At 40.1% G+C, this 72089-nt stretch overlaps 2 protein-coding genes across 5 annotated transcripts in view; one reads left to right on the top strand and one right to left on the bottom strand.

The window, feature by feature from the left end:
- Positions 1-15502, bottom strand: part of GATM (glycine amidinotransferase) — a 15761-nt gene extending 259 nt beyond the window's left edge. Inside the window, exons 1-9 of the mRNA XM_065940872.1 lie at positions 15333-15502; positions 13676-13894; positions 7969-8164; positions 6806-6996; positions 5553-5690; positions 5248-5412; positions 3973-4036; positions 3416-3532; positions 1-787 (exon numbers count right to left, since the gene is read on the bottom strand). The exon at positions 1-787 is cut by the window's left edge and continues 259 nt beyond it. Coding sequence (XP_065796944.1) covers positions 675-787; positions 3416-3532; positions 3973-4036; positions 5248-5412; positions 5553-5690; positions 6806-6996; positions 7969-8164; positions 13676-13894; positions 15333-15401 — 1272 coding nt within the window. The 5' untranslated portion in view covers positions 15402-15502 and the 3' untranslated portion in view covers positions 1-674. The remainder of the gene's footprint in view (positions 788-3415; positions 3533-3972; positions 4037-5247; positions 5413-5552; positions 5691-6805; positions 6997-7968; positions 8165-13675; positions 13895-15332) is intronic.
- Positions 15503-51704: 36202 nt separating this feature from the next.
- On the top strand, positions 51705-69645 carry AFG2B (AFG2 AAA ATPase homolog B). 4 transcript variants are annotated; one of them, XM_065941433.1, is made up of 8 exons: positions 51705-52855; positions 54653-54838; positions 59732-59890; positions 64397-64606; positions 65402-65594; positions 66887-67017; positions 67760-67885; positions 69315-69643. In XM_065941433.1, exons 1-8 carry the CDS (start codon positions 51761-51763, stop codon positions 69480-69482), a joined length of 2268 nt encoding a protein of 755 aa, XP_065797505.1. In that variant the 5' UTR covers positions 51705-51760; the 3' UTR covers positions 69483-69643. The 4 variants fall into 4 exon arrangements, 3 of the variants coding, with proteins under 3 accessions (XP_065797505.1, XP_065797504.1, XP_065797506.1); XM_065941432.1 differs by having other exon boundaries at positions 65402-65626; positions 66883-67017; positions 69315-69637; XR_010663982.1 differs by lacking the exon at positions 69315-69643 and having other exon boundaries at positions 66883-67017.
- Positions 69646-72089: the final 2444 nt, after the last annotated feature.

The raw sequence follows: 72089 nt of genomic DNA, 5'->3' as shown, positions 1-72089 counted from the left end.
ACAGAGAAGAAAAAAAAGAGATGAGAATAAATCACTTGAAATGAGGTAAGTTGTATGAAAAGGTTTTTAGTAGCAGATATCACCAATGTTGAGATGAGAAGATTAAAAATATTCATGGAAAATTCACTTCAATGTTTGCATAGTCTAGGTTATTTTTTAAAATGAAAAACTAAAAATGAACAGAATTCCTTATTAGAAAAAGAGACAATTATCTGGTTCTGCTTAAGATCTGTATACATTCTGAGTCTTTCATTTAGAAAAAAGAAGTGATACAAACATTCACAAGTTTAGCCAAGAGGAAAAACAAAAGTGAAGTTTAAGACCAACATTTCAAGCTGCCTTATGGAAAGAAAATTAAAAATGGAGGTAGACGGTTAAATGTATTAGTGGCCACGTTACTCAAATGACTAATTTTTGTTTTGGTAGACATTCACCAAATTTTTATGCTTGAAGCCAAACAGTAAAAAATTTAGGAGTAGAGAGTAAGACCTAACACAAGTTATTTTCCTTTTATCAGAGAAAAGTAATAAAAAGAACCCAGGCTTAAGACCCCTGTTAAAAATATGATTGTTTAAAGCACTACAGTTGATGCACTTTTAAAGCAGGAAAATGAACCTTGTCCCTAAGCTTCCTAGGTTTATCTGAGGCAAAGCCCCAAGCCCCAGCAGGCCTGGTCAGTCAAAGTAGGACTGTAGGGTGCCCCGGCGACGGACATCGCAGGTCCAGCAGTGGAAGCCTCCTCCCAGGGAATTGGCATTACGAATGTTAACCTTAATGGTACTGATACCTGCATGGAAAGAGAGAGACATGGCCAGTTAAACAGACTCGTGTGAAGATTCTCCTATAGAAGTGAGCCTAAAAATGGACAGGAATCCTGCTGTTCTAACCCTTAAATCTACCCCAATCTAGGATAGTCTTTCGATTTTTATTTTCACCAATTATATTTCATCTAATCTATTCCACTGCTAATATAAAACCTTCACCAGAAAGGCAGTAGAGACTCTGAAGTCTACTTTGTTCTATTGACTGTTCACACGTCAACAGGTTTCATAAGCAGACATATCTGACAAATGTTCAAAAACACTCCAAGTAATAAAATGTTAAGTCCTTTTAGAATTATGCTTTAACTACTGGGTCAGACTGTTTCTATTTTTACCATGTCAATTTAAGAAAAAAGGAAAATTTAGTCACATTAAAAAGGTGACTTTACCTATTCACATATAAGCAGAATTTATCTGACACAATTAGCTCAACCAGGCCACCTCAAGGAAACAGTGGAAGAGAGCTCATCTGTGTGGTATGGCCATACAAATGCCAAAGCATTTCAGCCAATTAGTTTAATCTGGCACCATGTGTATTAACATGGTGATGCTGTTCATGGTGCAAGCAACCAATGGCATTTAGAAAGAATCTCTTGTGTTTGGCATAATTGGATTTTAAAAAGAAAATCTATTATCCTCTGTCTCCAGGAGCCCATTATTTTGAGAGGGAAACTAAGCTACAGAGTTGCTAAAAAGGGTCCATTGGTAATCAGAAAGGCAGCATGAGTCATCTGGAAAGCCTTTCCTGAGAAAGTGAGACTGAGCAGGACTTTGAAGAATAAAAATACGGTTTTGATATGGGTTAAAGAGTGGGCTTTTAACCGCAAACAAGCATAAGTTTCCTGATAGAAAGACATACCTATCTTAGTCAGATGGCTATAGCCGTATTAGCCCTAAATTGGAGAGAATTCAATTTGCTTTAACAAGTTCCCTATGTTCAAAAAGATTTTATTAAAAATAAAACTATATGGCTTCCCTGGTGGCTCAGTGGTAATGACTCTGCCTACCAATGCAGGAGATACGGGTTTGATCCCTAATCTGGGAAGATCCCACTTGCTGTGAAGCAACTAAGCCTGTGGGCCACAACTATTGAACCTGTCCTCTAGAGCTCAGAAGCCGCAACTACTGAAGCCTGTGTACCCCAAAGCCCGTGCTCTGCAAGACAAGCCACCACAATGAGAAGCCAGCGCACTGCAACTGGAGACTAGCCCCTGCGCACTGCAACTAGAAAAAGGCCCATGGAGCAACCAAGACCCAGCATGTCAAATAAATAATAAAAAAATTTTTTAAGTTATAAATCAAATATTTGGTACTTTATAATATTTTAAGTTGAGAAACAATAAAATCTTAATGGATAAGGAAATTTAACCCAAGCAATTAAAAAAAGCCAGAGGGGAAAAGTGGCATAGCATTAGGGGTGAAATAATCAGGTTGGGTTCAATCTAAAACTAATAGGCCAATCCTTTTTGACTGATACTTCTTTAAAGAGAGATGTTTCAAAGAGGCAAACAATCTCTTCTGAGTGGCACACCTGAAATATAACACATAAAACAGGACTTGATTTCAACAAGTGTACTGCCTGGCTTTATTTAACACTTAAATGTGTGTTAATGTCAAATATGTGATATGTCAAATAGAATGATACAGAGTGACAAACACACACACTTATGCACCCTAATAACAGCCATATGAAAATTCTTTCAACACTTTTCTCAGTATAGAATAACTGGTCTAAACTTTGAATACCAGGAAAACCAAACTCCCACCCAAGTAATAACTAGTCCTGCTTTTTTAGTTCAAAGCTGAAATGATTTACTGACACTCTTTATTTCATTTGTTTGTTCACAGTGCTTATCTAAGTTACTTCTGTATTTGTATCCTTATATGTCCTCTAAAATATGTAATGACAATTAAATTACTTTTAAAGGATCCCAACAATTTCTTTTTTAAAATAATTTCTTTGGCTGTCCTAGGTCTTCGTATCTGTGAGGGCTTTTCTCTAGTTGTGGTGAATGGGGGTTACCCTCTAGTTGTGATGCCCAGGCTTCTCACTGGGGTGTTTTCTCCTGTTGCAGAGCATGGGCCCTAGAGTGTGCTGGCTTCAGTAGTTGCAGCTCCGTGGCTCTAGAGCACAGGCTCAGTAGTTGTACTGCACAGGCTTAGTTGCTCCGTGGCAAGTGGAATCTTTCTGGATCAGGGATCAAACCGATATCTCCTGAACTGGTAGGCGGATTCTTTACCACTGAGCCACCAGTGAAGTCCAACAACTTCTTACTTGGGAAAGAGACAAACCATCTATGTGCTCATCTGCAAAGGGATAATTCTCCACCCTTGGGCACCAGGAGGTTAGATAAGTCATAGAAGATCGATGCACTTTATTGCCAAGGGGTATCTAAGGAGCCCGGGATGCATTTCCAACCTTTTGAGGTTGTGACTGTTGGAAACAAATATACTGTCCAACTATGAAATAATAATGTGGTACTTCTAAAAAGAATAGAAATTTAATTAGCTAAATCACACATCAGACCTATCATGTCACTTCTTATCATCTAATATTTTCAAATATGGCAACGTGTTTCATTTATTCTACATACCCAGCTTCTCAAACATCTTCTGAATTGGGACCTCGTTGGCATCCACCATAACACGCTTTTCATCTAGCATTAAGACATTCATGGAAAGCCATTTGGAGGACATCCAGAGTGGGTGATCTAAAAATAGCGACAACTGTTAAATCATGTCTGCTGCCATTCTTGGTTAAAGCAAAAAAGATTCGAAAGTGAAGAATATTCAAGTGACAGCTCAATTCTTCCAGTATTTCAGTGAAATTTTATTTTAATCCTAAGGCTATCTGTAAGTTATTAATCAACACACATTTGGATTTCACCTTGTTGTCTTTAAAAACTCGTTTCTTGCTTCCTGTGATGTTTTATACTGATTTTTCCTGTATTTTCACTTTCATTTTCTATGGAAGGAGAGGTTGTGAACACAAGTCTAGCCTTGTTCTAGTACCTGTAGCCCCAAGCGCCAATTTATTCCTTACTGGGAAAACATTCTAAATTGCTAATATGTGGGTTGCTGTCTATAGGTGGAAGATTCTTGGCCACTGTAGTAATCATTATAGGCTATGAGTATACAAAAGTAAACATACCATCTGGGATGACTGGCATTGGAGGAGTAACTATGGTCCATCCTGCTTTCTTGAAAAGATCAATCTGCAAGACCAAAAAAAACCCCCCAAACCCAAAGAGACTTAAATCTTTAATAGATACTATTCTTATTCTTTGCCTCCGGTAGTCCTTATGATTAACATTTCTTTCTGAGAATCTGTCTTCTCAAATGCCAAAATTAAAAAATTAAAATTTCAAAACATTTGGATGATTTTGTCTGAATCTTAGTTAAAATGTACACAAAATCCTCAGATTGCCAGATTAAAGTTAAAAAAGTAAGAGAAAAGTTAAAAGCTTTAAAAAATATTCTTGTGCTTTTCACAGGTTTCAGAGATTTGAAAAAACCAAAGACACTTTCTTTGAGAAATTCTCATTAAAGAAAATGAAAACATTTCCTATTTATAAGAACACAGAATATGACTATGTCAAACCCACAGTCCATCTACTTCACATTCTGTCACCTTGCATCTGTGATCATGGTATAAAAACAGATGTTAGCAGTGTACTCCCAAAGAACCGTAACTGTCCTTAGTGACCTGTTACAACCCAATCATCCCTATCATCACATACCCACTTAGTATGTCAATAAATTGTCTTAAAATATTCAATATGTATAATTTATATAAAATGAAATGAATAGGTAATTGTTGTCATTGGGTCTAAACATATGGAATGGAAATGAACAGTGATACGGTAAAATAGTTAATTTCACAGTGGTGTACTGCAACCCAGAAATAACACAAAATCACTAACCGCCCAATTGGAAGTAGAGGGCAGTGGGCAGAGGTAGGAGGCTGCAAGAGCAGCGGCTCCATTCCTTCCCTGCAGGGTGGAGGTGGGGGGCTGAAAGGGTCCCCACTGGAGAGGGAAGAAGACACACTACCCAGTGGTGTGACCCCAGACATGCAGAGATCATTTTGTTTGCAATTCAGCTGCTGAGGAACCTTACCTGCAAGTTATGAGTTAATACTATGTTCAATAAAATACCCACAAACGCACAAAATTGAGGCTCTGACAGCAGCAAGCAGCCAAAGTTAAAGTCTAATTATCACAATTACAAATGTATATTTCTGTGTTGGACATCCTGTAGTAAATGTAACATAAGCAATCCAGTGTTTGATCATAATAATATTGAGCATTGCTGACTCTGTCATTTAGAACCATTAGGAATCATGGAAATGCTTAAAATAAAAGTGGCAATTCCTTCAGTTGCCAGGCTCTTGGTTCGTTTTCCAGAGTCCTAAGAACTCCCCTACCTGGTGACATGGTCGGTCAGGGTTGGAAAGCACAAGACCAGGCCCAATGATATTGAAGGTGGCGTCAATGTGCATTGGATTGGGGTCTTTAAAGGAAATAACGTGCACTCTGTAGTCTGGAGCAAGATGCTTACGCATCCATTCAATGCCCATGTAGTTTGTAACCTGAAAACAGAGAGAGGGACATAAGCCTGTAAAAACTTGGTTCTGTGTTTAGATAAGGAAAAACAGGGTGAAAATATTTTAATTTGAAAATTTAAAAGATAATAGTAAAGTGAGAAATTTCCAAGGCAGCCTTTGTCAACCTGGCTTCTTTGTACGAAGATATCTCTTCCAGCTCGAATGAAATCAGCAGCATCAAAGCATGGCTCAAACTCGGTTGTCACAAACTTTCCCTGAGCAGCCAATTTGTGTCTGTCTTCTACAGAATGGACGGGGTAATCCTAATTGGAACAAGAACGAACACACACAATGCATTGGTTCATGAGGAAATGATTCATAGGGCCTTTATCATTAAGAAATTAGTTCAATGTCATCATTTCCCCCAATATTACTACCCTGTTCTAGACCAAAACATGCCTGGGAAGATATAAGCCTATGCTAAGCAAACCAAAATAAACAAAACCAAAGAAATTTAAAAACTAGTCGAGACAAGTTTCTGATATTCAATACTTGGAAGCAAGTGATACAGAGGAATACAGATGAAAATATTCCATAACCCATACGTTGACTTATGAAGCTATCCACAGTATTGAAAATCAACAGGATGAAGCCATTCTGTTCTTTTAGAAAAGGAATTTGGCCCTGAGCCTAACTCTTACCATAAAATGAATTGCCATGCATCCCCAACTAAATCTGATTGGGTGTGTATATTGGGTAACACATTCATTACTTCCGTCTTTATTTATTTATTTTTTACTTTTTTGGCTACTCCATGCAGCATGTGGGATCTTAGTTCTCCGACTAGGGAATGAACCTGCACCCCCTGAATTGGAAGCACGGAGTCTTAACCACTGGACCACCAGGCAAGTCCCACTTACTTCTGTCTTTAAACTCATAAAGGGTTTAAAGAAATTTTGACTTTTTGATTCTTTGCATAAGTCATCAAATAGTAAGTGATCTGATAAGGGACATATATGCTTCCTTCTACTGTAAATATGGCCTACAGACCAAATTCTTTCTCTAGAAGAGGCTGAAGTTCAGCGTAGTGGCTCTTCTGTCTCCACCAATGAATAGGTATGTGCCTTTAGGCAAGTATTCTTCCCTGTAATGGAATGAAGCTATTCCCTCATAGGGTTGTGAAAAATAAACAGGACTGAAGAGGTATATAAAGTGCTTAGCTCAAGATCTGCTAAACGTGGTAAACAACAGTAAGTGTTAGCTATTATTATCACAATATCATTTACTCTTATTTTCATCATAAGACAATCATTTATTGAAAAGTAGGTGATCTCAGTTTCTGAAATACATAATAAATACAAGGTAACAGAGAATCTCTCAGTCTCTGTGGATTATTTTAAAAAGTTACTAATAAGCGTTCCCACAATTGAAGACTTACTTGGTCATAAAGCTCATCAGCCATTGTGGGCTTAGGAGCTGTTGTCCACTTGGCCCCACGGCGGAAGTAGTCTTTGATAATTGCTCTGTATGCACGGTACTCAAAGAAGCGAGAGCGCCAGGCCATGGGAGCCTCGATAATCTCATTTCCCACAACTATCAGGATGTCTCGAGGCATCGCACCATATAAACCTGTTAAGCCAGAAAATTCCAGAGCAACCTCAGTGATGCTGATTTGCAAGACAGAAGAGTCTATATAATATGATCCCTTTCTTTGGTAAAAAAATAAAAATTGCAGAAAATTTATATGTGTATAATATATATAATTACATGCAGATGAAAAAATATTAAATGATACATGCTAGATAATGTTAACATGAATTCTGTATGGGGATGATGAAGCCAAAAAAAGAAGAAAGGAAGAAAGAACAGAAAAAAAAAAAACCAAAGCACCTCTTGTTTGAAGAGATATTGAACCACCAAGTTTTCACCTTTTATAGCTCCTAACAGTGTTTCTCAGGGAATATCAGTACTACAAGATGAAAACTGGGCCAAGGATCACTTTTACAACTGTAAATTAGAACACACTGAACTCAGGCACAAGAACAATCTTGCAAGAATGTCAGTTAAAAATAAGATGGGAATGTTTCTGTCCCCCCCCAAACAAATTTTTACATTTTATTTTTAAACTCATTCACAAGTTTTTCATGTTCTTTGCTCACGATTTTTTTTTTCTTGCATTTAAGGTACTTCCAGGATTGGTCTCCTGCTGCTGATGTACATGCAGTGGTAAGCAGTAAACTAGGGGTATGCGGGGATCCCTAATTTGTAGTGAATGTATTCCCACCATGTTCTGTTCCCCTTTTAATTTCTGTTCATGAGGAAAACTAAATGGAATCCACTGTTCTTATGAAAGGAAATGCTCAGGAGGTTTAGAAAAAACTTCTGCTTCTTTTAATGAGACTCTAGATTGGCAATGGAGTTGAGAATGTGTACATTTCAATCTTACCACAAAGAATTAAACTGTCCCTAAATAATCTTTAAAGTTTTGAAAGATTATTAAAACAAAGGAATCTCTGAGAAATAACCAGAGCTTTCCCCTTACACATTGAGAAAAATGAAAAACTTTAAACACTAGCAGTTTAAATATTCAACATGACTTACCCGTAGACTCAAAATCAGGAGTTTTATACTTCAGTGACCAGTCAATGGGGTCAGGCCTCCTCACTGTCACTCCTTCCATTTTTAAAATATTGCACATTTCTTCAATTTCAGCAACAGCCTTTTTCAAATGATCTTTGGGAAAATAACTGCCCCCATACTTTTGGTAAAAAGGCCAGTACTTTTCATATGTGTTGGCCTAGAACCAGAAGAAAGTAAATGAAACTTAACAGGAAAAAAATACAACTCAAAATATGTTCATAGGTTGTGAACAATAATTTGTATAACTTAAAAGAACTAAGACTGAGACTACATCCAATCTAGTGTTCATCCCCAGAAACAAGCACACTTGATTGACTCTCTGGAGAGATAATCAATATTTGTTGAATGAAGATCTCTAAATTCTCTTGATGTTTTGAGAGCTTTTCTTCCTTCTGCCTGAGATCTCATGCCTTACCACGCACAGCACGTCTGCCCTCACACGGGCTTGGAATGCTCTTGGGCCAGTGTTCACATGCTGTATAAACAAAATAGGACATGGTGCTCCCAATGGACAGTTGCAATGAAATCAAGTAAGAGAACAAACAGAATAGATAAAGAGAATAAAAGCACACTTACAGATGATAAAACCGTGGCTGTCCACACATCCCAGAATTTTGTCTAAAAAACAGCACTTCAGGACGCTTTGTAGAAAAATAGGACACTGCTCCCTTAAAGGTTAGGGACATGCTCTCAAATATGCTTTGTTTCTCTTAAAAATCCATTTGTGATTATTTTCTCATTCAACAGAATAACCACTTGGCAAAACTGTGCAGCGATATAAGTCTGCTTTTAGTGTTTCCTATCCTTCCCTGCCAATATGTCTCCCCACCACAGCTTTTCTCTCCCCAATCCATCCAAGCTCTCCTGTTGCTTCAGGTCTTTCACCATAAAAAGAAGTGATCTGATAAGCAAATTCACAAATTTTTAAGTAGCTGAAAAAAAAAAAAAAAGCTGAACATTTAGGAAGTGTCCAAGGGCTATTTAAAAGACAATGGAAAGAAGTTGAATGTTTTAAATTAAAAATGCTCAATCAATTGCCAAAAATCACTACTGAATTAGGGTAGGTAACAACAACTGTAAAATGCTGGTTTTCAAAAGTATAAAACTCTGAAGGCTTTTGCATTCAGATTGTTTTGCCTGTGCCAAGTTCTCAGTCAAATTAAAGAAATATGTTGGGGAATGTAAGGGATGCATATGGATATAATTTATCAACACAGAAAAAGCAGAATTCCAATCAGAAGATCTAAATGCTAAGAAAAAGCCTTGGACCTTCATCAAAAGATTGGCAATGTACATTTGTATGTCTTAAGTTTTTTAAAAAATGTAAGCTGGTGTTTTTAAAATGTTTCTTTGTTATTACTGATTAACCAGACAACTAGGAGTTCTAATCATGTCCTATAAGGTTTCCGTCACCAATCACACAATTTCAGACAGTGGTTAAGTGCCATAAAGAAGGGGAAATTGGGTAATGAGATAAGACTGTCTAGATGTCGAGCTCTTTAATGTCAAAGACCGTATTTTTTCCAGATTTTATGTCTCTACTTCCACTTTCATCTCAGCCTGATAAATAACAAACATATGGAAGCAGACCTGCCTCTTGGCAGTTCAACATCTAGGTTCACATCAATTAGGCTGGAGCTGAGCCTACTGGAGATGGACTAAAAATCTGAAAAACAGGTCTTCAGCAAACAGGGAGAAGCCAGTGAAGCTGTAAAACAGGGGCTGGCAAACTAAAGTCCATGGGCCAAACCTGGACTGCTGCCTTTTTTTTGTCAATAAAGTTTTATGGAACACAGACACACACACATTCATTTACACATTGTCTGTGGTGGGTTTGCACCACAGTGCAGAGTTGAGAGTGGTGTAGCTATGACAGAGACCTATGGTGTACAAAGCCTGAAACAATTATCTAGCCCTGTACAGAAAAACCTTGCCAAGCCCTGTCTAAAGGATCACTTAGTTGCTTGCATTTTGAAGATCTATAGACAGACAATAAGCTCAAATTCTGGCCCATAAACAATGTTATCAAAATTAAAAATGTGAGTACTTTTTAAGATCAATCCACTCTTTAAAAAAATAAATAAATAAATTAAGAGCACTCTACTGTTTTCTACTCCTAGGAAGTCCTGCAGTGGCAAGCAAAGGAGAGGGTAATAATGGCTCTTTATTTTCCTCTCAGATACATCCTGGTACTGCTCATCCATTCACTGTTTCCTCCTTCTCATGCCAGGCACATCTCTTACAGTCCACCAGGGGACAAGAAGCCTTTGAAAGTTTTACACTGGGTAACAGCAGAGGCGCAGCCATGTTGTCTCACTGGACACATTCCAGAATAGCCCATGTGACTATCTGTGCAGAGTGGAGCTTGCCTGATAAATATAAAGTAAACTTTCCTGGGAGAAAAAAAGTTATTTGAACAAGTGTGAATTCTCTTGTATAGCTCAAACTCTGGCTAAAGGTTGGACAAAGTCTAAATGATCAGGCTAGACTACATTTTCCAAGAGATAGTTGAAAATTATTTACACTTCCTTTAGAACCCTGATAAATGAGTTAGCAATCATTTACCAACTGTCTGCAAGATTTAAAAAAAAACACTATACTAAATGCTTAGCATGTGATTTTTTAATCATCTGTTACAGAGATGTGGCTGTATTCCTAGAAACTGGATAGTCATTCAGAGCCTAAAATCCTTCAGAGGTATTTGCCAAATAAATTTTAAACACTGTCTTTGGAAGGTTAGGAAATCTCAGTAGAAACTTATTATTTATCCAGCTGCAAACTTACATTACATTAACCTTTATCGACTTTATAGTTTTTAAAATGTAGTCCTTTCATCAAGGGCATTATTTAAAAAAGCAAAACAAAAAACACATATTTGATCAAAAGTATTCACTATGCTTTGCAGAATAAAAAGCCATATAGCTTTCAAAACTTGTGCTTCCTGATGACTATGTTCCTCATTCCCATTTCTCTAGCACTTATATCTTCCAGCATACCTTATGCTGTAACTACCTATAGTTTACCACATTATTTTATATTTTACTGGTCCCAAACTGCTTTATATAGCTGTCATAATCCTCCAAGTAGAAGGTAAGACATTGCCTTCTAATCTTAGATTTAATTTCTTCTCTCTCAATACCTAGTTTCATATGTGGCATAAAGCAGAAATAACCAGAGAAATGAATGAATCAGTACTGCTAATGCTACTATTATTTACAATGATTACATCCTCAATGGACTTGGCAAACTGCATCCATACAACTATAATGAGCTGTAGTTTTTTCCTTTGAAAATAACATCTAACCCTTTACCTTCTTGTTTAATCTCATTAGATGGATAGCAAACCATTTAATATCTTCATTTTAGTGAGGCCCAGAAATTTGTGGAATCAAGATCACAAGGTCAAACAGCTGATTAATTGACTTTAGCTAATAAGCTTTTATGAAATAACTAATTCAATCCTGGTCTCCTGACTTTAGCCTAGCACACCTTCCAAAAGCCCATCAAATTCCAAAATATAAGGTCTTAAGTCCAATAACAAAGAACTCAAAATAATGTTTTAGAAGTCCGATTCCATAAGATCACATGATATAAAAGTCAATCATTCTAAAGACAAACAGAAGGATAAACTACACCTGAATTTGAAATTTATTTTCACCCAGACCACTTCAGTATTCTTGCCTGGAGAATTCCATGGACAGAGGAGCCTGGTGGGCTACAGTCCATGGGGTCGCAAAGAGTCAGACACGACTGAGCGATCAACACAATAAAATGGTTAGGGGATGAGAAGTCCTTCTAAGAAAAGACTTTAAAAAGATCATGCCTTTTTAAAACATGTGGATGGTACATAAATTAATCTGTTCATCAAATTTCACATATCAGAACCAAAGGTAGTTTCAGAACAATCAGAAGCCTTCTCTTCAAGGTCTAACTCAAGAATTATTTTCTTCCTTTAGGAAGACTTCCTAATTGTCCAGCACTTGGTCACTGTTTTCCCCTTCCCTCTCCTGGCACTTGAATTCAGCTGCCTTGTCAGTTAGTTACCATAAGATACAGAGTAACAATCTCAGTTGCTAAACATAAACATCATAAATATCCTCTCTCTCCAGATGGAAAGGAAGTTCTTTTGTGCTAATAACTCTGGAGACTTGATACAAGATAGGCAACATATCTGATGATGATGATTTCTGTTTAATTCCTCAACCCACATTACAAATAATATGTTAACATTCAGGAGGAATTTAAGTGTACCGAAGATATATTCATAACCTATTGTTAATGGAAGCCTAGACTGTGCCTGCAGTGTGGATGGAGCTGTTAGGCCGTATACAACTAGAACACCAGCCCACAGAGGCTCTGGTTATAAAAATATTATAGATAAAGAGCACTAAGAGTTTTTAAAAGGGAAGATATTACTTGTTACCAGGGAAATCTTGAAAGGCTTCGTGGGAGGTGCCAGGGGAACTAGGAAGGAAGAGGAGGAGGTTTAAACTGCCGACAAAAGGAGTGCAGGAAGGTATGTGGGAGAGTTCTATCTGGGAGCAAAGGCCTGAGGCTTGTTTGGGGAACAGTGGGTAGTCTAGTTTGGTTGTTTATATTGCTATCTTACAAAGTCTGCTGAAAACTGGGGGAAATTATTAAGAGGCGAGAGGCTGGCAAAATAGAGGACTGAGAAGCAGATGAGTAACAAGACTGAATTTTGGTTTTAAAAAATCACTCTGACAGAAGCTGGAAGTGGTTTAGAGAGTAGAGCAAGTAAGGGAGACCAGTTAGGAGTCAACTTCCCTGCTGCCCAGGGAAGTATCTACCATACGCAGATGGTAAAGAATCTGCCTGCAATGCGGGAGACCTGGGTTTGATCCCTGGGTTGGGAAGATTCCCTGGAGAAGGAAATGGCAACCCACTCCAGTATTCTTGCTGGAAAAATCACACAGACAAAGGAGCCTGGTGGGCTACAATCCACGGGGTCACAAAAAGTTGGACACGACTGACTAACACACACACACATACAGTTAGGAGTTAACTGCGACAGTTCAGGCAGCAGATAAGATCCTGACCTAAGATAGTAGCAGAGAGATGGAGCTGAGGTTCACTTTGACAAAAGACTTGTTAGATCTTGGAGAATGGATGTGTAGGATGTGACTGAAGGAGAAGTAAAAGATGATTCTTTGATGTTTAGCTTGAATAAATAGGAATGCTAAAACCTGAAAGAAAGCAATGAAGAAGGCCCCAGTTTTGCAGAGTGGCTGGTAGCTGAACTCACATGTGCCACGTTTGAAGTCTGGTGGCAACATCCCATAAGGAATTTAGCGTGTTCGTATGGACAGAATTCAGGAGAGACATCTGGACCAGAATGGAGGCATGGAATGAAACTGTGAGATCAGCTAAAGTGAAATTCGGTTCAATCCCAACATTATAGACAGTAAAAGAAGGTGAAGTGAGAAACAGTGGAAAAACTAATATCCACTCCCCCACCCCCAGAAAAGGTCTCACGGAACCTGAAAGAGGGAGTAATCCCTGGAGTAAATGATGTCAAATAGTGCAGAGATGCCAAGTAAAGTAGCATCAGCCACTGGACTTGGGTCGTCCTGGGTAAGCCAGAGAGAATGCATTTCCAGAGGAGTGGGGGCAGAAGCCAGACCGCAGCCATGGGAAACCCTTGCTTTACCTTCACCTCCACAGTGAACGGTGGAACACAGGCATTTTCTGCTCTGCCCACGATCACTTCCTCTAAGGGGTCCCATTCGTTGAAAGAGGAGACAGGGCAGTCCTTGGGCAGAGGATCAGTGGCCTTGTCATCAGCTGCACAGGAATTCCGGGAGGAAGCCGTAGCTGCCTGGGTGCTCTGGAAAGTTCGCTGCACCCATCCTGTTACAGTTCTTCCAAGCTTCCAAGAACAAAGAAGAGATTATTGTGTGGTCCTGTACAGTACTTGTGGGAGGCAGAAGCAGAGGTGGGATGAAAACCTACGCTAACACAGTCAGGCATTTAAAATCTTTGCAGAGAATGTAAACTGAGATGTTAACCTATAGGTGGGTAGTGGGGTTATAGGAGATTGTACTTTCTTGTTTATTTATAATGTACTTTTAAACCTATGTTGTTAGTTGGAATAATTCTTTAAAACTCCTCAGAATATTTTGTCTCTAAACACCATACACATCTCAGAATAGTTTTCTGCAATCAAGCTTTAAGCCCTTCTTCTGTGGTTGATGGGTCACCCTTCTTCCCAGAAAGCCACGGAAAGCAACCTCCCCTAAGTCCAGCAGGGGGAGGGAGCCTCCTTCCCCCTCCAGACCAAAGGTTACCAATATTAAAGTTTCCCCCACCTCCTCAAATTAAAATATAGAAAGCATTTGTAAAGCATTTTATCTTTTAGAATAATCAGTTTCAAGCCATAAATTTCTCCTCACTGACATACACTTCACATTCTTTGGCACTGCAGTTAGGAGAGAGTGACCAAGTGCTACGGGCTGCATTTTGCAGATGGTCCATAGTACCCGAGCCAAGATAAGGATTAACTAACCCACGTACAAATTTAAACGACTGGAAAGGAGATCTAAGAACTTCATAAAAGCCTTTTGAAAATGTAGAGCCTATAAATTCTAGAGGAGGGAGAGTCCCTCTTACGCAGGACAAACCTCGCCCTCCCCCCGCCCCCAAATCTTTGTTAAAAGTCTAAGGAAGGAGACAGGAGGGGAGCCAGGTTGGAGACCAAAACAGGAGGGAGTGACAGCTGTTTCGAAGCCAGTTGCAGCGGGAAGCCAAACTGCCCGACTCTTCCAGCCCCAGGAGCTAGGGAGGGTCTGCAGGCGCGTGCCTGCATACCAGGGAAGCGGAGGGCAGGACCGGACAGAAATCCGGTAAAGATCGAACTCGCTCCGACTCCCCTTGCGTCTCAGGACTCCATGTTACACCTGGAAAGGGCCTGCTCGCTCCCCCTCTGTCCCCGAGCCTCTTTCCGCCCCTTCTCCCGTCCGTCCGCTCTACTCGCCAGCCCAGCTCTTTGCCCACCCCGGGCCCTGAGCCCCCACCCCCACCCCCGAGCCCACCCTTCTCGCTGAGGTGTTGCTTGTCACTCCACCCCCATCCGGCTGGGGGTGCGGCGCCCCCTGCTCAGACAGCCCCTGTGTCCCCAGGGTGTCGCCCCAACGCACGCCCCCCTTCCCCAGGGACACCGCCGAGCTCCCGGCAGGCGGCGGAGGCTCTTGAAGCGGGGCTTCCGACGGGGCCCAGAAAGGACACGGTCGGGCAAAGCTGGCGGGGGGACAGCGAGGGAAGGAGGGGGGAGAGCACGCGGCCGGCCGACGAGGCGACGGCGCACGCACCCGAGACCCGATGTAGTGCAGCGCTTCGGCGCCGCGGCTCCCGCCGCGCAGACACCGCACCCGCAGCATCGCCCCGTGCCCGCCTGGTCTTCACGCCGACCGTGTCCGGAGCTCGGCCGCCTCCGTCCGAGCCTCCTGAGAGCGCGTCCGCGGCGCGGTGTCCTCGCGCGCGGCCTTTTGTAGCCTCGCCCCGCCCCGGCCGCCCCCCGTGCGCCCCATTGGCTGCCGGGAGCAGGTGGCGGGGCCGCCAGAGTTAGGAACTGCGCTGACCGCGGGGGCGCGGGGGCGAGTCGGCGAGGCCTTCGAACCGGCCTTTTGTTAGCGTGTTGATCCGCCCACTGGCGTGTGCAGTGGCCTGTCGGGGCCCCCTGAACGACGGAGAGGGGGGACGCTACTTCTGATGAGGTTATGTAATGAGAGAGATATAGATAGATAGATAGATATAGACAGTTTAAAATTCACATTTATGGATTTAAATATGCAAAGAATGAGTACAGTCTTAAGTTTAAGTTCATCTCGGTGCACAAGCTGACCCAATCCCCCCATTTTGCAGTGAACGAAACCACCTCAAGATTTAGAGCCACACCGGATGGAGACTCGAGGGGACTAGGTCTGGAACTTGAGTCATCCTCTCCTGGGGTGCTGCGCGGTCCACCCACTAGCCGCTTGGGTGTTCTTTGGAATACGTGCCTTTCCAATAGTCTTTGGCCATGTGCCCTTGGCTTGAGAGACTCAGGAAAACAGAGATAAATGTGGGCCAGAAACAAGGGAGGACCGCAGAGAGTTTTTTCCTTTTCCCTTCGATTTTATGTATTTAAATTTTTGTTTCAATTTGATAAGGGTACATTTGTTAGGAAAGCAGCACTCTAAGAGCGCGAGGTTTTAATTGCTGTGGATTTGTGTAGAACTGGAGAACTAGCTTTAACCTTTAAATTGCTAGAAGGACAGGAGGCAGATTTGAGTATTTCATGTCTGTACCTACAAAATAATGTAATTGTTTATTTTTAATGAGCTGTCTTTTCAATTTTGGTGTCTCACATTTGTTTTCCACTTCACTGACAGAAGGCTTTCTAAGACAAGCAGGGTAGCACTGTGGAAATAGCCTGGGAGAGGGAGTTGGGAAAATTGGCTTCTGGGTCTTGACTCTGTCATAGACTACTATGTGTCTTCTTGAGTTGCAATCTTCTTATCTTCAAAGGGAGAACAATTGCATTTATTGTCTCCAGCACACAACTGGGCCAAAAGGAGAGATTGTAACATAGAATTTAATGTAGCACTAAGAGCTATATGAATATGAAGTAATGTTTCAGCAACTCTAACAATAAGGAGGCCTCTGAATGTGGAATGTGATAATCGGGTGAAAGGAGCCAGTAAACCTAGGTTCCTGTCTTAGGTTTGCTACTCACTTGCTTTGTGACCCGGGATCAAATTCTTTCACCTTTCTAATGAAGGTGTCACCTTTCTAGTAAAGGTTTTGGGAAATCTCTAGCATTTCTCAAAATTTACAAAATGCCTTCTCCCTACAATCAAATGCTGCCACCTCTAAGGTCTGATTCTCTCAGTGTACTTCGTGTGGCCAGAGATGTGTTGCTGCTCCTCAATAAAGGGATGTAAGGGGACAGGAAGTCTGCACAAGGGATATTGACACCGTATGTATGTGTGTTAGTCGCTCAGTCATGTTTGACTCTTTGCAACTCCATAAACTGTAGCCTGTCAGGCATCTCTGTCCATGGAATTCTCCAGGCAAGAATACTGGAGTGGGTTGCCATTACCATCTCTGCAGGATCTTCCTGACCCAGGGATCAAACCCTGGTCCTCCTGCATTGCAGGCAAATTCTGTACCATCTGAGCTACCAAAGACATTATTCAATTCCATTTCTCTCTGAGATCTGAGGACATCCACATGTCCCTCATTAAAGACACCATTTTAATTTTGTAGAGGTAAGAACTGAGAATGTCTGGATATAATAAGGCCAAGGTGTTTTAAGATTTACCTTAAAAAAAAAACAAAAACCCTTTTATTATAGCCATGGAACATCCCCTTATCTCCTGGAAACCAGAGAAAGTTGTATAAGGTGTATGGATAGAGTCCCCCAAACTAGTCGTACTGCTATAAAAACAAATCAAAGCACTTTATCACCCTTTCTTTCCTTTACTATGTATTAATTTACTATTATTATTTTGCTTTGAAAAAGTTTCTGTAACAATTTTCAAGTTGACCTCATCAATTGGAAGCACAAGTCTTCCAAACTGGTTTGTTTGTGTACTACTAAGCCAATTCTCCACACTATTGATGGTGGTATAATACCTATTGCCTTGGTCTTTGGTAGCTGCTTTTTCCATAGAAATGACATAGACTGTGAACTCTGCCTTTTTCTCTCTCATTGGTAATAGGTTGGTGTGACACCAATAACTTTGAACTGAACCAGTACTTGTCAAGAATCTTGGCGGTCTCATAGCTAATGGTTATGCATCAGTATCAGTATCAGTTCAGAGGCTCAGTAGTGTCCGACTGTTTGTGACCCCATGGACTGAAGCAGGCCAGGCTTCCCTATTCATCATCAACTCCCGGAGTTTACTCAAATTCATGTCCATTGAGTTGGTGATGCCATATAACAATCTCATCCTCTGTCGTCCCCTTCTCCTTCCACCTTCAATCTTTCCCAGCATCAGAGTCTTTTCCAATGAGTCAGTTTTTTGCATCAGGTGGCCAAAGTATTGGATTTCAGCTTCAGCATCAGTCCTTCCAATGGATATTCAGGACTGATTTCCTTCAGGATGGACTGGTTGGATCTCCTTGCAGTCCAAAAGACTATCAAGAGCCTTCTCCAATACCACATTTCAAAGGCATCAATTCTTCAGTGCTCAGCTTTCTTTATAGTCCAACTCACATCCATATATGACTACTGGAAAAAACCATAGCTTTGACTAGACGGATCTTTGTTGGCAAGGTAATGTCTCTGCTTTTGAATATGCTATCTAGGTTGGTCATAACTTTTCTTCCAAGGAGCAAGCATCTTTTAATTTCATGACTGTAGTCACCATCTGCAGTAATTTTGGAGCCCCCAAAAATAAAGTCTGTCACTGTTCCCACTGTTTCCCCATCTATTTGCCATGAAGCGATGGGACCAGATGCCATGATCTTAGTTTTCTGAGTGTTGAGCTTTAAGCCAACTTTTTCACTCTCCTCTTTCACTTTTATCAGGAGGCTCTTTAGTTCCTCTTCACTTTCTGCCATAAGGGTGATGTCATCTGCATATCTGAGGTTATTGATATTTCTGCCAGCAATCTTGATTCCAGCTTGTGCTTCATCCAGCCCAGCATTTCTCACAATGTACTCTGCATATAAGTTAAATAAGCAGGGTGACAGTATACAGCCTTGATGTACTCCTTTTCCTATTTGGAACCAGTCTGTTGTTCCATGTCCAGTTCTAACTGCTGCTTCCTGACTTGCATACAGGTTTCTCAAGAGGCAGGTCAGGTGGTCTGGTATTCCCATCTCTTTCAGAATTTTCCACAGTTTATTGTGATCCACATGGTCAAAGGCTTTGGCATAGTCAGTAAAGCAGAAATAGATGTTTTCTGGAACTCTCTTGCTTTTTCGATGATCCAGCGAATGTTGGCAATTTGATCTCTGGTTCTCTGCGTTTTCTAAAACCAACTGGAACATCTGGAAATTCACGGTTCATGTATTGCTGAAGCCTGGCTTGGAGAATTTTGAGCATTACTTTACTAGTGTGTGAGATGAGTGCAGTTATGCGGTAGTTTGAACATACTTTGGCATTGCCTTTCTTTGGGACTGGAATGAAAACTGACCTTTTCCAAGCCTGTGGCCACTGCTGAGTTTTCCAAATTTGCTGACATATTGAGAGCAGCACTTTCACAGCATCATCTATTAGGATGTGAAATAACTCAACTGGAATTTCATCACCTCCACCAGCTTTGTTGGTAGTGATGCTTCCTAAGGCCCACTTGACGAAACATTCCAGGATGTCTGGCTCTAGGTGAGTGATCACACCATCGTGATTATCTCGGTTATGAGCATCTTTTTTGTACAGTTCTTCTGTGTTTTCTTGCTACCTCTTCTTAATATTTTCTGCTTCCGTTAGGTCCATACCATTTCTGTCCTTTTTTGAGCCCATCTTTGCATGAAATGTTCCCTTAGTGTCTCTTTCTTGAAGAAATCTCTAGTCTTTCCTATTCTATTGTTTTCCTCTATTTCTTTGCATTGATTGCTGAGAAAGGCTTTCTTCTCTCTCCTTGCTATTCTTTGGAACTCTGCATTCAAATGCGTATATCTTTCCTTTTAGATTCTCTTCTTTTCACAGCTATTTGTAAGACCTCCTCAGATAGCCATTTTGCTTTTTTGCATTTCTTTTTCTTGGGGATGGTCTTAATCCCTGTCTCCTGTACAGTGTCACAAACCTCTGTCCATAGTTCATCAGGCACTCTATCAGATCTAGTCCCTTAAATCTATTTCTTGCTTCCACAGTATAATCATAAGGGATTTGATTTAGGTCATACCTTAATGGTCTAGTGGTTTTTCCCACTTTCTTCAATTTAAGTCTGAATTTGGCAATAGTAACACCTACAACTAGTTGTTGGTTTTGCTTTGGCTTCATCTCTTCATTCTTTCTGGAGTTATTTCTCCACTGATCTCCAGTAGCATATTGGGCACCTCCCAATCTGGGGAGTTCATCTTTCAGTGTCCTATCTTTTTGCCTTTTCATACTGTTCATGGGGTCCTCAAAGCAAGAATACTGAAGTGGTTTGCCATTCCCTTCTCCAGTGGACCGCATTTTGTCAGAACTCTGCACCATGACCCCTCCATCTCAGGAGGCCCTACACGGCATGGCTCATAGTTTCATTGAGTTAGACAAAGCTGTGGTCCATGTGATCAGATTGGTTAGTTTTCTGTGATTGTGGTTTTCAGTCTGTCTGCCATCTGATGGAGAAAGATAAGAGGCTAATGGAAGCTTCTTATCTTTCTTTAAATTATGAATACAAATAATATTACGAACATGCATAATATGGTTATGCGTATTCATGTCTAATAGTAGTATACTCCTGTAAGTTAATTTAAAGGCATAATTTATGGTAATGTGGCTGGATGGGGGCAAGTAAGAGGGGAGAGAATACAAAATACATCAGAAGTAAGGCGAATGATTCTGCTTTCAGTTTCTCTCTCATTACTGTTGCTTTGGGGAATGCCCATCTCTACCTGGTTCCAACCAACAAAGTAGGGAGTTTTTGAAATGTATCCTGAGATTAAATCAAAAAGCTTGCATAGTCATTGGGTCAAGAAAATAAGTAACACAAGAGTTTATTGTAAGAATTCATTATTTCACTATCATGGTTGACATCAGAATCTATACATAGGAAGCAAGCATAGTGTATTCCTAGAACTTAGAGATACAGGTATTCTGTGAACCCCATAACACACACACACACACTTGAGATTGGCGATCGGTGGAAGTTACCCATGCTGAGACATTTGTATGTTTAGTTTATAAGAGACAGCATAGCTCTCAAATTCAATCAGAAAAAAAGTGAGATTACTTAAGTTGAAACAAGTGACTAAAATATATCCTCATGACTAGAATGTAATTTAAAGAAAGATGCAATTTTTAAGAAGTCCCATTTGGACTGAATTAATCAAATATCTCTGGAAGGACACACAAGACATGGATAACATAAGTTTACCCTGGGGCAGGGGCCTGGGTGACTGGAGGACAAGGCAAGAGGGAGATTTTTTCACTCTCTACCCTATTGTACTTTTACATTTTTTACATATGAATGTGCTACCTAATAAAAAAAATATCAATATTTAAAGGGCTGCATTTATAGAGGTATGATTGTCAAAATGGAGTTTTTTTTTACAAAGGAAGCCAGAGTATACAATCTGTCAGAGTCTATTCATCCTGCTCTAACTGAGGATAGAGTCAGAATATTCTGATCCCTGGAAAGGGTGATATACACTGAAGACAGGAATAACTTCATGGGTTTTGAAGTTATTCTTTAAGAATATTTCTTTTATCATTTAAGAATATTTAATTCCTTCAGACTCTGAGTTTACCAAGTAACCTTCTCATTCTTGGGAACCTTGGCATGGGGAAGGGGTTATCTTGCAGGATGAGGACAAAGTGAAAGACAGGGCTGGAAAGATAGAGCCTCCATCATCAAGCATTAAATCATTATTTCAGCTTATCCTCCAAAGTCTGGTGGGTTTGGTAGGTGTACCTCAGTACTTGCTCTGAAAGTGTGTTCTTCTTAATGTTCTCTGTTTCCTGCCTGCCTGCCTGCGTGCCTAGTTAATTCTGGGTAAACTGGTGAAATTCAGTTTCTGGAACCAAGATGCTATGGGTCGGACTTGCTCTGACAACACCATGTTCTCTGACCTCACAGTGTCTGTCACACTGCACTGGAATAGCCTGCTCATCTGTTTGTCTCTTGTTGGGCTTAGCCCCCGAAGGGCAGGGAGCCTGTTTGATCGGCAACTGTATCCCAAGCACTTGTTGTTTAGTTGCTAAGTTGTGTCTGACTCTTTGTGACCCCATAGACTGTAACCCACCAGGCTGCTCTGCCCATGGGCTTTCCCAAGTAAGAGTACTGGAGTGGGTTGTCATCGCCTTCTCCAGGGCATTTCCTGACCCAGGGATTGAACCTGCGTCTCCTGCATTGGCAGGAGGATTCTTTACCACTGAGCCTCCTGGGTATCCCAAGTACACTACCTGAAGGAACACAGGCCCTTTGTTGATTGTTCAAGGAAGGAGGTGCTACTCTGGAAGTCCAGGCTTGAATAACCGGACCTCACTCTCTGATATTTGTCTTGCAGTCATTGATTTCCACATCCTTTATGTCTCTAGAAATCCTCTCACATGACGTCAGCCATCGCCACTATTCAGATGATTTCAAGTCATTCTTTCCAAATAGCATCACTTTATCTCCGAGGTGTCTTATCTACATTTCTGAATACTTGGAGTGCAGAATGTTAGCCTAGGAGCTCTGATATCAATTTTCAGGTACACTTTGGGCAAGACACTCCTCCTCACTCAGCCTGAGATTTCTCATTGAAAATAAAGGAACTGACAAAAAAAAAAAGAAAAGAAAGGAACTGGTCACTAGATAATCAATACGTTCCCTGCTGGCTCTACAATTGCTAAACTTATACAGTATTTTGTCAGCATCTCACACTTAGTGTGCCTGCCGTGGAATGCACCCCAGCTCTTCTTCCTAACTCTTATCAATGACTTCTTCATATTCTGGTCATTTCCGCTTGAAATTCTCTAGGCATCTTTGCCTCATCCCCTTACTCCAGTCCTCCATATCCAATAAGTTGCAAAATTTTATGAAAGCAGCCTCTTTACTGTCCTCTTACAGGTCTTTTTGGGATGTTTATTAGTTGTCAACAACATGGGTCATTACTGCCCAGCATTTCTCAATGTGGTGAATTGTTTCATCAGATGACAAGTGCAAAACAGTAGCTCCAACTAAGTTAAACCCAGCCTTATTCAAGATTTAAAATAATCTCAGCTTAAATCAGCATTCAAACTGACCTGGCTTTAAGAAAATTGAGGAAACATGTAGAACCTGCTTCAAGGAATTTTCTAGCTTCTTTCACTTCAGTCTTTTGATACCCTCTGGAATTTAAAAACAGTAAAACACTATTCTCCTCTTTCAGGTCCTAAGTAAACTTAAACTAAAAGGCAAAGGTCATAATGATAATATGTAATAATGTCTTGATACATGAGTATATGGCAGGCAATTTTTGTTAACAGAAAAATAAGTGCATCTGTTCCAGCCCAGTCTTTTATTTTTAAATTGCAGCCTTATTGAGATATAATTCACAAAGCATAAAGTTAACTTTATTAAAGAGTACCAGTCAGAAGTTTTTTGTATATGCAGAGTTGTCCACCTATCATCACCAATTCCAGTATATTTTCATCATACCCAAAAGAAATCCTGTACCCATTAGCAAACACTCCCCTTCTACCTCCTCCCAGCCCCTGGCCACCACTAGTCTACTTTTTATCTATTGATTTATCTATTTTGGGCATTTTGTATAAATGGAACCATACACTATGTGGTCTTCTGTGTCTGACTTGTTCTGATCAACAGTTTTTTCTCTATTTTTTTAATTGGAGCCCAGTAGACATTTAGGTTGCTTCCATGTCCTAGTTATTATCAATAGTGCTGCTATGAATCTTAGGCTACATGTTGTCTTTTTCAATTATGGTTGTCTCAGGGCATATGCCCAAGTAGTGGGGTTGCTGGGTCATATGGTAGTTTTATTCCTAGTTTTCAAAGGAATCTCCATTCTGTCCTCTATAGTGGCTGTATCAATTTACATTCCCACCAGCAGTGCATGAAGGTTCCCTTTTCTCCACATCCTCTCCAGCATTTACTCTTTCTTGATTTTTTGGTGATGGCCATGCTGACTGATGTGAGGTGATACCTCATTGTAGTTTTGATTTGCATTTCTCTAATAAAGAGCAATGCTGAGCACGTTTGCATGTGTTTATTAGACATCTAAATGTATTCTTTGGAGAGGTGTCTGTTTAGGTCTTCTGCCCACTTTTTGATTGGGTTGTTTGTTTTTCTCATATTGAGCTGTATGAGCTGCTTATACACTTTGGAGATTAATCCTTTGTCAGTTGTTTCCTTTGCAATTATTTTCTCCCATTCTTAGGGTTGTCTTTTAACCTTGTTTAATGTTTCCTTTGCTGTGCAAAAGCTTTTAAGTTTAATTAGTTCCCCTTTGTTTATTTTTACTCTACAAGTTGGGTCAAAGAGGATCTTGCTGTCATTTATGTCAAAGAGTGTACTGTCTATGTTTTCCTCTAAAAGCTTTATAGTTTCTGGCCTTACATTTGTCTTTAATCCACTTTGAGTTTATTTTTGTGTATGGTGTTAGGAAGTGCTCTAGTTTCATTCTTTTGCATATAGCTGTCAATTGTTTTCCCAGAACCACTTATTGAAAAAGCTGTCTTTTCTTCATTGTATATTCTTGCCTCCTTTGTAAAAGATAAGATGCCCATAGGTGCATGGGTAGCATAGTGTTTTTAAGATTAATCCATATTGTAGCATGTATCAGTATTTCATTCCTTTTTAAGGCCAAATAATATTCCATCGTATACATAGATGTACCACATTTTACTTACTGTTCATCAGTTGATGGACATTTATATTGTTTTCATTTTTGGGTTTTGTGAATAATGCTGTTATGAATATTTATGTACAAGTTTTTGTATAAGTGCATGTTTTCATTGATTTTGGATGTATATCTATGAGTGGAATCATGTTAACTCCATGTTTAACACTCTGAGGAACTGGGAAACAGTTTTCCAAAGTGGCTGCATGAGTTTTATATTCTCCCCAGCAATGTATGGGTTTCCCTGGTGGCTCAGGCAGTAAAGAATCTACCTACAATGCAGGAGACCTGGGTTTCATCCCTGGGTTGGGAATATCCCCTGGAGGAGGGCATGGCAACTCACTCCAGTATTACTGCCTGGAGAATCCCCATGGATTGCAGAGCCTGGTGGGCTACAGTCCATGGAGTCACAAAGAGTCGGACATGACTGAGTGACTAAGCACAGCACACCAGCAACATAAGAGGGTTCCAGTTTCTTCACATCCTCACCAACACTTGTAAATCCATACTTTTTGGTCATATCCATCCTAGTAGGTATGACATGTTATCTCACTGTGGTTTTAATTTTATGTTACCCCAGACCAGCTGACCTGCCTCTTGAGAAATCTGTATGCAGGTCAGGAAGCAACAGTTAGAACTGGACATGGAACAACAGACTGGTTTCAGATAGGAAAAGGAGTATGTCAAGGCTGTATATTATCACCCTGCTTATTTAACTTATATGCAGAGTACATCATGAGAAACGCTGGGCTGGAAGAAGCACAAGCTGGAATCAAGATTGCTGAGAGAAATATCAATAACCTCAGATATGCAGATGATACCACCCTTATAGCAGAAAGTGAAGAACTAAAGAGACTCTTTTTGAAAGTGAAAGAGAAGAGTGAAAAAATTGGCTTAAAGCTCAACATCCCGAAAACTAAGACCATGGCATCCGGTCCCATCACTTCATGGCAAATAGATGGGGAAACAGTGGAAACAGTGGCTGACTTTATTTTTCTGGGCTCCAAAATCACTGCGGATGGTGATTGCAGCCATGAAATTAAAAGATGCTTGCTCTTTGGAAGGAAAGTTATGACCAACCTAGACAGCATATTAAAAAGCAGAGACATTACTTTGTCAACAAAGGTCTATCTAGTCAAGGCTATGGTTTTTATACATATACCCCCTCTCTTTTAGATTTCCTTCCCATTTAGGTCACCACAAAGCACTGAGCAGAGTTCCCTGTGCTGTGCACTAGGTTCTTATTAGTTATCTATTTTATATATAGTAGTGTGCATAAGTCAACCCCAATCTCTCCGTTCACCCCATCACCTCTTTCCCACTTGGAGTTCATAAGTTTGTTCTCTACATCTGTGTCTCTGTTTCTGCCTTGCAGATAAGTTCATCTGTATCATTTTTCTAGATTTCACTTATAAACAATACTATACGATGTTGGTTTTTCTCCTTCTGACTTACTTCACTCTATATGACAGTCTGTAGGTCTGTCTGTAGTCTGTATCCACATCTCTGCAAATGGCCAGGCTTCCTCTATGGGGTTGCAAAGCGAGGACATGATGGAGCGACTGAGCCTGCAGGCAAAATGGCTCCATTTACCTTGCTGAAAGAGCTGTGCCTCATGTTTCCCCATAAGCTGGCACTTCCCTTTCCTAACCCAACAGCCACTAGCACTGCAGGTGTTGACCAGGGGTAGACCGTGCATCATCAGAACACAAGAATGAGAAATGCATTTGGTCCATTCCAGAAATGGTGAAGAAGTTACTGAATCACCATCATTATCTTTCATAATACCATACCACAAAGATTTCTTTGCCTATGAACAATTCCTGCGTTTGCAGAAAATACCCTGGGATGCCTCAGTGGTGGGAGGGCAGCTTTCACTGGGCCCTCTCCCTCAGCTCATTCATTCAGCTTAAATTCCTCTCCCAGTATGTTTTTAACCCTCTTCTTAAATCTGACTCCTATTTTCATCTCAGGCCTAAGTCTTTAAAAATGCTAAGAAATAAGAAATGAATTGCATGAATAACAACTGGAAAATAGTTAAAGAAATAAAAGCGCATTAAGCATTGGGCTCCTATGTGAATAAATAAAAATTTTAATGAATAGTTCTTAAATGAATGAATAAATTTAAGATTTAGAACAAGTCAATTTCATCCTAGGATAAAACCTATAGCCACGGAGTTTCCTGGTGGTCCCTTGGTTAGGAATCTACCTGCCAATGAAGGGGACACAGGTTTGATCCCTGTTCCAGGAAATTTCCACATGACATGGGGCAACTAAACCCATGAGTCACACCTACTGAAGCCCTAGAGCCCATGCTCCACAATAAGAGAAGGAACCACAATGAAAAACCCTTGCACTGCAACTAGAAAGTAGCCCCCACTTGCCACAACTAGAAAAACCCCAAATGCAGCAAAAAGGCTGAATACAGCCTTAAAGAAACAAATAATTTAAACAAAACCTGCAGCCACTATGAAAGTTTCAGTTCAGCGCAGTTCAGTCGCTCAGTCATCTCTGACTCACTGCGAGCCCATGGACTGCAGCACGCCAGGCTTCCCTGTTCATCACCAACTCCTGGAGCTTACTCAAACTCATGTCCATCGAGTTGGTGATGCCATCCAACAATCTCATCCTCTGTCATCCCCTTCTCCTCCCGCCTTCAATCTTTCCCAGCATCAGGTTCTTTTCAAATGAGTCAGTTCTTCACATCAGATGGCCGGAGTACTGGAGTTTCATCTTCAACATCAATCCTTCCAATGAATATTCAGGACTGATTTCCTTTAGGATGGACTGGTTGGATCTCCTTGCAGTCCAAGAGACTCTCAAGAGTCTTCTCCAACACCACATTTTAAAAGCATCAATTCATCAGTGCTCAGCTTTCTTTATAGTCCAACTCTCACATCATACATGACTACTGGAAAAACCATAGCTTTGACTAGACGGACCTTTGTTGGCAAAGTAATGTCTCTGCTTTTGAATATGCTGTCTAGGTTGGTCATAGCTTTTCTTCCAAGGAGCAAGCATCTTTTAATTTCATGGCTTCAGTCACCATCTGCAGTGATTTTGGAGCCCAAGAAAATAAAGTCTGTCACTGTTCCCACTGTTTCCCCATCTATTTGCCATGAAGTGATGGAACTAGATGCCATGATCTTAGTTTTCTGATTCTTGAGTTTTAAGCCAATTTTTTTCACTCTCCTCTTTCACTTTCATCAAGTGGCTCTTTAGTTCCTCCTCACCTTCTGCCATAAGGGTGGTGTCATCTGCATATCTGGGAATATTGATATTTCTCTCAGCAATCTTGATTCCAGCTTGTGCTTCATCTAGCCCAGCATTTCACATGATATACTCTGCTTAGAAGTTAAATAAGCAGGGTGGCCTTACACAGCCTTGATGTACTCCTTTTCCTATTTGGAACCAGTCTGTTGTTCCATGTCCAGTTCCAACTGTTGCTTCCTGACCTGCATACAGATTTCTCAGGAGGCAGGTAAGGTGGTCTGGTATTTTTATCTCTTGGAGAATTTTCCACAGTTTGTTGTGATCCACACAGTCAAAGGCTTTTTGTAGCCAATGAAGCAGAAGTAGATGTTTATCTGGAATTCTCTTGCTTTTTCGATGGTCCAGCACATGTTGGCAATTTGATCTCTGGTTCTTCTGCCTTTTCTAAATCCAGCTTGAACATCTGGAAGTTCACAGTTCATATACTGTTGAAACCTAGCTTGGAGAATTTTGAGCATTACTTTGCTAGTGTGTGAGATGAGTGCAATTGTGTGGTAGTTTGAACATTCTTTGGCATTGCCTTTTTAGGATTGGAATGAAAACTGACGTTTTCCAGTCCTATGGCCACTGCTGAGTTTTCCAAATTTGCTGACATATTGAGTGCAGCACTTTCACAGCATCATCTATTAGGATGTGAAATAGCTCAACTGGAATTCCATCACCTCCACTAGCTTTGTTTGCAGTGATGCTTCCTAAGGCCCACTTGACTTCACATTCCAGAATATCTGGCTCTAGGTGAGTGATCACACCATCGTGGTTTTCTGAGTCATGAAGATGTTTTTTGTATAGTTCTTCTGTGTATTCTTGCCACCTCTTCTTAATATCTTCTGCTTCTGTTAGTTCCATACCATTTCTGTCCTTTTTTGAGCCCATCTTTGCATGAAATGTTCTGTTGGTATCTCTAATTTTCTTGAAGAGATCTCTAGTCTTTCCCATCCTATTGTTTTCCTCTATTTCTTTGCATTGTTCGTTGAGGAAGGTTTTCTTATCTCTTCTTGCTATTCTTTGGAACTCTGTATTCAAATGCGTATATCTTTCCTTTTCACTTCTCTTCTTTTCTAAACTATTTGTAAGGCCTCCTTGGACGACCATTTTGCCATTTTGCATTTCTTTTTCTTGTGAATGACCTTGATCGCTGCTTCTTGTACAATGTCAGGAGCCTCTGTCCATAGTTCTTCAGGCACTCTATCAGATCTAATCCCTTGAATCTATTTCTCACTTCCACTGTATAATCATAAGGGATTTGATTTAGGTCATACCTGAATGGTCTAGTGGTTTTCCCTACTTTTTTCAATTTAAGTCTGAATTTGACAATAAGAAGTTCATGATTTGAGCCACAGTCAGCTCCCAGTCTTGTTTCTGCTGACTGTGTAAAGCTTCTCCATCATTGGCTGCAAAAAATATAATCAATCTGATTTCGGTATTGACCATCTGTGATTTCCATGTGTAGAGTCTTCTCTTGTGTTGTGGAAGAGGGTGTTTGTTATGAGCAGTGCATTCTCTTGGCAAAGCTCTGTTAGCCTTTGACCTGCTTTGTTTCGTACTCCAAGGCCAAATTTGCCTGTTATTCCCAGTATCTCTTGACTTCCTACTTTTGCACTCCAGTCCCCTATAATGAAAAGGACATCTACAGAGTTTGAATAATCTAAGGCAATTTTGTGTCATGATATTAAAAGAAAAAGAACGGACTATGAAATTATACACGTAGTATTCTCTCAACCATGATGAATACCTATACAAATAAAATCCTGGAAAGAATTCACTAAAATTTTTTTCTTAATTTATTTTTATTTGAAGAGTAATTACAATATTGTCTTCATTTCTGCCATATATCAACATGGATCAGCCATAAGCATACACATGTCTTCTCCCTCCTGAGCCTCCCTCCCACCTCCCACCCCATCCTACCCCTCTAGGTTGTCACTGAGCCCTGTTTGAGTTCCCTGAGTCATACAACAAATTCCCACTGGCTATCTGTTTTACATATGTTAATATATATGTTTCCATGCTACTGTTTCCATTTGTCCCACCCTTTCCTTCCTAGTGGAAGTGATGAGTAGATTCAAAGGATTAGATCTGATAGAGAGAGTGCATAAAGAACTGTGGATGGAGGATCATAACATTGTATAGGAGGCAGTGATCAAAACCATCCCCCAGGGAAAAAAATGCAAAAAGGCAAAATGGTTGTCTGAAGAGGACTTACAAATTGCTGAGAAGAGAAGCTAAAGGCGAAGGAGAAAAGGAACGATATACCCATCTGAATGCAGTGTTCTAAAGAATAGCAGGGAGAAATAAGAAAGACTTCCTCAATGAACAATGCAAAGAAATAGAGGAAAACAATAGAATGGGAAAGACTAGAGATCTCTTCAAGAAAATTAGAGATACCAACGGAACATTTCATGCAGAGATGGGCACAATAAAGGACAGAAATGATATGGAGCTAACAGAAGCAGAAGATATTAAGAAGAGGTGGCAAGAATACACAGAATAACTATACAAAAAACATCTTCATGACCCAGAAAGCCATGATGGTGTGACCACTCACCTAGAGCCAGACATGTTGGAATACGAAGTCAAGTGGGCCTTAGGAAGCATCACTGCAAACAAAGCTAGTGGAGGTGATGGAATTCCAGTTGAGCTATTTCACATCCTAATAGATGATGCTGTGAAAGTGCTGCACTCAATATGCCAGCAAATTTGGAAAACTCAGCAGTGGCCACAGGACTGGAAAAGGTCAGTTTTCATTCCAATCCTAAAGAAAGACAGTGCTAAAGAATGTTCAAACTACTGTACAGTTGCACTCAGTTCACATGCTAGCAAAGTAATGCTGAAAATTCTCCAACCTAGGCTTTAATAATACATTAATCAAGAACTTTCAGATGTTCAAGCTGGATTTAGAAAAGGCAGAGGAACCAGAGATCAAAATGCCAACATGCGTTGAATCATAGAAAAAGCAAAAGAATTCCAGAAAAACATCTACTACTGCTTCATTGAATATGCTAAAGCCATTGACTATGTGGATCACAACAAACTGTGGAAAATTCTCCAAGAGATAGAAATACCAGACCACCTTACCTGCCTCCTGAGAAATCTGTATACAGGTGAAGCAGCAACAGTTAGATTCAGACATGGAACAGTGGACTGGTTCCAAATTGGGAAAGGAGTACATCAAGGCTGTATCAAGTCACCCTGCTTATTTAACTTCTGTACAGAGTACATCATGTGAATGCTGGGCTGAATGAAGCACCAGCTGGAACCAAGATTGCTGGGAGAAGTATCAATATCCCCAGATATGCAGATGACACCACCCTTATGGCAAAAAGGGAAGAGGAACTAAAAAGCCTCCTGATGAAGGTGAAAGAGGAGAGTAAAAAAGTTGGCTTAAAACTCAACATTCAAAAAACTAAGATCATGGTATCTAGTCCCATCACTTCATGGCAAGTGGAAGGGGAAATAATGGAAACAGTGACAGACGTTATCTTCTTGGACTCCAAAATCACTGCAGATGGTGATTGCAGACGTAAAATTAAAAGATGCTTGCTCCTTGGAAGAAAAGCTATGACCAACCTAGACAGCATATTCAAAAGCAGAGACATCAGTTTGTTGACAAAGGTCTATCTAGTCAAAGCTATGGTTTTTCCAGTAGTAATGTATGGATCTGAGAGTTGGAGTGTAAAGAAAGCTGAGCACCAAAGAATTGATGCTTTTGAACTGTGGTATTGGAGAATACTCTTGAGAGTTCCTTGGACAGCAAGGAGATCCAACCGGTCCATCCTAAAGGAAATCAGTCCTGAATATTCATTGGAAGGATTGATGTTGAAGCTGAAACTCCAGTACTCTGGCCATCTAGTGCGAAGAACTGACTCATTTGAAAAGAGCTTGATGATGGGAAAGATTGAAGGCGGGAGGAGAAGGGGATGACAGAGAATGAGATGGTTGGATGGCATCACTGATTCAATGGACATGAGTTTGAGCAAGCTCTGGGAGTTGGTGATGGACAGGGAAGCCTGGCATGCTGCAATCCATGGGGTCACAAAGCATCAGACACGACTGAGGAACTGAACTGAAATGAGCTGATAAGTAACTGTACCTGACAGGAGTTGATAAGGAACCAAACATAGTCAGAGCCGACTATGACAGCTCTCGTGACAAAGGAATATTTTAAGTGCCAGAGTCCTAAGTTTGAAAAGATCTTGGTGTGTTTAAGGAACTGAGAAACCAATGTGAGTGAGGGAGAAAGTTGCCTGAGATAGGAAAGAAGAGGCAGGTAGGAGACAAATCATGCAGACCCTCTAGGTTATGGCAAGTTTTTGAACTTTATTAATGTTCAAATGAACTTTATTAATGAACTAATTAAATGCAGTGTGAAGTTATTGGAGGGTTTTAAGCAGGGCACTACTGAGCGACCGAACAACAACTCCTTCCGCCCTTCCCCGTGTCCATAAGTCTGTTTTCTATGTCTGTATCTCCATTGCTGCTCTGTAAATAAGTTCATCAGTACCTATTCATCTTTTGGTACCATAGTACCACAGTACCAGTTCATCTTTTTAGATTCCATATATATATGTTAGTCACCGACACAATGGACATGGGTTTGGGTGGACTCCGGGAGTTGGTGATGGACAGGGAGGCCTGGCGTGCTGCAGTTCATGGGGTCGCAAAGAGTCAGACACACGACTGAGCGACTGAACTGAAGTGAACTGAATATACATTAGTATAAGTTATTTGTGTTTCTATTTCTGACTTACTTCACTCTGTATAAAAAGCTCATTAGCACTGACTCAAATGTGTTCCTTTTTATGGCTGAGTAATATTCCATTGTGTATGTGTACCACAGCTTGTTTATCCTTTCATCTGTTGGTGACATCTAGGTTGCTTCTATATCCTAGGTATTGTAAATAGTGTTGCAATGAACACTGGGTTACGTATGTCTTTTTAAATTATAACCTCATCAGGGTATATGCCTAGTAGCGGGATTGTTGGGTCATTATGGTAGTTTTATTCCTAGTTGTTTTTTTTTAAGGAATGTCCATTCTGTCTTCCATAGTAGTTGTATCAATTTACATTCCCACCAACAGGGTAAAAGGGTTCCCTTTTCTCCACACCCTCTCCAGCATATATTGTTTGTCGATTTTTTGATGATGGTCATTCTGACTGGTGTCAGGAGAAATTCACTAAATTGTGAACAATAGTTATTATCCCTGGATAGAGATATATAATGGGTGTTCTTTTTGTTCTTCTTTCCAATTTTCAGCAACTTCTGCAGTTTTCTCTATGAATCATTCTTACACTTGTAATCAGAAAAAAATAAACATAGATGTCAGTATTTTTTTCTTTAGAAGCAAAGGGTCCTGTGTTATACTCTAAAGAACTCTCTCATTGTCACAGATGTTTTCTCTCAAAGCTCTGCCCCAGGAAAACTGGAAACACTGCTCTGGGAGAATGCCTCCCACAGCCACCTGGCTCCTCTTGTGTCCACACACGTGGTGATCTGGCAGGACGAAGAGATTAGTGTGGGAAGGTGCTTCTGTCTGCCATGCACTTTGCCCAGCTCTCAGCAGGTCTGCGCTTGCCATTCCATTCCTGTCTGTCTCACTTGTTGCTGGTGAGGAATTTTCCCAAATTATCACTCCCAGCAAAAGGCATTTCTCTAACTAGGTCTTGGAAGATGGAGACGTAACATTTGCCAGTTTTCTGTATCCGTCTCTCAGGTTGACTTGGGCCACATCCCAGGAGAAAGCACTTTCCCCACCCACCTCAGGATCATTTACGTGGCAAAACATCCCCCCCAGCTGTGTCCTGTTCTCACTGAAGAAAGGCCTGCCTACACAGAATTTTTCAGAATTTGCAAGCTTAGTGTCAGTGTAGGAGCCACTTGTTAATATTTTGCTTAGGACTCCTAAATTTCCATTTCCACCATGCTGTTCAGAATTTAAAAGCAAAACTCTATACTAAGACTGAGGACTGCAAGGCCTGAGCCACAAATGTTCAGCCATAAGATGGAAATGAAATTATCTGAGAGGTATGAATGTTTAATGAGGCCTGATTTGGAAATGACAGCCAACACAGGGCCTTTTCTGGAAAGTTATATTGTTCATATGACAGCAATTAAGTCACCCCAGGGGACAGATTTCATGCATATCAACATTCTGCAGAGAGGCGAGTCTGCAACAGGAGACAATGTGCTTTTCTGGCCCAGCTCTGAACAGCCACATTTCTGACTTAACAGTCCACTTGTGGCAGGGAAGATCCAGCAATCTCAACTTATCATACACAGCCAATTAAAAAAAAGATGTGTACTACTATAGGACAGGTTCCTCACTGATTCTGGTTAGGTTAGCTTGTAATATTTCATGGTGATCTTGTTTCTCAGGTCCAAAGCCTTCTTGAACCTCCACAGGCAGAGTGAAGCCTGTAGTACCTGAGTACCCTGAGTACCAGCATACCTTGTTAATGCCTCTTGTACACCACTTGTTACATGCCCGGAACCGCTTGTTTACAGATCTCTCTCTGTCACTGGACCGAGACTTCTGGAGGTCAAGGGCTAGAACTCTTGTACTGAGCACAGCGATTGCCAAAATTAATAAATGCCCGTGGCACTAACTGCCTGTCAAAATGTTCATTTTTCCCCCCCAGAATTGATACCACACTTTAAACAATGTTTAACACAGTTGAGAGAGCTATATTTATAGAATTTTAGAACCGAGGGGGAACCTCATTTTGTTGAGGGGATAACCACAACTCAGAAAGGCCCAGTGACCCATCCAAATTCATCGAACATTGCTGAAATGAAACAGGTGCATTACCGTGTGTAAAACAGGTAGCTGGTGGGAGGTTGCTGTGTAACACAAAAGCTCAACCTAGCGCTCTGTGCTGACCTAGAGGGGTGGGGTCAGGGCGGGAGGGCGGCTCAAAGGCGAGGGGGCAGTTGTGTACTGATTCACGTCATGGTATGGCAGAAACTGACACAATTGTAAAGCACTTATCCTCCGATTAAAAAAAATAATAAAAAAAAACATTGCTGAGACCATTCCTCAGTGCAGTTCTCTTTGTAACAGTTAAATGGGCTTTAGGAAGATGGACTTTTATTTTACATTCTGGGAATTCAAATCTGTGAGCCTTTAACTTCCAAGTTTAACAACATGGTGCTAACAGGCCTCAAGACGTATTTTAAGTCTGGATAGTACAGGTCATTGTTTGGCCCAAGTCTGCCCTCTAAACTTGAGGAAGATATGAATCAAGAGAAATCTTGCTTTAATGTGTCAAAACTATTTTCGTGAGTTTGTGGGACATTTTATTTTTATTTTCCATTATAGTTTTAGATTTATAGAAAAGTTACAAAGGTACTACAGAGTCCTCATAAATCTGTCACCCAGTGTCAGTTTCACCTAATGACATCTTACATTATCGTGTATATTTGTCAAAACTAAGAGACTAACACTGTGTGCATTCCTAGAAATGGAACACCAGAATTAATTCAGATTTCACCAGGTTTTCCACCAATGTCCTGTTTCCATACCAGGGTCCCATCCAGGATACCACATATGAGCTTCTCTGGTCTGTGACAGAGAAGGGTCTTTGCTCTATGACAATTTGTTTGTTTTTAATTTTTATTGGAGTATAGTTGATTTACAGTGTTGTGTTGGTTTCAGATGTACAGCAAAGTGAATCAATTATACATATATCCATTCTTTTTTAGATTCTTTTCCCATATATGCCATTACGGGGTATTGAGCAGAGTTCCCTGTGCTATACACTTGGTCCTTACCAGGTACCTATTTTATATATAGTAGTTTATATATGTCAATCCTCACAATTTTTCGTTCCCTTCTTTCCCCTGGTAACTCTGTTTGTTTTCTACATCTGTGACACTATTTCTGTTTTGTAAGTAAGTTCATTTATATCCTTTTTTTTTTTGGATTCCACATATAAGTGATATCATATAAGATTTGTCTTTCTCTGTCTGACTTACTTCGCTCAGTATGATGATCTCTAGATTCATCCATGTTGCTGAAAATGGCTTCATTTTGCTCTTTTTTAGGACTGCCATGACCGCTCTGAGGAGTACTGGTTGAGTATTTTGTAGATTGTCCCTCAATTGGGTTGGTCCTATGTTGTCCTCATGACTAGACTGGAGTTATGGGGTTTTGGGAAGTATACCACAAGGTGACATTCCCTTCTCATTACATTGTATCAGGAGGTGAATGATATTCCCATGTTATCGCTGGTGAGGCTAACCATGATCACTTGGTGAAGAAGGGTATTTGCTAGGTTTCTCCACTGTAACATTGGTATTTTTCCTTTCTATTCTCTGTTCTTTGGAAGTGAGTTACTAGGACCGGCCTGGAAGGGAAGAAAGGTTTTATGTTCATATAGTATTTGGAATTCTTTCCTTAGGGAGATTTATCTCTTCAGTTCAGTTCAGTTCAGTCCCTCAGTTGTGTCCAACTCTCTGCAATCCCATGAACCACAGCATGCCAGGCCTCCCTGTCCATTACCAACTCCCAGAGTCCACCCAAACCCATGTCCATTGAGTCAGTGATGCCATCCAATCATCTCATCCTCTGTCGTCCCCTTCTCCTCCTGCCTTCAATCTTTCCCAGCATCAGGGTCTTTTCAAATGAGTCAGCTCTTTGCATCAGGTGGCCAAGTATTGGAGTTTCCGCTTCAACATCAGTCCCTCCAATGAACACCCAGGACTGATCTCCTTTAGGATGGACTGGTTGGATCTCCTTGCAGTTCAAGAGACTCTCAAGAGTCTTCTCCAATACCACAGTTCAAAACCATCAATTCTTCAGCTTTCTTTATAGTTCAACTCTCACATCCATACATGACTACTGGAAAAAACATAGCCTTGACTAGACGGACCTTTGTTGATAAAGTAATGTCTCTGCTTTTTAATGTGCTGTCTAGGTTGGTCATAACTTTCCTTCCAAGGAGTAAGCGACTTTTAATTTCATGTCTGCAATCACCATCCGCAGTGATTTTGGAGCCCAGAAAAATAAAGTCAGCCACTGTTTCCACTGTTTCCTCATCTATTTGCAATGAAGTGATGGGATGGGATACCATGATCTTAGTTTTCTGAATGTTGAACTTTAAGCCAACTTTTTCACTCTCCTCCTTCACTTTCATCAAGAGGCTCTTTAGGTCTTCACTTTCTGCCATAAGGGTGGTATCATCTGCATATCTGAGGTTATTGATATTTCTGCCCGCAATCTTGATTCCAGCTTGTGCTTCCTCCAGCCCAGCATTTCTCATGATGTACTCTGCATATCAGTGAAATAAGCAGGGTGACAATATACAGCCTTGACGTACTCTTTTTCCTATTTGGAACCAGTCTGTTGTTCCACGTCCAGTTTTAACTGTTGCTTCCTGACCTGCATACAGGTTTCTCAAGAGGCAGATCAGGTGGTCTGGTATTCCCGTCTCTTTCAGAATTTTCCACAGTTTAATGTGATCCACATGGTCAAAGGCTTTGGCATAGTCAATAAAGCAGAAATAGATATTTTTCTGGAACTCTCTTGCTTTTTCGATGATCCATCTCTTATCCTCCCTTTATTTGTGGAGACTTTGGTTTAATAGGTAATAGCAATTCCTTGAATTTGTGGGAAGCTAAACTAAATTATAATTGTATAAGATAGTAAGTTTGGACAGATTAAAAAATAAGCATATGATGTTAGAATATGAATTTACGTAGTAAACACCTCTTTGGGGGATACCACCATGGCTACCCTGGTGGTCCAGGTGGCAAAGAATCTGCCTGCAATGCAGGAGGCCCAGGTTTGATCCCTGGGTCAGGAAGATCACTTGGAGAAAGAAATGGCAACCTACTCCAATATGCTTGCCTAGGAAATCCCATGGACAGAGGAGCCTGGCGGGCCACAGTCCATGGGGTTGCAAAGAGTTGGATGTGACTTAATGACCAATACTTTCACCATGGCTGAGAGGATTCACGTCAGTAAACTTTCCAGATAACTGAAATGCATTTCTTTAATCACCAAGAGGGTTTTTTTTAAATATATAAACTTCTCCCATTTTTCCAGCTGCCTTTCCAAGATGTATGCTTTTATCTTCTTGAACAGAATATTCTGAACACAAATATAATGTTGTTACAAAGACTGATCATTATACTGAAATTCACAGTGATGATGATGGTTAAACTTGACCTCAAAAGTTTTTTTCCAATCCAAGTTTAACAACTATCAGACAAAATTAATGATGCTCTGTCCCCAAATAACCAAAGACTTCTTGTTTTAAACCTGAGGTTTTTACCTTCAGCTGGGGTATGGTGGTGTCAGCCTTACTTCTAGACCGGAAGGAAGCAACAGGTGTTCACACAAGAGCATGCAGGACAGCTCATACAAATCGCCCGGGGAGGTGGTTAAAAACCAGATTCTGATTCGTACCTGAGATTCTGCATGTCTAACAACCTTCCAGGTGGTGCCGGTGCTGCTGGTCCTTAGATCGCTCTTTGAGTGGCAAGGACCCAGGAACTCTACCCACCAAACTGTGCAGTCTGGCTGTTGGCAAGGCTTTAGGAGGCCAGGAAGTTCCTGACACAGAGCAGATCTGCAAAGAGCTTTGACTAGACATGGATCATTCACAAAGTACAGACAGAGCTTAGAAAAAGAAGGAGCTAGGTGACAAAAACAAATCACTCATCCTTCTAAAATAATCCAAAGGAAGGAAAGAGAATCCTCTTCCTTAAGAGATGTATTAATACTTTAGAGACAAATATTTTCTGGTCTCTGTGGTTCCTTTGACGTTGAAAAGAAGTACCCAGGCCACATCAAAAAAATAATAAGCTAATGTTACATAAAGATCAGTTTTGTGGAGAGAGGTCCACTTCTACAGCTTGAGACTTCTTATCCTAAAATTACACTTGAGAATTTTAGGATGCACTAATGTGCGTTTTATATGATTGCTTCTATTATTTTCTCACAAACAAAGGTTGGTTTGCCCTTCAAGATCCAAGCCACCACAGCCAAACCCTTAGCTGCTTTCAAATTAAGCTAATATGACATATGGAATCTATTTATTTAAATCTAAAATGATTCCTCACTACCCAAAGAGGGTTGGCTCCAGGACTCCTGTGGATATCAAATCCATGGCTGCTCAAGTCCATTATATAAAATGTTTGCATATAAATGATACACATCTTCCAGTATATTTAAAACATCTCTAGATTACTTATAACACCTAATACAATGTATATGCTTTGTGTATAGCTGTAAATGTTAAAGCTATGTAAATACCCTCCTACATTTGGTGGGAATGTAACTTGGTACAGCCATTATGGAGAACAGTAAGGGAGTGCCTTAAAAAAAACAAAAATAGAGCTATCATAAGACCCAACAATTGTACTCCTAGTCATATATCCTGAGAAAACCGGAATTTGAAAGGATGCATGTACCCTAAGTGTCATTGCAGCATTATTTACAATAGCCCAGGATGCTAGTAAAGTAATGCTCAAAATTCTCCAAGCCAGGCTTCAGCAATACGGGAACCATGAACTTCTAGATGTTCAAGCTGGCTTTAGAAAAGGCAGAGGAAGCAGAGATCAAACTGCCAACATCTGCTGGATCATCGAAAAAGCAAGAGAGTTCCAGAACTTTATTGACTATGCTAAAGCCTTTGACCATGTGGCTCACAACAAACTGTGGAAAATTCTGAAAGAGACGGGAATACCAGACCACCTGATCTGCCTCTTGAGAAACCTGTATGCAGGTCAGGAAGCAACAGTTAAAACTGGACGTGGAACAACAGACTGGTTCCAAATAGGAAAAAGAGTACGTCAAGGCTGTATATTGTCACCCTGCTTATTTCACTGATATGCAGAGTACATCATGAGAAATGCTGGGCTGGAGGAAGCACAAGCTGGAATCAAGATTGCGGGCAGAAATATCAATAACCTCAGATATGCAGATGATACCACCCTTATGGCAGAAAGTGAAGACCTAAAGAGCCTCTTGATGAAAGTGAAGGAGGAGAGTGAAAAAGTTGGCTTAAAGTTCAACATTCAGAAAACTAAGATCATGGTATCCCATCCCATCACTTCATTGCAAATAGATGAGGAAACAGTGGAAACAGTGGCTGACTTTATTTTTCTGGGCTCCAAAATCACTGCGGATGGTGATTGCAGACATGAAATTAAAAGTCGCTTACTCCTTGGAAGGAAAGTTATGACCAACCTAGACAGCACATTAAAAAGCAGAGACATTACTTTATCAACAAAGGTCCGTCTAGTCAAGGCTATGTTTTTTCCAGTAGTCATGTATGGATGTGAGAGTTGAACTATAAAGAAAGCTGAAGAATTGATGGTTTTGAACTGTGGTATTGGAGAAGACTCTTGAGAGTCTCTTGAACTGCAAGGAGATCCAACCAGTCCATCCTAAAGGAGATCAGTCCTGGTGTTCATTGGAGGGACTGATGTTGAAGCAGAAACTCCAATACTTGGCCACCTGATGCAAAGAGCTGACTCATCTGAAGACCCTGATGCTGGGAAAGATTGAAGGCAGGAGGAGAAGGGGACGACAGAGGATGAGATGATTGGATGGCATCACCGACTCAATGGACATGAGTTGGGGTGGACTCCAGGAGTTGGTGATGGACAGGGAGGCTTGGCGTACTGTGGTTCATGGGGTCAAAAATAGTGGGACACAGCTGAGCGCTGAACTGAACTGAACTGAGTTCATGGAAGGAGGAACCTAAATGTCTAGTGACTGAGGAATGGAGAAAGAAGTTTTGGTACATGAGTAGTATAGAATCTAGTCAGCTATAAAAAGGAATGAAATAATGCCATTTGCAGAGATGTGGATGGACCTAGAAATTGTCATAGAGAGTGAAATAAGTTAGAAAGAGAAAAACAAATATGGCATAATATCACTTATATGTAGAATCGAGAAAACTGGTACAGATGAACTTATTTGCAAAGCTGCAATAGAGTCACAGTTATAGAGAACACACTTACGGTTACCAAGGGAGAAGGTGGGGTGGGATGACTTCTGAGATGAGATTGGGATTCACATATGTACCCTACTATTTATAAAATAGGTAACTAATGAAAACCTACTGTATAGTACAGGGAACTCTCCTCAGTGCCATGTGGTGACCTGGATTTGGGAAGGAAATATTAAAGAGTGTATATATGTATATGTATGACTGACTCACTTTTCTGCACAACAGAAAGTAACACAACATTGTAAAGCAACTATACTCCAATAGAATTTAGCTTTACAAACCATGTAAACAGACACCAGAGTGCACAAAATTCAAGTTTCACTTTCTGAAACTTTCTGTAATTTTTTTCTAAATATTTTTGATCACAGTTGGTTGAATCCACAGATGCCCGAGCCTGGAGATACAGAGGGATGGCTGTGCAATGAAATTATGATTCCTGAGTGAGATGTAGTGTCTTTATTAGGGCAACTAGTGAAGGATTTCTTTCTTTTTAAAATTTATTTGTTTTATTTTTGATTGTGCTGAGTCTTCATTGCTGTGCACGGGCTTTTTTCTAGTTGCGGCGTGTGGGGGCTTCTCACTGCTGTGGCATTTGGCTGCGGAGCATGGGCTCTAGGCGCACTGCTTTCAGCAATTGCAGTGCGTGGGCTCGGTAATTGTGGCGCACCAGTTTAGTTGTTCCATGGCGTACGGAGTCTTCCCTGATCAGGGATCAAACTTGTGTCCCTTGCATTGGCGGGCGGATTCTCGTACCACCAGAGAAGTCCATGAAGGGTTTCTTGACTGTGAGAAAGCTTTCACATCATCATATGCGTTACGTTACAGCAGGCTTTTGGAAATAGTTCTGGTCGGAAATGCAGTAATGAGGGGAAAACACCGCAGACGGATCGGGAGACCTGAATTCTAGCCCTGCTCAACGAGTAACAGGGGATGTTACCACTGTTACCACATTGGATAATGTTTACCACTTGGGCAAGTCACTTAACCTCTCTAGGCCTAACTGTATAAACTAGATGACCTCAGGGTTTCTTTCAAGCCCTGATTTTTCACCACTCCATTCCCATATCTCAGAAAGATGTTTTGCATACATTTCAAAATAATACTTATCCCTGTTTACAGTGTCATTAATAAAGCTGATTCTGCCAACATGTGCTTAACCCTTGAGCAAGTAGAAATTGAATGTATATCAAATAAACATCAGAGAAAAAATAGCTGAGATTTGACCTCATTTCTTGAGTAGATATGTTTGTGGTTGTCAGCTAGCTAAGCCACTAATTTAGTTAATATTATACAGAGTTATTGCTAAACTCACCTTTCCCCCAGATAATGACTAAAAATCAAAGTTTATAGCATGGGTTATTACCAGTTGGTAAAACTCTGAATTCATCATACTGGGTAACAAATATTATATTAGAGTTGATTTTATTTATCTATTTAAGAAATTTTGGCCGCACCACCCAGCATGTGGGATTTTAGTTCCCTGACTAGGGTTTGACCCCCTTCCCCCTGCAGTGGAAGCACAGAGGTCACTGGACTGCCAGGGAAGACCCCAGAGTTGATTTTAGATGGAAAAAAATGACTCTAGAATCATTGACTGAATTATAAAAGGTAAAGAAGAAAAGTGCTGACTGCTGCCTGAAAAAATTTAGCTTGGTAAATATATATCTGAAACAGTGGCAGGCACTGTGGCAGGGTGAGATGCAATCAGCATAGCAGTGAGAACATGGGTTGCAGAGCTGTATATTCAGATCTGAAGTCTGACTCTACCACTTGCTGGCGGTATGACTTTGTGAAGTTGCTTAAACCCTCTGGACCTCAGTTTTTTTGAATGTGACAGGAACAATACTAGTACATAACTCACAGAGTTGTTAGGATGATTAAATAATACATGTAAAGCACTTAAAACACCACTCATTACATGTTCACTGTTGTTACTGTTATTAATAGGAACTGAAATGGGGAGAAGGAGAACTAGTCAAGACAGGAAGGCAAGCGTGGTCACATTAAGAAAAAGATGCTGAGAGCAAGTTCAGAAATGGGGAAGATAGTAGTACTTTCCATGTCTACTTCCTACATCGATTATTCTCTGGATGTGACTACAATACTCTTGTATATAACCCTTCACTCTCTGCATGTGTGTGGGTAATATTTCAAAGTGATTTCATACATATCTCATCTGATTATCAGCAATCTAGAGAGGTAAAATCTCTTACCCAATCTAGCAAATACTGCTGATTGGCCCAGAATGTGGGTGAGGCAAGCCCAGGACAGTCCCTGAGAGCACATGAGCACAGTGCCCGAGAGCGCGGCAGAGCACAGAAGGCTGTCTGCTGTCTGGACGCCCAGAACTGTTGCTGGGCTCTTTAGATGCCACTGGAGATGTAATGTGGGGTTGTTTTCTTTCCCACGATGACCTTATTGTACATTTCTTAAAAGCATTACGTTTGATCATCTTCATAGCTTCACATCTACCATCAGTACCTCATGTTTGTTGGTACTAACAGTAAGCATATTTTGCATGCTTCACCCAAACTTGCACTTCCCTTGTGGCTCAGCTGGTAAAGAATCTGCCTGCAATGCAGGAGACCTGGATTCAATCCCTGAGTTGGGAAGATCCCCTCGAGAAGTGAAAGGCTACCCACTCCAGTATTCTGGCCTGGAGAATTCCATGGACTGTATAGTCCACGGGGTCGCAAAGAGTCAGACATCACTGAGGGACTTTCACTTCACTTCACCTCACCGGCTCTAATTTTGTATCAGAAAGTAGCCATTTAAAGCACTTTCTTTGCTTAACCCTGGGAGGCACTTGTATTGCTGCATCTTATGTTGTTTGTTTTTACTATGATAGCAAAGAAATATCCTATGGAACAGTGCCACAAAAATATTTCACATAGAGTTAGGGAACCCATAGAAAAGGTCTATATGGTAATGATAGAACATAATCTCTGGCTGAGTAACAGGAGATGTGTCATAGAAGTTATTGGCTTATTATTATAAATTAAGACAATAATTAACATTGACCACCTTCTGTGTGCCTGGCAACATGCCAGGTGTTTTATGTGAATATAATCCACATGATATTGCAGTATGTCCAGCATATAGCAAACAGTAGGAGTTTAATAGATATTTGTTGAGTAAATAAATCTGTGGGATAGGAATTACTTTTATCCATTTTACAAATGATGAAAATCAGGTTTAGAATTTTAAGTTTTGCCTAAGATCACATAACTATTAAGTAACTAGTGAACCTATTTGGTCAAGTGAAATTTGATTGTAGCATAACATAGTATAGTGGTTCAGCGTGGGAACTCTGGAGCCAGCCTAGTTTTGAATCCTAGCTCTGCCACTTGCAAACTGTGTGACCTTGGGGAAGTTACTTGGCCTTTCTGTGCCTCAGTTCCTTCATCTGTAAATTAGAAATAATAATAATTCCAACTTCCCAATGTCATTGAGACAATTAAATAAGATCATACATGTAAAGCACTTAGAACTGCGCCTGGCACTCTCTAAATGTCCCTATTACTGTTTAGTAGAGTTTTATATTACATACCAGTAGAGCTTTCTACTTTTCAAGGAAAAATTTTTATAAATTAATTCATAATATCCTTATAAGGTATGCAATAATCATTACAATTAATATAATAGTATCTTATCGAGTATAACCTATAAAAATATTGAGTCACTATGTTGTACACCCAAAACTATTATAAGTCAACTATACGTCAATTTAAAAAATAATAGTATCTCACTTAATCTTCCTAATAGTCCATTTTATAGATTACAAGAATCAGGCTCAGAAAGATTAAATGCATTGCTGAAGATCACAAAGCAACTAGTTAGGCCCTGTTGGGAAAAGGTAGAATGAAATAATAAAGATAACACACAGTGTCAACTCTTAGAATAACTTTTAAGAAGGGAGTAGAGGAAAGACAGATAGGAAAACAACTAGCCCATTCAAGGTATAATGAAGCCATGTGCTAAATAGGGTTCAGGTTACATGTTGAGGAAAGCCAAAAGAAGAATTTATGAATTCTGTTTGGAGGTAGTATGTTTGCCTAGAATCCATCCCAATGGCACCAAAGCAGGTCACTGTTTTCATGGTAATGAAACATACTGCGTCTGCTTGAAGTCAGAAAAGTTTGAAGGTCTGGGAGTAGCAGATAAACATGGAAAGGAGTTTTCCAAAGAAAACTTTGAAAAATGCCTAAGCATTCATAATCACTCCCACACATTTGGGGACGTGGGAAGGAAACAGTGACCTTCATTTGAACAGACAAATGAAGTATTCAGTACCAAGGATAATGTGAACAGTGTAGAAAATCAGTGGACATGGCCTGACCCATGTAGAAATTATGTGAAAATAAGTAACTATATAGACAACAGCCTGTTTCATACACCTGGGTGTGAATCTTGGGAAAACCTAGAAGCCACAGTTGAGAACACTTCCAATTCAAATCTTAGGGCCTCTTTGGTTCTAGACTCCCTCTAGTGGTTCAACATTGGTGCTTTAATTGGTACTCGTCAGTTGATAGAATCACCAAATTTGGGATCATATTAAAAGCAAATAAGCAGAGAATTCCCTGGTGGTCTAGTGGCTAAGACTCCATACTCCCAATGCAGGAGACCCGGGTTCCATCCCTGGTCAGGAAACTAGATCCCACGTGCCACAACTAAGACCTTGCATGCTGCAGCTAAATGTCCTACATGCCACAATGAAGATGAGATCTTCACTGAGTGCCACAACTAAGACCGGTGCAGTCAAATAAATAAATAAAAGCAAATAAGCAAAAGAACCACACAACTCTTCTTAAAATGGTTTCTCACAAAAAGAAACTATTTTGTTGAATGGTATAATTTCAACTATTGAGGTAGTGGGAATAATAGTGTTGCAAATGGTCTGATCTAAAAAGGAACACAGTGGATATCACAGGCTGACTGGAAAAGCCAGTTATAGTTCTGCTGATGTGTGGATAAGAGCTGAAGGTCGAGGAACAGGGTTCCTGTATGCTTTTGTTTGCAAACTAAGGTGAGAACTCAACTTTTTAGGGATAGAGAAAAGTGGATATTTTCTGGGTATATGGATCCTACAGGGTCAGAGAATTCTAGCTTGGCCTTGTACAAAGTCAACCTTTAGACTAACTCAAAGAAATATGTAGTTTCTTTCCTATCATATTCCTAATGTTGCAGCCTCTACATCTGTATTAAACCAAATTCAGAAAATTCTAAGAGTGATATAACTGTTTCCCTGCATTGGCTTTGGTTACACCCTTTGGCTATGTCTTTAAAAAGTCTCCTACTTCTTCTACATGACCACATGAGGAGGAAGACTTCTGTGTTTCCCTTCCTTCCAGTTGTGTATTATAGATACACATAAATCTGCCAACTTTTTAACATGACAGTTCTTTACATATTTAAGAGTGTTATCATGTCCTCATGAAGTCTTCTTTCCCTTTTTTGGATTTCCAAAGCTTTTTGGAACCAGAATAAAGGAACCTCTGTGAGGTACAGCTATCATGATTGAATAAATTAATGGGCATTTGTTCAACCTTCAGAGGTAAAAACACTGGCTTAAAAAAATATGTATTGGAATATAGTCGACTTACAATGCTGTGTTAGGTTCAGGGGCACAGCAAAGTGAATGAGACACATATATACATATATCCATTTGCTTTTTTAGATTTTTTTTCCCCATATAGGTTATTACAAAATGTTGAGCAGAGTTCCCTGTGCTATTCAGCAGGTTCTTGTTAGTTATCTATTTTGTATATAGTAGTGTAGTAGTGTGCATATTATGTTAATCCCAATCTCCTAGGTTATCTTCTCCCGTCCCTTTCGCCTTTGGTAACCATAAATTTGCTATGTCTGCAAGTCTATTTCTGTTTGTAAATAAGTTCATTTTTATCCTTTTTTAAGATTCCACTTGTAAGTGATATCCTATAATATTTGCCTAAGTTCATCCATGTTGCTGCAAAAAACAATGGCTTTTTATTTCAGAAAATACAAAGCTGTTCTTCAGGATAGAAAGCCCAGAGATGAATCCATGCACCAATGGACACCTAATTTATGACAAAGGCGGCAAGAATATACAATGGAGAAAAGACAGCCTCTTCAATAAGTGGTGCTGGGAAAACTGGACAGCTACATGTTAAAAAATGAAATTAGAACATTCCCTAACACCATATACAAATGGTGTTAAACAGAATGGATTAAAAACCTACATGTAAGACCAGACACTATAAAATTCTTAGATAAAAACATAGGCAGAACACTCTTTGACATAAATTACAGCAAAATCTTTTTTGATCGACCTCCTAGAGTAATGAGAATGAGAGCAAAAATAAACAAATAGGACATAATTAAACTTAAAAGCTTTTGCACAGGAAAGGAAACCATAAACCTGACAAAGAAACAGCTCTCAGAATGGGATAAAATAATAGCAAATGAAGCAACTGACAAAGGATTAATTTCCAAAACACACAAGCAGGTCATATAGCTCAATGTAAAAAATCCAATTAAAAAAAATGGGCAAAAGACCTGAATAGATACTTCTCAAAGGAGACACAGAGATGGTCAACAAATACATGAAAAAATACTCAATGTTACTAATTATTAGAGAAATACAAGTCAAAACTACAATGAGGTATCACCTCACACTGATCAGAGTGACTATCATCAAAAAATTTACAAACAATAAATTCTAGAGAGGGTGTGGAGAAAAGGGAACCCTTATACTCTGTTGGTGGGAATGTAAATTGATATAGACACTATGGAGAACAGTATGGAGGTTCCTTAAAAAACTAAAATTAGGTATAACACAGCAATTCCATTACTGGGTGTATACCCAGAGAAAACCATAATTCAAAAAGACACATGCACCCCAATATTCAATGCAGCACTATTTACAATAGTTGGGACATGGAAGCAACCTAAATGTTCATCAATAGAGAAGTGGATAAAGAAGGTGTGGTACATATATACAATGAGATATTACCTGGTCATAAAAAGGAATGAAATGGGGCCATTTGTAGAAACGTGTATGGATTTAGAGACTGTCATACAGGGTGAAGAAAGTCATAGAAAAGTGAATATCCTTATTAACTCATATATGTGGAATCTAGAAACATGGTATCAGTTCAGTTCAGTTGCTCAGTCGTGTCTGATGCTTTGCAACCCCATGGACTGCAGCACACCAGGCCTCCCTGTCCATCACCAACTCCCGGAGTTTACTCAAACTCATGTCCATTGAGTCAGTGATGTCATCCAACTATCTCATCCTCTGTCATCCCCTTCTCCTCTCATCTTCAATCTTTCCCACCATCAGCGTCTTTTAAATGAATCAGCTCTTCCCATCAGGTGGCCAAAGTATTGGAGTTTCAGCTTCAGCATCAGTCCTTCCAATGAATATTCAGGACTAATTTCCTTTAGGATTGACTGGTTTGATCTCCTTGCAGTCCAACACCATACTTCAAAAGTCTTCTCCAATACCATAGTTCAAAAGAATCAATTCTTCGGCGCTCAGCTTTCTTATAGTCCAATTCTCACATCCATACATGACTACTAGAAAAATGATAACCTTGACTAAGTGGACATTTGTTGGCAAAGTAATGTCTCTGCTTTTTAATATGCTGTCTCAGTTGGTCATAACTTTTCTCCCAAGGGTCTTCTACAACACCACAGTTCAAAAGCATCAATTCTTCGGCACTCAGCTTTCTTTATAGTCCAACTCTCATATTCATACATGACTACTAGAAAAACCATAGCCTTGACTAGATGAACCTTTGCTAGCAAAGTAATGTCTCTGCTTTTCAATATGCTGTCTAGGTTGGTCATAATTTGCCCCCCCAAGGAGCAAGCGTCTTTTAATTTCATGGCTGCAGTCACCATCTGCAGTAATTTTGGAGCCCCCCCCCAAAAGGCAGCCACTGTTTCCACTGTTTCTCTGCCATGAAGTGACAGGACTGGATGCCATGATCTTAGTTTTCTGAATGTTGAACTTTAAGCCAACTTCTTCACTCTCCTCTTTCACTTTCATCGAGAGGCTCTTTAGGTCTTCACTTTCTGCCATATGGGTGGTGTCATCTGCATATCTGAGGTTATTGATATTTCTCCTGGCAATTTTGACTCCAGCTTGTGCTTCATCCATCCCAGAGCTTCTCATGATGTACTCTGCATATAAGTTAAATAAGCAGGGTGACAATATACAGCCTTGACATACTCCTTTTCCTATTTGGAACCAGTCTGTTGTTCCATGTCCAGTTCTAACTGTTGCTTCCTGATCTGCATACAGGTTTCTCAAGAGGCAGGTTAGGTGGTCTGGTATTCCCATCTCTTTCAGAATTTTCCACAGTTTATTGTGATCCACACAGTCAAAGGCTTTGGCATAGTCAATAAGGCAGTTCAGTGCAGTTCAGTTGCTCAGTCGTGTCCAACTCTTTGTGACCCCATGAATCGCAGCACACCAGGCCTCCCTGTCCATCACCAACTCCCAGAGTCTACTCAAGCTCATGTCCATTGAGTCGGTGATGCCATCCAGCCATCTCATCCTCTGTCGTCCCCTCCTCCTCCTGCCCCCAATTCCTCCCAGCATCAGGGTCTTTTCCAATGAGTCAACTCTTCGCATCAGGTGGCCAAAGTACTGGAATTTCAGCTTCAGCATCAGTCCTTCCAATGAACACCCAGGACTGATCTCCTTTAGGATGGACTGGTCAGATCTCCTTGCAGTCCAAGGGACTCTCAAGAGTCTTTTCCAACACCACAGTTCAAAAGCATCAATTCTTCGGTGCTCAGCTTTCTCCACCGTCCAACTCTCACACCCATACATGACTACTAGAGAAACCATAGCCTTGACTAGATGGACCTTTGTTGGCAAAGTAATGTCTCTGCTTTTAAGTATGCTATCCATGTTGGTCATAACTTTCCTTCCAAGGAGTAAGCATCTTTTAATTTCATGGCTGCAGTCACCATCTGCAGTGATTTTGGAGCCCAAAAAAATAAAGTCTGACACTATGTCAACTGTTTCCCCATCTATTTCCCATGAAGTGATGGGATCAGATGCCATGATCTTAGTTTTCTGAATGTTGAGCTTTAAGCCAACTGCTTCATTCTCCTCCTTCACTTTCATCAAGAGGCTCTTTAGTTCCTCTTCACTTTCTGCCATAAGGGTGATGTCATCTGCATATATGAGGTTATTGATATTTCTCCTGGCAATCTTGATTCCAGCTTGTGCTTCTTCCAGCCCACCGTTTCTCATGATGTACGCTGCAGAGAAGTTAAATAAGCAGAGTGACAATATACAGCCTTGACTTACTCCTTGTTCTATTTGGAACCAGTCTGTTGTTCCATGTCCAGTTCTAACTGTTGCTTCCTGACCTGCATACAGGTTTCTCAAGAGTCAAGTCAGATGGTGTGGCATTCCCATCTCTTTCAGAATTTTCCACAGTTTATTGTGATCCACACAGTCTAAGGCTTTGGCTTAGTCAATAAAGCAGCAATATATGTTTTTCTGGAACTCTCTTGCTTTTTCAATGACCCAGCAGATGTTTGCCAATTTGATCTCTGGTTCCTCTGCCTTTTCTAAAACCAGCCTGAACATCAGGAAGTTCACGGTTCACGTATTGCTGAAGCCTGGCTTGGAGAATTTTAAGCATTACTTTACTAGTATGTGAGATGAGTGCAATTGTGTGGTAGTTTGAACATTCTTTGGCATTGACTTTCTTTGGGACTGGAATGAAAACTGACCTTTTCCAGTCCTGTGGCCACTGCTGAGTTTTCCAAATTTGCTGGCATATTGAGTGCAGCACTTTCACAGCATCATCTATTAGGATGTGAAATAGCTCAACTGGAATTCCATCACCTCCACTAGCTTTGTTCGCAGTGATGCTTCCTAAGGCCCACTTGACTTCACATTCCAGAATATCTGGCTCTAGGTGAGTGATCACACCATTGTGATTATCTGGGTTGTGAAGATCTTTTTTGTACAGTAGTTTTGTGTATTCTTGCCACCTCTTCTTAATATCTTCTGCTTCTGTTAAGTCCATACCATTTCTGTCCTTTGAGCCCATCTTTGCATGAAATGTTCCCTTCGTATCTCTAATTTTCTTGTAGAGATCTCTAGTCTTTCCCATTCTATTGTTTTCCTCTATTTCTTTGCACTGATCACTGAGGAATTCTTTCTTATTTCTCCTTGGTCTTCTTTGGAACTCTGCATTCAAATAGGTATATCTTTCCTTTTCTCCTTTGCTTTTTGCTTCTGTTCTTTTCACAGCTATTTATAAGGCCTCCTTAGACAAAGAAAGAGTAAAGACAGAGACATAGAGAACAGCTGTGCCAATACCAAGAGGGAAGGGTTGGGTGGCAGGAATTGGGAGATTGGGATTGACATATATACACTATTGATGTTATGTATAAAATAGATAACTAAGGAGACCCTACTCTATAGGGAACTCTACTAAATGCTCTGTGGTGACCTAAGTGGGAAGGAAATCCAAAACAGAGGATATGATTCACTTTGCTGTACAGTAGAAACAACATTATAAAGCAGCTATACTCCAATAAAAATTTTTAAAAATTACAAAGCTGTTCTTGAGAAGTCTGAATTTACAGTCTTTGTTCTTCAAAGATAGTAGAAAGCAATAGGATTAAGAGAAAGAAGAAAACAGGGTTTAATTGATGATTTCCCCATCTCAGGATCTCCTCTCAGTATAGTTTCCTGGTTCTTTTTAGGTTGTTCCGGCCTAGAAGCTGGAAACAGACAGCAGAGGTCATTAAGTGACTATGGACTCCAGAATTCACTCATAGTGTCTGCAAAACTATAAAGAGGGCGACGAGATTTCAGCAAAGCTAACACCGTGGCAAAGTAGCCTGACGGACCCATCATTGTCTAACTTAGTCTAACTTCCTATTGGTCCTTTCCACCTATCAGGGACTCGCATCTGCGGCTTCCCTGGCGCATGCGCATCACCCGCTTCCGGCCGCGGTGTGCCGGTCTTTCCGGCCCGGTGGAAGTCCTACCTTATTTTCCTGGGTTTTGCGTCTTTCGTGAGAAATGGCTCCGGACTCGGGTTCCTTTCCCGAAGGACCTCCCTTAAAGCTGCTACCCGTAGATGCTAGGGATCGAGGCACCCAGCGCTGTCGTTTGGGCCCTACCGCCCTCCGCGCCTTAGGCGCCCATCTGGGCTCGGCGGTGAAGATCTCGCTACCCGACGGTGGCTCCTGCCTCTGCACCGCCTGGCCGCGGCGGGATGGAGCGGACGGCTTTGTGCAGCTGGACCCGCTGTGCACTAGCCCGGGGACTGCAATGGGGGCGCCGGGGTCTCGGGGGATTATTAACCTGAACCGATTCCGCTTAGTGCCCTGCCCGCCACTTCGGCACCTCGCGGTGTGGCCGGAGTTGCGGGAGCAAGCGGGCGCGTCCGGTGCCCAGAGTACAGCCGCGGTGCTGGAAGCGGTGCAGGAGCTGCTGAGGAACCGTCCAGTCTCTCAGGGCCACGTGGTGGCCGCTCCACCAGGCGCTCCGGGTCCAGTGGCCGCCCTGCACATCGTTAGCGGAGCGCCCAGCCCGAATCCGGCCGGGCTGGTCACCCCTCGCACCCACATCAGTCTGAGCGAGGTCCCTCGGTCGGAAGAGGAGCCGCAGCCCGAGGTGCCCCTGGGGAGGCTTTCGGAGGCGGCCGACTCGCTGCGGGAGCTCCTTCGCCTGCCGCTCCGCTACCCGCGCGCCTTGGCCTCTCTAGGGCTAGAAGTGCCACGCGGGGTGCTTTTGGCCGGCCCCCCGGGAGTGGGCAAGACCCAGCTAGTGCGGGCAGTGGCCCGGGAGACGGGCGCGGAGCTGCTGGCGGTGAGCGCCCCCGCGCTACAGGGCTCCCGGCCCGGGGAGACGGAGGAAAATGTGCGGCGGATCTTCCAGCGCGCCCGGGAGCTGGCCAGCCGCCGTCCCACCCTCCTCTTCCTGGACGAGGTGGACGCCCTGTGTCCCCGGCGGGGCGGCCCACACCAAGCCCCTGAGAGCCGCGTGGTGGCCCAGGTGTTGACGCTGCTGGACGGCATCGGTGAGGACCGCGAGGTGGTGGTTGTGGGATCCACCAACCGGCCGGATGCTCTAGATCCAGCGCTACGCAGACCTGGGAGGTTCGACCGAGAGGTAAAATGCTCAGCCAGTTAGCGCGTTACCCCTGAACCTGGCCTCATGTGCCCCTGGTTGGCTGCCCCGAGGCGTTTCCCACTTAACTTTGGAAGTCAGGGAGACTGGAGTGGGGCTTTTATTTTATTTTATTTTATTTTTAGAGAACCCGTTCTCTGGTTTACAAATGATCTGCGAGCCAGGACCCTTTCCCTCGCAGAGTCAAATTGCTCTGAGAAGCCAGGGGGCCGTTTGGGATTGTTGTACAGGGCCTGAGGATGAATACTGTTATCAGTAGTGTTAGTTTTTAAGGACTACTACAAGTTATTAAATGGCAACCCACTCCAGTATTCTTGCCTGGAGAATCCCATGGACCAAGGAGCCTGGTATGTTATAGTCCATGGGGTCACAAAGAGTAAGACATGACTAACACACAGGCTATTAAACTCTTAGGATTTGGAATGAGATTCTAAAGTAGAAGGATAGCCTCAAGAAACAAATGTGTTGAAATAAGAAAGAAGGCAGGGAAGAACTAAATCAAAGCAGACATTAACTCTTCTATCTAGATTTATTCATTCCTTGTCTGAATGCCAGCATCCTGTACCACACTTGCTCTCTTAGTTGCCAGGAAGATTGAATATTCAAAATATTCAGACATTCAAGTATTATTTTATAAACTTCAGCCCTAAATTGATTCTTGATTTCTGTTAGATAGTTTGAATAGTGGTTGTGATGTTTGAACTTTGTGGTAGGATTGTAAAGAGACAGCTGATAATTGCAGACTTTAGCATAATCTGTTTAGAACTTGAGTGGATTTCTTCCTCACACCATCTAATACTTGTCTGCTGAATAAGATCCATAAGGGCAGGGACGTAGACTTTCTGGTTAACTGGCTCCTAGAATGTGGTAGGTTCTCAAAAATAACAAAATAAAAACTTCCTGACGTTGTTGTTGTTGTTCAGTCACTAAGTCATGTCTGACTCTTTGCGACCGCATAGACTGCAGCACACCAGGCTTCCCTGTCCTTCACTATCTTCTGGAGTTTGCTCAAGCTCATGTCCGTTGAGTCAGTGATGCTAAGTAATCATCTCATCCTCTCTTAACTCCCTTCTTTTGCCTCCAGTCTTCCCCAGCAGAGGTTCTTTTCTAATGAGTCGGCTGTTTGTATCAGGTGGCCAAATTATTGGAGCTTCAGCGTCAGCATTAGTCCTTCCAGTGAATATTCAGGGTTGATTTCAGTTAGAATTGACTGGTTTGATCTCCTTGCAGTCCAGAGGACTGACTCTCAAGGGTCTTCTTCAGCACCACAGTTCAAAAGCATCAATTCTTAGGCACTCAGCCTTCTTTATATGGTCCAACTCTCACATCTGTACATTACTACTGGAAAAACCATAGCTTTGACTATATAGACCTTTGTTGACAAAGTGATATCTCTGCTTTCTCATTTGCTGTTTAGATTTTTGTCATAGCTTTCTTTTCAAGGAGCAAGCATCCTTTAATTTTGTGGCTGCAGTCACTGTCCGCAGTGATTTTGGAGCCCAAGAAAATAAAATCTGTCACCGTTTCCACTTTTTCCCCTTCTATTTGCCATGAAGTAATGGGGTCGGATGCCATAATCTTAGTTTTTTGAATGTTGTATTTCAAGCCAGCTTTTCCACTCTTGAAAATAAGGATTTTCTCATATTCAGAATCTAAGATATGTACTTAAGAGTACCTAGTAATAGTTCCAGATTTGTTCGCTAAATTATTATACATGTTTGTGAAGATAAAAGAATATTTTTAAGCTGTAAATGTTTTCTTTTCTTGCTTCGCACATAGGTTGTCATTGGAACTCCCACTCTTAAACAAAGAAAGGCAATTCTACAAGTGATTACTTCAAAGATGCCTGTCTCTGGTCAAGTTGATTTGAACCTCCTTGCAGAAATGACAGTTGGCTATGTTGGCGCAGACCTGACTGCACTCTGTAGGGAGGCTGCCATGCAGGCTCTGCTTCATAGTGAGAAGGTGAGGAGTATTGGTTTATGACCTGCATTAACCCTCTTATTAATGTAGCAAGTTAATTTGGGGACTTAAAAAAGTGGTAAGTACCTTTTCTTGAAACTTTTGATGCCTTAGACGTCTATCTGTTTCTTTTTTTTTTTTCCATTTATTTTTATTAGTTGGAGGCTAATTACTTTACAATATTGTAGTGGTTTTTGTCATACATTGACATGAATCAGCCATAGAGTTACATGTATTCCCCATCCCGATCCCCCCTCCCACCTCCCTCTCCACCTGATCCCCCTGGGTCTTCCCAGTGCACCAGGCCCGAGCACTTGTCTCATGCATCCTGCCTGGGCTGGTGATCTGTTTCACCATAGATAATATACATGTTTCAATGCTGTTCTCTTGAAACATCCCACCCTCACCTTCTTCCACAGAGTCCAAAAGTCTGTTCTGTACATCTGTAGACATCTGTTTCTTATATGTATTTTTACATCTGAATTCCATTTATAAATAGTGTATGACTGAAAGTGGGGACAGAGAGCTGACTTCTCTAGGTCGGCCGAGGGACTGTTCCCGTTCTCCCATACTAACTCTTTAGTGCTAAAGCCCAGAGCAATAAGGAAAAAGACACTGTACCCCCAGAAGAATCAAACATGTGTCTTTAAAATTTTCATTTTATTTTGAATCTACTTCAGACTTAGAGAAAAGTTGCAAAAATAGTACAAAGAATTTTTGCGTTTTCTTCACCCAGATTCTTCAAATGTAACATTTTACCACCTTTGCTTTATCATACTCTCTTCATGTGTATGGTTGTTTATATATATATACTCATACTCTCAAGTGCAGTCAAGATGCCCACAGAACTTTGAAAATTTGAGTGTTTATTTCCTAATATCAGACTAACCAATAGTACAATAATCAAGATGAAGAAATTAATACTAACTTTTACTTAATCTATGTAGACCTTATCCAAATTGCACCATTTGTCCCATTAATTTTCTTTGTAGCAAAAAGTTTAAAAGGAAAAAAGAAAAAAAATATTTTTTGATCCAGGATTACACATTTCATTTGTTAGTTGTCATGGTTTTCTTAATTTTTAATCTAGAAAATTTTTCAGACTTTCTTTTATGACTTTAATTATTTTTAAGAGTACAGTTCAGTTGTTCTGTAGGATATTCCTCAGTGTAGGTTTGACTGATATTTTCTCATGATTTGATTCAGGTTTTGCATTTTTGGCAGAAATATTCCAGAAATGATACTGTGTTCTTCTCATTGCGTCTGTTAGGTAGAAATGATATATCTTTGTCCTGTTACTGGTTTGATATCTTGGATAAGGTGGTTATTTCTGAGATTTCTCCATTATTAAGATACTGTTTTCCCCTTTTTTTATCAATACTCATCTTGTAGGGAAAAGAACCTATTCTTACTCTGGAGAAGATTAGGTGCCTGGAATTTTACTTAAATTCATCTTTGACATTTAAATCCTTAATTCATGACTGCCTTTTGAAAAAATAGTTGGGATATTAACTTAAATGTAGTAGTTTTCAACAATATAGATTGGAAAATCTGTTCACTTTGTATGTAATAAGTCATTCTGAGTCCCTAAACTCCTCCAGAAAAAATTAATTCCATTGTGCTAGGGATTCTGTTGCAACGCTTAAAATTGTCCTTTGATCTTAAATAATTTTTAACCCCTAATTTTGAGGGCTTTTTTTTTTAAACCATAAAAGGATGATTTATCCTAGATTTTGAGAACATTTTTACCTAGTTAATTTATATCCTTCCTCATCTTCTTTTCCTTTATTTTTACTCTTACACTGAAGGTAGGGAAGGAATTATATGAACTTTAAGTCCTCATCTTTGGGGTTTAGGACCAAAAGTGCTTAAAGATTTAATGACAAGTCCCATGTGTGAAGATATGAGAATATATGCCTCGAAAGGAGGACAGGAGTACAGGTTGTGGGAACAGAGGTTTACATTTAGAATTCCCACTGCTTCGAAGTTCCAGGTTTGGCCTAAAGCACGTTGGCTTAGGTGGACCAGCCCACTGCAGTTGTCCTGGGGTGGAGCCCACTGCTGCTTCAAGAGGGCCTGCCCAGACATAGTTACCCCAGGTGATGGCTGAGTCCATAAACAACCAGGGAAAGTGGGAAAGACAGGCAAAAAGGAAGAGTGGACAGAGGCGTCTGGGCACGTACTGGTTGCATCTGTTTCTTTTTCCCTCTCCAGGCAGCTGAGGGGCTGTTGCTGCCTCTGTCTATTACAGGGCAGATGAGGACACATTAGAGTTTGTTCAGCTTTTTGTCAAGTATGTCTATTAAAGTATTGGAAATACAGTTTAACACATAAACATATACACATGGAGGGGAAATGATTTTATCTGCCTGAAAGGTTTATGAAAATCAAGTGAATAATACACACACTAATGATCTGGAAGTGTAAATGGGATTTTCAAATGTTAGTTGGTGTTCACTTAAAGTATATTAGTATTCATTTACTCAATATCTGATACTGCTAGCTAGGGAAAAAAAAGATTCTATTTAAAAAAATTATTTAATAACATTCTTTGTGAGAAATTAAATAAGATAAAAGTTATCTGAAATCTCATCTCCCAGAGATTATAATCTTAATGGGATAAAATAGTTTGTTATTGAAAATGGGAATTTTGGGACAACTAAATATTCAGAATTTGATGTAAGGGTAAATACTTAGATATAATACAGATATTACAAATAGAAATATGAATTTTTAATAGCCAAAAGAAGATAATTTACTGATTTGACAATTTTAGAATGGCAAAACAATACTATTTTTAAAAAAGACGACAAGTTCAAAAGCAAAACAAAGAATACTATAAGCAAAGGCAAGGACATGAGACAGACTGGGAAAAATACTTTCAGCCCATGACAAAAGACCAATTTCCTTGGTATAGAAAGAAGTCTTAACAAAGCAATAAGACCATTCCAAGAGAAAATGTATAGTAAAATATGAACTGATGAACTGGTAGTTGACAGTGAAAGGATTACAAATGACTAATAAACATGAAAAATCCTCAACTTTCTTTAAAGATTAGTCTGTTTTGATTCTTTCTCTTTTTTAAAAACTTATATTGAAATAATTAAAACTTCAGGGGAAAAATTTTAAAAATTAAAACTTCAAGGAGTGTTGAAGGTAGAGAACTCCTGCTAATTCCTTTATCCAAGCTGACAAGTTTTTATCATTTTGCCATATTAGCTTTATCTTCCTCTCTTTTCTCTCATCTCTTTGTCTCTCTATATATATACAGTTGATTTTTGAGCAACATGGGTTTGAACTGCGCCAGTTCACTTTTACATAGATATTTCTTGATAGTAAATCCTACAAGTAGTGCACGGTCCAGGATTGGCTGAATCCACACGGATGCGGGGAACAACAGATTTGTTGGGCTACCTCTACTTAAATGAGGATTAACCTCCATGTTGTTCAAGAGTCAACTGTATACATATACACGTTGTTTTTTTTTCTGAATCATTTGAAAACGGGTTGCATGCGTTTTAACCCATTATCCCTTAATATTTTAGTGTCCATTTCCTAGGAACGAGTATGTATAATCTCATATTCAGGAAATTTAACACTGATCAAAATGTTGTCACATCTACAGTGTCTATTCTGATTTTCCTGGCTGTTTCAATTTTTGTAGCACCCTTTTCCTTCAGTGTCGGATTTAGTCCAGGGTAATGTATTATGTTTAGTTTTTGGTTTTCTTTAATTTTGAACATTTCCATAGCACTTTCTTGGTGTGTGTGTGAAATTTTGACATTGACATTTTTAAAGATTTAAAGTCAGTGATTTTACAGAGCATCTATCAGTTTGGGTTTGTCTGTTTCCTCCTAGTTAGATTCAGGTTACGCATGCCCAGTGGGAACACTGCGTTAAATGTGAGTGTGTCCACCTGCTCCTCACTGGGGGTGCCCCTCGTGGATGACTGGTGCGATCAACTAGTCAAGTGTTGGTCCAGTTTATCTGCTGTAGAGCTGTTATTTTTCCCTTTGCAACTAATAAGAAATCTGTGAGGAACCCCTCTGAGACAATGCAAGTATCCTGTTCCCCGTCAGACTTTCTCTTCCCTAGATTGGCATCCACTGATGATTCTTGCCTCAAATAGCCATTACTGTAATGGTTGAAAAATTTATTTTCTAATTCCATTATTCCTTTTACCTCACTCTTGATTGAAGAAGTTTAATTAACACCATGTTAATTAAACACCATGTCTTCTGTCACAATGGCAGAAATTTAACGTTTGGTCATGTCCAATGTTAGGTGTGGGGAAAATAGCTTCATATTATTGGTACAGCTTGGAGCACATTTTAATGTAGCTATGAAAATTGTAAGTGTGCATACTCTTAAGCACAGTAATTCTATTTTGAGGCAAGTATTATATAAAATACTTGAACATGTGTACAAAGACATTCAGTCGCAGCTTTGTGTTTAACACCAAAAGACTGGAAAACCTCTGTTCAACAGAAGGGTATCATTAAAATATTCATGCAATATTATGCAGTTGTCTGAAAGAGTGAGGTATTACTGTATTTGTGGACATGAAAAGATTCTTGAGAGATGAAAAAGTACAAATTAATGTCACAGTATGGTCCCATTTGTGTGTCTCTTTGAAAGGATATACATATGTCATAAACATACTGGAAGAATACACAGGAGACTGTTGACATTCTCTGGGGATGAAGATTGGTGGGAGTTGAGGGGGAGACGTTTAATTTTTTCATACTGTGTGTTATAAATTTCTTTATAGTGATAACAAAATAGATGTATAAATTCAAATAAGGATCACAATAAAAAAGTAATCATGTTCGTGTACCACAAAAAAGGCCCACCTGATTTTTGGTTTGATTTCGCTTTTGGGGTGGATTTCTTCAGAACCAGGACGATCCGACGATTGATGAAACAGACTTCCTTGAAGCTTTTAAAAAGATCCAACCCTCATCATTTCGAAGTGTCATTGGACTGACAGACATCAAACCTGTTGGCTGGGAGCAGATTGGTGGCCTTGAAGATGTAAAACTGAAGTTAAAGCAGGTGAGATAAAGAATCTGCTTAAGTCAGTAGAATATGATGGTCTAAGTGTAATGCATTTGTGCTGTAAACAAGTGGAACTGAAACTTACGGCTGCCTTCACTAATGTGAACCTAACATCGGGATCTGATGATCACCTTTCAGTCCTTGTTTAACTGGACTCTACAGACATCAATTGCCATTTTTCATACTTGCTTTCTTCATCTTTTTGTTTAGTTTTTGCTCTAAAGAGTTTCTAATTTAGATGAAGGATCAGTAAACTCTTTCTGTGGAGGACCAAAAAGTAAATAATTTAGGTTTTATGGTCTCTGTTGCAGTCATTCAACTCTGCTATCACAGCACAAAAGCAGTCATATGTAATGAGTATTTGTGTTCTGATGAAATTTTATTTATAGACAATGAAGTCATATAATTTTCACATCACAGAATATTCTTTTTTTTTTTTTTAACATTTAAACATGTAAAACCGATTGTTAGTCATAGACTGTACAAATACAAATTTTTCATTCATAGGTCTGAATTTACCCCAGGACTGGTAAAAACACAAAATTATAATTAACAGTCACTTTGGCCTGAGTAGTTACTTAATACTGATTGGCACAGTGACTGTTAAGGGCCACAGCTCACTGGATTTTCTTACCTGCATTGCAGTTCCAGAAATTAATTTTGCCAATTCCCCTTTGGATGATCCTTCCATAAGAAAGTAGGTTTCTCAAATCAAGCACACACAAGACTAATTTATAAGTATCCATCATAATTTATTTATCTTAGCTAGGAGCTGTATCTACAGTGAACCCTGGAATCCTTGTATCCATGGGTAGGCACATTTTGTTTTGCTAAGTCACCAAGTTGTGTCTGACTCTTTGTGACCCCACGGATTGAAGCACGCCAGGCCCCTGTGTCCTCCACCATCTCCCAGAGTTTGTTCGAATTCATGCCCGTTGAGTCGATGTTCCTATCTAACCACCTCATCCTCTGTTGCCCCCTTCTCCTGCCTGCCCTCTTTCCCAGCATCAGGGTCTTCTAGTGAGTCAGCTCTTTGCATCAGGTAGCCAAAGTCTTGGAGCTTCGGCTTCAGCAACAGTCCTTCCAGTGAATATTCAGGGTTGATTTTCCTTTAGGATTGACTGGTTTGATCTCCTTGCAGTCCAAGGGTCTCTGAAGAGTCTTCTCCAGCACCACAGTTTGAAAGCACCTGTTTTTTGGCACTCAGCTTTCTTTATGGTCCAACTGTCACATCTGTACACAACTGTTGGAAAAACCACAGCTTTGACTATACAGACATTTGTCGGCTGAGAGATATCTTTGCTTTTTAATAGATATCTAAGTTTGTCATAGCTTGCCTTTCCAGGAGCAAGCATTTTTTAACTCACGGCCACAGTCATTGCCCACGGTGATTTTGGAAGCCCAGGAAAAGAAAATCTGTCACTGTTTCCACTTTTTCCCTTCCTATTTTCCATGAAGTGATGGGGCCAGATGCCATGATCTTAGTTTTTTGAATGTTGAATTCTAAACCAGCTTTTTCAGTCTCCTCTTTCACCTTCATCAAGAGGCTCTTTAGTTCCTCTTCACTTTCTGCCTTTAGAGTGGTATCGTCTGCATATCTGAGGCTGTTGATATTTCTCCCAGTAATCTTTATACATATTTATATGTGTGTGTGTGTGTGTGTGTGTGTGTGTGTGTGTGTGTGTGTATCTCTGTCTATATGTATGTATGTATTTGACTGTGTTGGGTCCTAGTTGCATCATACAGGACCTCCCATCTTCATTGTGGCATGCGGGATCTAGTTCCCTGACCATGGATTGAAGCCAGGTCCCCTGCCTTGGGAGCGTGGAGTCTTAACCACTGAACCGTCAGGGGCAGCCCTCTCCTGGTGGTCTTGATTCCATCTTAGGCTTCATCTAGCCTGGCATTTCACATGATGTACTTTGCATAGAAGTTAAATAAGCAGGGTGACAATATATAGTCTTGTACACCTTTCTTAATTTTGAACCAGTCCGTTGTTCCATGTCCAGTTATAACTGTTGCTTCTTGACCTGTATACAGATTTCTCAGGAGGCAGGTTAGGTGGTCTGGTATTCCCATCTCTCAGAATTTTCCACAGTTTGTTGTGATCCACACAATGAAAGGCTTTAGCGTAGTCAATGAAGCAGAAGTAGATGTTCTCCTAGAATTCCTTTGCTTCCTCCATGATCCAACAACTGTTGGCAATTTGATCTCTGATTTCTTCTGCCTCTTTGACATCAAGTTTGTAAATCTAGTTTTCAGTTCACTTCAGCCAGTTGAAGTCTAGGTTGAAGGATTTTGAGCATAACCTTGCAAGTATGTGAAATGATGCAATTGTATGATAATTTGAACGTTCTTTGGCATTGCCCTTCTTTGGGATTGGAATGAAAATTGACCTTTTCCAGTCTTGTGGCCACTGCTGTCTTTCAAATTTGCTGACATATTGAGTGCAGCATTTTAACAGCATCATCTTTTAGGGTTTGAAATAGCTCAGCTGGAATTCGTCACTGCCACTAGCCTTGTTCATAGCAATGCTTCGTAAGACCCACTTGACTTCATACTCCAGGATGTCCAGCTCTAGATAATGACCACACCATCCTGGTTATCTGGTTCATTAAGACTTTTTTGTACAGTTCTTCTGTGTATTCTTGCCATCTCTTCTGCTTCTGTTAGATTCTTAACCATTTCTGTCCTTTATCGTGCACATCCTTACATGAAATTTTCCCTTGATATCTCCTGTTTTCTTAAAGCACATTTAAATATGCTCTAATTTTCTTAGATGTTCTCATTTAATCTTCACAAAATAGCCATACTTTGCTGTGAGACACACTGTCTTCCTTTAGCTCTGAGATGTTAGGCTTTCCTACCTTTTTGAGCACTCCTCTCCCTCACTTTAAGTGCTAATTCTTCAAGCTCTGAAGAGTCATCTTTTTGCATTTTCTAAGAGTCCTTCATCTCTCATCTCCGGAAGCGTGTCCCAGGCTTCAGCTGTCTCCTGAAAGCAGCTAACTCATAAATCTTTTGACCATCAAAACTACTTAACTCCCTGCCTACTAAATAACTTCCAGGGATCTCAAATTCAGCGTGGCATGTCCAGAGTTCAACTTGTCAATTCCATCTTTACATCTGGATTCCCTCTCCCAGTGAAGACAGCCAGTTACCCCATCCCCTAAGTCAGAGACCTGTCTTCTAAATGCATCTCATGTTGTATGTCACGTAACTTCCCCTCTGGACTTCGCCCCCTGCATAAAATACACTTATATTTTATGTTTCAAGTCCATCCTTTCCACACGGTCTCTGCTGCCTGTGACATACACAGCCTTATTATTTCTGTAGTCTGAGTCATCCCACTCATTGACCACTTCCCTCTGGTTTCATTTCCTTCTAGTTCATTCTCCATACTGCTTCCTCATTGTTGACTAAACAGTCAAGGCCCAGTATGATCTGACTCCTACTTCCATTTCAGCTCCATCACTCCTTGCCTCCCAGTCCTCCGCTCTGTTCTGCTTACCACTGGGAGATGAACTGGATGGTTTGATGTGTCTTTGTATATATTTGTTCCTTGTCCACGGAATGCCCTACTCTGGCCTGGTTGTTAGTTTTTAAGCCTATCTCCCCAACTACAATAGGAGTTTCTAGCACAGGGATCTTGTCTGTCTTTTTTTGTAGAGGCAATGTATCAGTAGTAAAGAACTCATGCTCTTGACCTACACTGTCTGGGATTAGTCTAGTTTTGCTACCTCACTCTCAATAAGGTAATAAGGCCTGGGCAAGTTACTTCACTTTTTAAGCCTGAGTTTCTGCATCTCTGAAATTATGATGATAACAAAACCATCTACCTCAGAGGTACTAAGGATTTATTTATAATTCAGCTAACATTTAATGAGTGCCTACTTTGTGAAGGTGTCATTCCAGGTGATGGGGATTTAGAGGTGAACTTTGCCTACATTCTGGCAAGAGCAGAATGACAAACTCAACATGGGAATACAGTAATTTCAGATAGCAAATGAGTGAGTGCTTCAAAAATAAAAAATGGATAGTAGCATAGAGTGCCTAGGAGGAGAAAGGTCTGTTTTAACTACAGTGGTTAGGGAAGACCCCTCCAAGGAAATGACTGTTGAGTGGAGACCTGAGTAATGCAGAATAGCACATAAAGATTGTAAGGGAGTGTTTAAGCAGAGAGACTAGCAAGTAAAGGCCCTGAGATGGGAACAAACTGGGGTGTTTGGGTGATGGATTATGTTAGGCCTTGTAAGCAGTGATAAGTTAGGAATTTGGATTTGAATATTGTAATTCTGACAAGTCATTAAAAGATTTTAAGCAGGAAGTGATATGACCTCGCTTACATCATAAACTCACTAGGTGCTGTGTGGAGAGTGGACCCCATATCCAGCTCATAGCAGGTAGCTGAAGATTGTTGAATGGATTTATTGAATTTTTTTTTCACAGTATACTAAAACAACTGTTTCCTTTTGTGTCCTGTCTCTTTTTGTGTTCTTTTAGAGCATTGAATGGCCTCTGAAATTCCCTCGGGAATTTGTTAGGATGGGCCTGACACAACCAAAGGGAGTTCTTCTATACGGGCCCCCTGGGTGTGCCAAAACCACGCTGGTGAGGGCCCTGGCTACGAGCTGTCGTTGCTCTTTCGTTTCAGTGAGTGGAGCTGATCTCTTCTCACCTTTTGTTGGAGATTCAGAGAAAATCCTGTCTCAGGTTGGTTGGTTTGTTTTCCCTCATGTAGTTAAGTTTACTTTTGAATTTTTGTTTCTTGCCTTATGGATAAAGCTTATTTTTTTTAATGTAACTGGCTATTTTTCCTGTTAACGTTATATCTGTTTGTGTATAGAAAACTTAGAAAATATAGAAAAGTATAAATAGGAAATCCTCCATAATCTCTCTACTTACTGTTAACATTTGGGTGAATTTTCTTTGTCGTTTTGTTTCCTTGGGTGGGAATATGTATTATATATGTAATATCCACTCATTTTATATATGTATATCCATTCATTATAGATACGTATATATACCTATCCACTCATTGGAGAAGGAGATGGCTACCCACTCCAGTGCTCTTGCCTGGAGAATCCCAGGGATGGTGGAGCCTGGTGGGCTGCTGTCTCTGGGGTCACATAGAGTCGGACACGACTAAAGCGACTTAGCAGCAACAGCCCCATCCACTCATTATATATATGTACTATCCACTCATTTTATATGTATATATATATATATCCATTCACATATATATACATATACATACATATATATCTTTATTGTGATTTAACTTGTGTTACCACTTTTAAAATTCGGTAATATTAAGTGTTTTTCGAAAATAAGATTTTTAACCCCTGTATAATACTCTGTTCTTTATTTGTTCATTCCCCAGTTCTTAGACATTTAGAATCTTTCTTTTTATATTTTAAAAATTATAAATAGTAGTGCAGAAAACATTCATTCATATGAGTAAGGCATGATGTATAGCCTTTTAATATTTCCACTTTTGAACAAAAGGTATTTCGACAAGCAAGAGCAAATACACCAGCAGTTGTGTTTTTGGATGAAATTGATTCAATCTTGGGCTCTCGATCAATCAGCAGAACAGAATGTAATGTTCAAGATCGTGTTCTTTCTGTTCTTCTAAATGAATTAGATGGTGTTGGATTGAAGACTATAGAGAGAAGAGGAAGTAAATCAGATCAACATGGTAAATGCAAGCAGCTGGAAAAAAATGAAGAGGTATTTACTAGCCAGGATACACCAAAAGTCCAGGCCAAATAGACTGCATCTATACTATCTTTCCCTATGCTGGATTCATCTCATAGAATTCTATAATTTCAGTTTATTAGGATTTTTACAGAGCTGATAAAATTGTGATTTAGCTGGGAAGATGAGGCAAATTTTATAATAAAGTATTTTAGGTATGTATGAATGTGAATTTTTTCCTAAGATTGGAAATGTAACTACATATTGCTAGTGGAGAAGGGAGTGTCTTAATTTCTGTATCCTGTGAAACTGGTGTTTTATGTGAAATGGAAGAAAACAGACTATTCTTTCCAATAGTCAATAATTAAAAATTTCCAGTTTTGTTGAGGTTTCCTTGGTTCTGATGAAGTTAAACTGACCTTTGGAAATCCTGTTCCTTCCTAAACTTTTATTTGTTTTTTCTGGTTGTTTCTTGTTTCCCATTTCTTAAATTGTTCTATAGAAAGAGAATCTTTATAGCTCCTTAGAGACATATGCCACTAGAATTTGAAGGGACCCATGAGGTGTTCTAATCAGTTCTCATAAAGCAGGAGTTCCTTCTATAGCCTCTGACAGGTGTTTACCCAGCCTCTGTTAAAATATTTACAGATACAGGGACCTCATTGCTTTGAGAGATCACATTATGGAAAAACTGCTCTGAAAATTAAGTTCAACAATTCTGAATGCTTAGCATGTGTAAGGCCTTGCTATAGCAGCTCTTAGATTAAAAAATCTTCATCTTGGATTTATATACATGCAACTTATATTGGTTATTTTTGACTCTGTAAAGAAAAAAAAAAAGAGAGAGGTAAAATAAATCTCCCTCTTCAAGACTTCATGAGAGCCAAGACTTTTCATAGGTATACTATGTTGCTAGTCAGATACTTCTGTCTTTTCAAGTCATGCATTTAAGTTGTAATCATTGGCTGGGACTCAGATGCATTGTCAGCAGATAGATGTTCTCTGCTGTGGTGTAGAGCTTTTTTCATCAGTTCTCACATTGAGAGATGCCCCACTGGGGTTGATCACTCCCTTTACCGTGTGCACAAAGTAGCTCTTCAATTAATAATTGTTTCTAGGGTGCCTTGATATTGAGAAGGTGGTCTGGATAGGAAATGTAAGCACTCTAGAATGAAGAAAACAGTATTCTATTTAAAAACAAATGGACCTGCTGATTTGTAATTTTTAAAAAATACATTTACTAATGAACAACTTATTGATATTACTTTGTGTTGTATATTCTCCCTCAGCTAGAGTTTCAAGAAATTTTCAACAGCAACGTCATGGTTGTTGCAGCAACAAATAGACCTGATGTGTTAGATGATGCCTTGTTACGGCCTGGAAGACTAGATAAGATTATTTATATTCCACCTCCAGATGAAAAGGTAATCACTGTGCACATTTACTCTGTATGAGCATTCCTAATAACACATCAGTGTCTGAGCTCTACGAAGACGGCAGAGTTGAATTCCTGACTGGATGTCGGTATACATGGTGTGTGTCCTATACTGGATTCTGTGTTTTTCCTTACCTGATGGCCCATCATATATCATCATTTTCATCTGCTTTTGCTGGGTACTCTGGCCCTGTTTTCAGAGAAACATAAGCCTAAAAAATGGTAGTAATTTCAGCTCTGTGGAAGTCTCAAAATACTGAGATTAAGAGTCTCCTCAAAATTATTTTACAGCTAGAGTGGAAGAATCCTAAAGCGTTAAAGAGTTTTGAAGATTATCTGGGTGAGCATTCTTATTTTACAGTGGAGAAATCTGAGCTTACAGAGATTATATAATGTATCCATAGCCAAAGAATCAGTAAACCCTTTGTCCTTCACAACCAGAGCCACTGGCAGTGAGTGGTGAAAGACACAGAAATTGCATTTTTTATTTATTAGATTTTGAAGGGATGAAAAAAATTTTTTAATCTATTTTACTTTTTTAAAATTATAAAAATATTAAAGTTTATCTTGATGTCACATTTACTTTCTTACCTGTTGAGAAAAACTGATTCTTATTTTTTAATTCTTAAATATATATACTTTCTCTGTAATATAGAAAATTCTGTATGTTTTAATATAACATTGTGTCAAACATTAAGCTTCTAAACATATTATGTTTTATTTTATTCCAGGGAAGGCTTTCTATTCTGAAAGTCTGTACCAAAAACATGCCAATGGGGCCTGATGTTTCCTTAGAAAAGGTAGCAGCAGAAACCTGTTTTTTCTCTGGAGCTGATCTTGGAAACCTCTGCAAAGAAGTAAGTTAATTAGTGAAGAAAATTTACACATTTCTGCATTTATTCAGATCTTCATTCACTTGGCAGTATTTACTGAAAGGGAGGCACAATGGGAGGTGAAGCAAGCCGCTCTGGTCCCTTACCTTCTCTTCAGGGCTTACGGGTTTATGGGGCAGGGGGTGGTACCGAGAGGTGATACTGAATTTAAAAATGTAGTGAGTTGGGGAAGTTTAGGGTGCTAAGAAGAATACCAGTCCAGACTTGAAAATAAGAGAAGTCTTTCTGAGAGAAGGTGTGTGTACATTGCAAGTGGAAGGATGATTAGGGAGTTAGCCAGTCCGTGGGAGAGAAGGGGAGTGTTTGAGGCACCGGGAATAAAACGTGCAGGTGATCAGAGGTGAGGGGATGACATTGTTGAAGAGGTGGCCAGTGGCCGGCTCCCACGGGTCCCTGTAAGGCACTCTAAGGCATTTAAACTTTATCTTGAGGGCAGAAAAAAGGTCAGCAATTGTAGGTTTTTCCTTTCCAAAAACTTGTGAAAATATAACATCAGAAAAATGCACAGATCAGAAGGATACAGCCCACTGAATTAACATAAAGTGAACACACTTGTGTAACTACCACTTGGGTCAAGAAAGAATGTCATCAGTATGCTAAAAGTTTTCCGCGGGCCTCCCTCCTCTATCACTAAAGACCCACTCTCCTGATTTCTAGCACTGGGGAGATGACTTTTGCTGCTTTTGCACTTTATATTAATGGAACCATATGGTATCCTTTTCTGTCTGCTTCTTTAACTCAAGATTATGTCTGTGAAGTTCTTCCGTGGTTTTGTGTGTAACAGTGAAAGTGTTCATTGTTCAGTCATGTCTGACTACGATCACATGGACAGGAGCCCGCCAGGCTTCTCTGTCCTTGGAATTCTCTAGGCAAGAATACTGGAGTGGGTTATTCTTTTCTCCAGGGGATTTTCCTGACCCAGGGAGTGAGCCCTGGTCTCCTGCATTGCAGGCAGATTTTTTATCATTTGAGCCACCAGGGAAGCCTAGTATAACAGTGGTTTGTTCATTTTCCGTTTCTTTATGATCAGTACTGTGTCCCGTTTAAAAACTCCTATTCTGAGGTCAGGAATACAGCCGCTCATCTTTTTTTTTTTTTTTTAATTTTATATTGGAGTATAGTTGATCTCATCTATACTCCAATATAGTTGTTCTGCACGTTGCTCCACCCCTCCTCCCCCACGTTTAAGGCTAGAATGTAATGTAGAAGGAAAGATGGTTCACTGAGAAGACTTAATCACTTTAGCTTTTTAGCTTAATGTTTTTATTGCCACGAATATTGAACTTCTGTGAAGTGAGACTGAGATTTTGATGTTCAGATTTTAAAGTATAACCATATATCATAAAACAACAGTGAAGCGTATTTATTATTTCCTATTGTTTGTCTTTTATAGGCCGCCTTGCTGGCTCTGCAAGAAAATGGACTGGAAGCGACCACAGTGAAACAAGAGCACTTTCTAGAATCACTTAAGACTGTAAAACCGTCCTTAAGTCATAAGGATTTGACTTTATATAAAAACTTATTTCAGAAAAAAGACTTTTCTATCTTAGAAGATATTTAAAAATTATTTTACATAACTGCTCAAGGCTTAATTGAAATGTGAATATGCACTATAATTTGTAACTTACTTTATGTGTATTTTTTCTTATAAATAAACAAACTTGTGCCTGATAGGCTAAGATTTCATACAGAAAAGTTAAAAGAATAAGACAGTCTTATGTACTTTTAACTCAGATTCACCAATTTTTTTAAAAAATTTATTTATTTGGCTGTGCCACGTCTTAGTTGTGGCATGCAGACTGTTAGTTGTGGCATGTGGAATCTAGTTCCCTGACCAGGAACTGAACCTGGGGAGCTTGGATTCTTAACCATTGGGCCACTGGAAGTTCCTCTAGATTCACCAGTTTTTAACGTTTTGCCACATTTGTCTCCTTTCTCTCCCTCTTTCTCCTCCCCTCCACAGTATTTTTTATGAACTATTTAAAAGTAGATTTTACACATCACACATCTCTATCCCTTTAATACTTCATTGTACATCTCTTATAAATGAGGTTATTTTCTTATATGACCACAGTGCAGTTATCAGATTCAAGAAATTTAACATTGATATAACATTTTAATCTACTGACAATAACTTTCATCCATTGTTCAAATAGTGATTGTTTTTCCATTAGAAGATCTAGTCTAGGATCACACATTCCACTTAGTTGTCCTATCTCTTTAGCCTCTCTGCCTCTTAATCTGAAGCAGTTCCTCAGCCTTTCTGAGTGACCTTGACACTTCTGAAGGGTACAGACTATTGTATAGAATAGTCAGTTCCTGCCGTGCGTGTGTCTTATGTACACCATGATGGATTCATGTCGTGCAGCAGTATACGTGCTGTCGTGTCCTCAGGTCACAGATGGAGGCACGTGACATCTGCACATTATTGGTGATGTTAATTTTGACCACTTGTTTCTGATATTGTCCCCATCTCCACAGTATAGCTATTAGTTTTCCTTTTATAATTCTGAGTATTTTTTAAGGAGCTAGATTATATGTAAGCTTTTATTTTCCTTTATTAAAAAGGTAATAATGAATGGAAAAATAAAATAAAAAGGTAATAATGCTAGAAAATACAGATGAACATGAAGAAGACACTTGGGTGTTTAACTTTCTAGTCCCTTATACATATACAGATGTGTCCAGGACTTTTTAAAACCAAAAGGCATGGTACTATGTAGCTCTTGTTTTTTTTCTCACGTGACAGTATCTGCTAAGTATCTTACTGAGACACCCACAAAGTGTCACAGAGAACAAGAGTGTGAGTGAAGGAGTCAGACATGGCATGGATAGGGCAACTGGGAGCTGGGACCTCAGACAAATCATGCAGTGAATTAAGCACCAGATGAGCTTCAAAAGAAGTGTATGTACAGTCAGAGCATGGTGCATGAACTGTACGAAGTCGTAAATGTGAAGCAGTTGTTGGAAAAGTTTCCTATTTCTGACTAGAGCCAGGATTATTACTAAGCAATTAAGGAGCAATTACTTTTGATTATTACTAATAATTACAATTGATTATTACTAAGCAATTGAGCAATTAAGAAAAGGCCTGTCTTATTTATAGATATAAAATGTAATTCATGGAGGGGGAAATGGCAACCCACTCCGGTATTCTTACCTGGAGAATCCCATGGACGGAGGAGCCGGGAGGGCTACAGTCCAGGGGGGTCACAAAAGAGTCAGAAACGACTTAGCGACTAAACACCACACACTCAATCCAGTTATTGGGAAACATTTAAGTGTTTTTGGAATAACGAGTACGTGAATTGACTTTCTTAACCATAAATTTTTAAAAATTTAAATACAAGAAGATCAAACCAATCCTAAACGAAATCAATACTGAATATTCATTGGGAGGATTGAAGCTGAAGCTCTAATACTTCGGCCACCTGATGCAAAGAGCTGACTACATTGGAAGAGGCCCTGATGCTGGAAAAGATTGAAGGCAGAAGGAGAAGGGGGCGATACAGGATGAAATGGTTGGATGGCATCACTGACTCAATGGACATGAGTTTGAGCAAATTCTGGGAGATAGTAAAGGACAGGGAAGGACAGGAACAGGGAAGCCTGGTGTGCTGCAGTCCATGGGGTCACAAAGAGTCGGACATGACTTAGCAACTGAACAACAAAATGCAGGTCAAAGGTTTCTGATGAAAATTTAACATCCAAATCAAAATGCGCCATAAGTAAAAATGTACACTGGAATTCAGACTTGGCATGAAACAAACTCTTAAGCGGTTTATTAATCTGTCATTGATTACATGTTGATGTCACTGTTTTGATAGGATAGATAAAGTAGATTACTTAAAAAATTAAAATTATTCTAACAAAGTGACATGCTTTAGAGTAGTAGGGGAAATACCTAGAAACTTTATTAGAATTCTAATTATTTTTGTTCATGTTGTGTCAGTTGATTTTGTACGACAAGGCAGCTATTAGGCCTTTGCCATCTCTAGGTCTAAGGCACTCTAGCCTGAACCCCTTAACTCTTCTAGCTGTGGGCCCTTTTTTTTTTTGTTCCTAGAGGAAGTTTCGAGTGGTCAGCCTAGAAATTTAGTACACATACTTTGGTTAGAAGCTTGAGTTTTGCCTTGAAATTGTCTTTTTATAACTTCTCAACAGAATT

The sequence above is a fragment of the Muntiacus reevesi genome, chromosome 7 (genome assembly GCF_963930625.1).
Source record: "Muntiacus reevesi chromosome 7, mMunRee1.1, whole genome shotgun sequence".
Taxonomy (NCBI): domain Eukaryota; kingdom Metazoa; phylum Chordata; class Mammalia; order Artiodactyla; family Cervidae; genus Muntiacus; species Muntiacus reevesi.
Note: the sequence above shows the minus strand (reverse complement) of the source record. Positions and strands in the feature narration are given on the sequence as shown.

Bases quoted from the DNA above. Each gene is read 5' to 3' on its own strand.
- AFG2B (XM_065941432.1), top strand. From the start codon at position 51,761: ATGGCTCCGGACTCGGGTTCCTTTCCCGAAGGACCTCCCTTAAAGCTG. The intron at 52,856-54,652 runs GTAAAATGCTCA...CTTCGCACATAG, and splicing joins CTGGGAGGTTCGACCGAGAG to GTTGTCATTGGAACTCCCAC. The intron at 65,627-66,882 runs GTATTTACTAGC...ATTCTCCCTCAG, and splicing joins AGCTGGAAAAAAATGAAGAG to CTAGAGTTTCAAGAAATTTT.